General features: G+C 49.6%; 1 protein-coding gene across 1 annotated transcript; it reads left to right on the top strand.

The window, feature by feature from the left end:
* Window positions 1-13,323: 13,323 nt before the first annotated feature.
* On the top strand, window positions 13,324-19,705 carry LOC144247822 (serine/threonine-protein kinase pim-1-like). The gene is made up of 6 exons (XM_085564071.1): window positions 13,324-13,361; window positions 17,282-17,711; window positions 17,866-17,916; window positions 18,121-18,487; window positions 19,163-19,342; window positions 19,599-19,705. Exons 1-6 carry the CDS (start codon window positions 13,324-13,326, stop codon window positions 19,703-19,705), a joined length of 1,173 nt encoding a protein of 390 aa, XP_085420197.1.
* The last annotated feature ends 44,778 nt before the right edge of the window (window positions 19,706-64,483 follow it).

The raw sequence follows: 64,483 nt of genomic DNA, 5'->3' as shown, positions 1-64,483 counted from the left end.
CACAAGGGGCTCCTTCCATCCCAGTGCGGGGCCACCGCGGGCTCGTGGTCCCCCTGCCCCTGCTCCTGAGTGGAAGGCAGAGCTGAGGGAATGCCTTGGAGGGCACCAATCACCCAGGGCCACTCACTGCCACTGCGGCCTGAAGGAGAATCTTCAGCAGTGTCACCGGAGCTGTTCTGTCCTGCCTTTTTTGCAGCTGAACGTGAGGATGAAGAGGATCTGGATTCCCAACCCATAGCCATTACTGAGCCTCTGGGAGATGCTGAGGGTAGGTCAAGGACTTTCCCCCTGCGAGAGCTGCCAGCTCAGAGCCCAAAGCTCGGCCAGGGGGGCATCGCTGCAGGTGCCAGGACAGAACCATGCACGTGTATGCCCTGGCCCTGGGCCATCCCCTCACCGCTCCTGGGGCTCAGTGCTGCCCATGCAGATCTGCAGAGATGACAGAAGCTCCTGTGGCTGTTGAGTTTCAGGTGTGGCTGCAGAGAAGACTTTCCCAGGTCCTTTGGTGGATGTTGCTCGCAAGCACATCTCCCATCACAGGGGTGAGTAGTGTGTCCCCGCTGACTCCACAGGGTGAGCATGGGTTTTCTGTGATCCATTCCTGGGAAACAGAAATATTTCTCTTAAGATCCCCTGAGAGGAAAGAACAAACATAGAGGAAGTAGTGAATCCCGACAGGAATCCAAACATCTGGAAGAAATCCTGAGTGATCTGGAGAGACAGCATGGTGGGTGCATTTCCCTCCCCCTTCCCCTGGGACTCAGCAGCCAGGATCTTTCCCTGCACATCTGGACAGTCCCTGCCTGGGACTGTGGGAAGGGATCCATGGCAGCCTCGCTGCCCCGCTGCTGCTCTCAGGACCTGCAGGGCTGTTTACCAGTCTGGGCTGGCTGCAGCTTCTCCCCAGCCTCTGCAGGAAGGCATTTGCCACCAGCTGACAGGGAGCTCAAATTGCACCATGGGCCTTAGATGCCTGCAATTTCCCGCTCTCTGGGGAGATGCAGAGAGGCAGCTGTTTGCTGGATGGTGGAGTTTTGGAGCAGCTCCAAAACTCTGGGCATTTTCCTTGTCTTTATCCACCTCTTTGACAAGTATTGCTGGGAGCAGAAGAGCACAGCAGAGAGGAATTATGGCATGCAGGCTCAGGGCTTTGGGCACTGAGCAGTCCTGTGCCAAGAGGCGGCAAGGTGCCTGCAGGCCCCAGCTCTGGGGGAAACAGAGAGCGAGAACGTCCTGGCCATATCCACCGTGCTGCCAGCTCAGCAGTGCAGCATAGCAATGGCTCACTCTTCCCATTGCTCCCAAGATGCAGCTGGCACCTCAACACGTGCCGACAAAATCTGGAAAAGCATGAGAAGCGATTTCTGCTGGGGAACATCGTGTTTGATGAAGTTGATGGCCATTGTGGCTGCTGCAGCACTTGGCCTGATGATGTGCTCTGCTGGAATCTGGTATTTCTGCATGAGAAAATGGTGAGTGTTTTGCTGATCTCATTCTCCAAGAGCTTCCTTTAAAGGCTGCTGATAGTCAGGGAAGATTCCCAGTGAGGCTGCAGTGGAGTTGTGGCCAGTCCATGGCTGTGCAAAGAACTCTGCTGAGGGTTCTGCTGCTGCCCAGTGCTTTCCTTGGCCTCTTCATTGCTGGGCCTTGTCCTGGGGGGCCGCTGGGGCTGCAGCCAGTGCTGGCTCCCCCTGAGGCTGCCTGGCCAGGAGCAGCCCCAGGGGCACAGGGCAGAGGCACAGCAAGGTGGGGAGGAGAAAGAGCGGGGACGAGATGGCCCCTGAAAGGCAGAGGCGCTCTGGGGCCCGCTCCTGGCCAGGGAGCCTGCCCAGAGCCGTCCCCTGCTCGCCGGGGCCTCGAGGGGCAGCTGTCCAGCTGGGCCAAGGTGTGCCAGCCGCTCCAGCCGTGCTGGGAAGCCTTGCCAGCTCTGGGCCCTGCTGTGCAGGAGGGTCCCTGTGTGCCACTGGCAGCTGGGGCCTCAGCCACTTCTCTCTTTGCACAGTCACGCTTCTGGACAGGAGATGAAAGACAGTGGCTACACCTCACACCCAGACAGCGATGCAGCAACTTTGGCAGTAGTAAGGATGTGGTCAGCCCTTTCTAGAAGTTCTGAGAAGAGGACCCCAGAACAACCATCTACGAGGAAACCTCTTATCACCCTCTAGATCCCACTGCTTCTTCCTCTCCCCATGGGTATCCCCAAGCTGCCCTCATCCATTTTTGATCTCCCTCTGTCCCATCCCAGCCCATTCCCGAGTTATTCTGGCAATCCCAGGATCAGCCCAGAACCCTCCAGCCCCAACTGAGGCCAACATGGCCCTTCCTCTGCCCCTGAGCCCCCTGGCTCTGCCCTCTAAACAACACTGTAGGTGACCCCCCTCCCCCTGTCTGCCCTTCTTGCATTTCAATAAAGAGATGGAGCTGTCACCCCAGTGTCTGGGTGGTACCACCAGCAAAGCCCAGCCGGCACCAGCCCTGGCTGAGCTCCATGGCCAGGAGCAGCCGTGGATGCCCACGGTGAGGGCAGGCAGGAGCCAGGCAGGGGCTGCTGTGACCTGCGGCGGGGCCCCGAGGGGCTGGGGGAGCCCATGCTGAGCGTCCCGGGGCTGAGGGCACATCTCCTTCAGTGGGATCATCTGGGCCTGGACATCCTCCAGTGGCATGTCCAGGAAAAGAGGGAAGCCCTCAAGAACATCTCCAGGGACACAGCCTGAGCAGCAATGCCAGCAGGCAAAACAAAGCTCCTCCCCAGTTAACACACACTTGGTAGGACCTAATTGATGGGCCACCACCAATCCAGGGTGCTGCACAGGGTCTGCTCTTCTGGGCAAGGGCCAGAAGGAAAGGGAAGGGAAGGGCTGTGTGTCCTAGGGGCCTGATAGGGCTGATGAACAGCCCCAGAGGCACAAAAACACAGCAGCACCAACACTTGATTTCCAGGGCAAAACAATTGGCATTGCTGGCCTGGGCTTCTCCATAAGGCACATGGGGGCTTTGGAGACCCCATAAGGTGCAGGAGAGGCTCGGGTCCCTTGTGAGACACACAGGGATATTTTAGGTTCCCTCTGAGGCATGGAGGGCACTGGGGTCCACTTGAAGGCATGCATGAGATTTGGAATCCTATGTGAGGCATGCAGGGGGGTTGGGATCTCTGCCAAGGTGTGCAGGGTGCTGGGGGTCTCTGCCGAGCACAGGACTGAAATGAACAAGTTTTATGCCTTTATTAGTGTTCAGCTCTTTATTAAAAAGTCAGCTCGGCAGAGGGGTGTTGTAGCATCTTCCAGTAGCTGAAGGGCACGAAGTCCCGCAGAGTCTGTCCCTGGAGTCTCCGTGGCACGCTGGTATCTGCAGTCCCAACCAGCAGACCATCCCCTCTCCTTTCCTCCTGGCACACTGGTAGCCAAAGGGTGGGGGTACGTGCAGAGCCTACTGCCAAGGTCCAGCAGCAGCTATCCTTCTCCTTCCCTCCTGGTAATACCAGGAAGAGTGTTTGTTTTCCTTGTGCCTGCTTCCCACGGCCCAGTCCAATCTGGTCCTCAGCAGGTCATGGTGACAGGTCAAACACAGACTAGGGATGGGCTTCCCTTTTCCCCAAGCAGCACACCCATCCAGCCCCCTCCACTGTGCCCCTCTTTTTCATTTTGGGGTGTTTTTCATCCCCAAAATTCCCTCCCATGATTCCACTGGATTATTTTGCATCCTAGTCCTAGTTTGGGTGGGGGTGTAGGTGATTCCCAGGAGCGATTAGCTAATTAACATTCCAATGTCAGTACTTAGTTCCAGCCAAGTGTCCCAGCCAGGCTGTTTTGTTCATAACAGTCCGGCTCGGGGCTGCCGCGGCCCAGGGGCAGCCGCCGTGCCGGGACGGCTGTGGCGAGGGGCCGAGGCGGAGCTGCCCCGCCGGGTCGCGCTGCACGGGCACGGCACGGGCGGTGCTGAGCGCCGGGCAGGCGGCACCCCGAGCCCAGGGGCCACAGCCGCGGCCCTGCCTCCATCGGGGCCGGGCACAGACAGCCCCGCAGGCAGAGCGGCGGCACCGGCACCGCTCAGCGCCCGAGGGGACGGAACCGATGCCAGAGGAGCCCGGGGGGCCCTGAGCGGGGCCCTGGCGCTGCCCGCCCGGCTCTCCCGGGCCTGTGGCCATCCCGGGCGCCAAGGGCTCGCTCTGTGCCGCGCTCTCCCTGCCCAACGGGGCTCCGGGTCAGCACCCGGCTCCTGCCACTGCCTTGAGAACGCTGAGGGGCATTCGGGGGCGGAACTGAACTTGCCAGGGAGAGAATTCATAGGACACTTGTTTAGGCCTTTTACAGACTTGTTTAGGCCCTCTTCAAGTTGAGAAACAACTTAAAATCCCAGGCTAAATCATGTGGTTTAACCTGTGGGGATTCCTTGAAGATGCTTTGTAACTCCCAGGGGTGCCAGGCCAAATCCCAGCGAGCACCAACACCCAGGAGCTCTGATGCATGCAGCAGGTCTGGCACCAGGCAAAGGAGTCAACATCCCTACAGCTGCCCGCTCTGCCTGCAGGGTGTCACGCAACAGCAATGTTCCAGCAAGAACAGGCATTTTTACATCCTCAGGACGATGTGCTCTTGTGGTCCTGATGGTGGATCAGAGAGAAAAGCCAAAAGTGACAGACTAAACTTGACTGCAGGAGAGGGATGGCTCAGCAGAGGACCTGGGGACCTGTGGTGCCAGCCAGTGACCGGCCACTCGGACACAGCAGGAAGGCCCCAGACTATCACACTTCAGCTGGCAGGGTATAAAAGCCCAGAGGTTCTTTGTTCAGGATCCGCCAGAGGCACCAGCTCAAACTGCCACTGTTCCAGCACAATAAAATTGTTTTAAGGATCCAGAGGTCCAACACTCTGCTATGGAGGACATTCCACATTTCCAATCTTTCAGGCACTTGGAACCTTCTGATTTTGCTTTGCATGCAAGACAAATAAACCCCCAAATGTGCACAAATCACTCCTTTAGCCTTTCCGCCTTTTATTTTCAGCCAATTTTTACTTTGTTCTCTGCTATCATGTCCTTATCTTTCCAAAATTCCTGTGCCTATTTAAATCCAGCCACCAGGGATGGTGCACACATTTTTTTTAGCTCTGCAGAGATTTATCCCCAGCAATCCTGCCAACCACACACACTTCAATGTTGCAAAAACCTAACTCTGGGCTGCAGTATGTGAATCCCACTCTGGTGTGTGAGATGGCAGAGCACCAGACCAGGCACTGTAGAAGGGGCATTCTGTAGATTAGTGAAGTCACTACCAGAACTCAGTCTAGCTCTTAGAACTCTGGCACCACACCAGGAGTGGGGAGCTGCCTCGGAGCAGCACAATGTTCTGTGTTGGAAGGCCTCCACCGAGCCCAGAGGCTGCCTCAGCCCCAGCCGCCATCCTGTGCATGGTGGCAGCGCTGAGGGCTGTGGCAGGGACACTCTTCCCCAGAACTGTTTCCCAACTTTTCCTGTCCCAGCAGGGGACTTGGAAATGTTTCTTCTGTCCTGACTTACCCTGTTTCCACCTTGTCAATACACAACTTGCTGTCTTACTCGCTTTATGCTTAGAAGGTTCTAAGAAGAAAATGAGAAACATACTGTAATTATGACACCCAAAAAGAAGGCCAGAAAACAATACTCCATGGTGTAGGGCCTTAGAGAGCGGCTATTTGGTTTATTTGACAGCAGAGTGAGGGCAACAGCTCCACCAAAAACACACTTGTCCATTCCTTGCACACTACAAGCTTTTAAACTTTTTAACTTAATGTACACATTATACTTTCCTAACCTTCATATTGCAACATGTATACTAATTACATCATTATATGAGCCCTTGTAGCACATGTGCAGTTTCTGCACAAGGTGGTCATCTGTGGATGACAGCCTGGCCAGAGAGGGAGACACGACATTCGTTTTTCACAGTGGCTTGTGAGACCTTTTAGGGAGTTGCAGAAATGATGATAACTTGTTAGTATAAACAACCAGCAGGTGGTGTTTTTCTATTCTGATTTTCTGTTCTTCTTAAGGACTGTTTGTGAGAAAGATGTTTTTGTTAAATAGCCAGTCAAGTAGAAGGTGTCAAAACTGTCTATAAAAGAGAGAGCTTCTGTATTAAACTTTCATCTTCTGCAATTCAGTCTCCTGGTGAGCTTGTGTAACTCTGGGCTTAATGATGACAGTTGCCAGCCTCCTGCTGGTCATTTTGGATGAAGGCTCAGAAGGCTTCCTCAGGCTTCAACTTTTTTACCTCTGTTTCTGCACATGCTTTACAAGACTGTCTGCTCAAATAGCCAGTGGTTAATTAGCCTTTTGCAGTTAGCTTGTTCTGCTAAATTTGCTGATTTCTAGAAAGTGCTTCATTCCCATCCCCTTGTACAAAGTAACTACTTCTTTCTGCACAGCTTTTTGTGGAAAATGACAGGAGACAAGCACATTTTATAATGTTCAACAACTCTCAGTTTATTCCAAGCACGTATGTACAGTTATACCCGTTATAATCAAGCTCATACACATTGCAAAATTTAAGCTCCTTATTGGTGTATCTAAAGGGGTCAACCCCGCCTTTGGGAACTTTCTATGCTTGCTTCGTTTTTTTGGGGGGACTTTCTACGTTCAGTTATACTTATCTTTTTGCTGACCGTTTTGCTGCTGGGAACTAGCTTACCCAAGGACATATGATATTGTTGCTACATCCACTATTGCTGCACTATGCAATTTTCAGCTATTGCTTCACTAACTGCACATAGTCATGGCCTCTCTCCTGAAGACACTTATCCACAAAACTCTCCACACTTCCCCTGTTTCTGTTTTGAACCATTAAATCAGTTGTCCACATCTTTGAATCTACTAGATGCTGAAGACAGCTAAACAGGCAGGGCAAGATTAACAAGAGCAGTAAAACAACAATCAAGATTCCCACTGCATACATAATAAAGGTTCTTAGACAAGGACCAATTCCTAAGCTTTTAAGCCATTCTTCTATCCCCAGACCATCTTCCTCTTTTAATTGATGAAGGCCCTGTTGTAGTTCTTTAATCTTAGCATGTATTGATACAGAATTGTCAGAGATTCATGCAACACATACCTTCAAATTCCTCACATCCATGTCCATGGGCCAATAAAAAAATCAATGGCTGCTCTGTTCTGCAGTACTGCATGATTTACACTTTGTACATCCATAGCAAGCATGGCTAAAATCTCTGATGTTTTATTAAGTTCATCTTTAGCCCAGCATCCCAATTGTTCAGCTAAAACCATAGCCTTTCTGGCAGCTCCTCCCGGTAACAGGGTTGCCACTATTACCTGTTTAAAGGTACTCCAAAACTGAGGTTGTCCAACCTGATCACATTGTAAGTCGTGCACGCCACGCTTTTTTCTTGTCTTCCCTAACCTGTCCCATTGCATTAGCAAGGGCATATTAGGATGGAACAGCGCTAGTTTTCCTAGGTAACAGGGTCCCCCTTGTGGTTTTACCGGTATTCCATTCCAAGCTCTATCTCCACAGATCAAAAATACGCCTTTTGACAACCTTAAGGGTTTGGTTATCTTGGAACCATCACAGTTGGAATATAACTGTGATGCTACCCTACCTTAGTCCAGTGAAGAGTCTAGAGAAGCCCATTTTTCTCTTGGGTTATTTAAATTCTGCAAGTTCAATGGAACAAAGCTAAACCATCCTCCTGTCGAAACATTCCCTAAACTAGCATTGGCACTTCCAAAGAGATCTAATTCTTCTGGTGGAGATTGTAATGTTTCTTTAAGTGAAAGTACCAACAAACATTGCCTATAGCCATCTCTCTGAGCTTCTGTGTAACCCATGCTCTTGTCTGGCCCTTTCACCTTTGCAAAGTTCTTGCAAAGCATTTGGTTCTTTATCAACCCACAAAATTCCTCTGGTCTCCAGACAGGAACACCTGTTAAGCAGGTGCGAAATGGACTTGTCACCCTTCCCGAGTTAAGGCATAGCAAACTTTGATTAGTCATGTTAGCCAAGGTTACCCAAATATTTTCTCTGGGCTGATTAAATTGCATTATTTCACAACAAAGATTAGTCAAAGGAACAAGATAGATTATCCATCTTATCACCCTCATGATTACTTCCACTTTGATTTTAATTTTAATGCCTGCACATTTTCAATAAGCCTATCTAACTCTAGGTCTGGATTTCCTACTATTGGTCTTCTTAAATAAGGTCTTATAGAAACCTTCACCTGCTTTTGGCACCTTGTTGATAAAATTTTTGAATTTGCCTGTCTAATCAACCTATCACGAGCGTGTTCTGCTTCCCACCTAGAAAAAGCTAATATATTTTGTTCTGGCACTTCAAATAACTGCAAAGCTAAAGCAACTCCTAAGCCTGTATCTTGTATTAAATCTTTCTTCCAAGTCTCTCCCTGTGTTGAAAGGCACAATTTCTACACCACAAATGTAGTTTCAAAAATACTTGGTCTTCCCAGTACGTTTTTCCACAACCCCCACAAATAAAAGCAACCCAACTGTTACAATTAAAACTCCCACAACCAAGGCACTCGGGATTCTTTGGTCCTGGTATATGAGCAGTCTGTAAAGCTTCAATACTCATAACAATTGCCAGAAAAGTTGACTCTGAAGGCAAAAGTTGATCGATCACTGGGGAAAGTCCTCTTATCTCTTGAAGAAGGTGTCCCACTATGTGGATCAGCTTCTCTTCAATTCTCCTCTGATCCTGATCCGCCAGGGGGGCTGCGAGATGAATCATCCAGAGCCAGTTTGGTCCACTTCGCTGGCACCCAGAGTGAACCTGTAGGGGTGGAAACACAAAGATATCCCCTTCCCCAATATAGGACCTTTGCTGGGTTCTGCCAAATACCTGTTTTAGGTCCCTATACCTGACCCATACTTCCTTGTCCTTTTTGCTCATTTCTTTTTGTCCATAATGTACCATTGCAGTTGGTACCTCTGAATCCCCAAATATACACAAATGATTAAGAACAAAGAGCACTTTCATTAGCCTTTCCTGAATATCTCCAACTTCCCTATGTTTTTCCAAATATCTCTTCAAAGTTCCATTTGCTCTTTCTACTATTGCTTGTCCAGTGGGAGAATGTGCTATTCCTGTAATGTGCTTGATCCCCCATGATTTCAAAAACCTATCCACCCTGCCACCAATGTATGCAGGACCACTGTCTGTCTTGATCTGCTTTGGCACTCCCATTACTGCAAAAAAACTACACAAATGCCTTATAACATGTAATGCCTTTTCCCCAGCTTGAGCCGTTGCCCAGAGATATTTGCTATATGTAGCTATAGTAACATGAACATATTTTAGGCGACCAAAGCTATTTACATGAGTAACATCCATCTGCCAAAGTTCGTTAGATGAAAGACCTCGAGGGTTAACTCCCCATCCCATGCCATGACCCCCATTATGATGACTACATATAGGACAAGCTCTCACTATAGAAGTAGCATCTGCATGGGATATTCCAAACTCCCGTTGTAACCCTTTTGCATTCTGATGTCAGGGTGTCAGACCCAGCCAGCAGGGGTTTAGGAGGTGTGAGTCGTGTTTGACCAACCTGGTCTCCTTTCATGACCAGGTGACCCTCCTGGTGGATGCGGGACAGGCTGTGGATGTGTCTATTTGGACTCCAGCAAGGCCTTTGGCACTGTCTCCCACAGCACACTCCTGGAAAAGCTGCAGCCCACGGCTGGGACAGGAGCACTCTGTGCTGGGCTCAGAACTGGCTGCATGGCCGGCCCAGAGAGTGGTGGTGAGCGGTGCTGCATCCAGCTGGGGACAGTCACCAGTGGTGTCCCTCAGGGCTCTGTGCTGGGCCAGCTCTGTTCAATGTTTTTATTGACCACATGGATGAGGGGATTGAGCCTTTCATTAGTAAATCTGCAGATGACACTAAGCTGGGAGCGCGTGTCCATCTGTTGGAAGATAGGAGGGCTCTGCAGGGAGACCTGGAAGGGTTGGAGGGATGGGCAGAGTCCAGTAAGATGAAGCTTAGTGAATCCAAGTGGCCATCCCTGCATTTTGACCACAAACACCCCCTGCAACATTACAGGCTGGGGATGGTGTGGCTGGTCAGTGCCCAGGCAGAAAGGGACCTGGGGGCACTGGTCTAAAGCCAGTTAACATGAGCCAGCAGTGTGCCCTGGTGGCCCAGAAGGCAAATGGCTCCTGGCCTGGATCAGGAATGGTGTGGCCAGCAGGAGCAGGGCAGTGATTCTTCCCCTGTGCTCGGCACTGGTTGGGCAGCACCTCAAGTGCTGTGTCCAGTTCTGGGCCACCCAGTTTGGGAAGGTCATGGAGGACCTGGAGCATGTCCAGAGAAGGGCAGCAAGGCTGGTGAGGTGATTGGAACACAAGTCCTGTGAGGAACAACTGAGGGAGCTGGGGTTGTTTAGCCTGGAGAAGAGGAAGCTCAGAGGTGACCTTATCACTCTACACTCCCTGAAAGGTGGTTGCAGTCAGGTGGGGGTTGGTCTCTTTCTCCTCACAGCAGCTGACAGAACCAGAGGACATAGTCTTATGCTGCACCAAGGGAAATTTAGATTGGCTATTAAGAAAATTGTTTTCTATGGAAAGGGTGATAAAGTACTGGAATTGTCTGTCCAGGGAGGTGGTGGAGTCAGCATCCTTGGATATGTTTAAAAAAAGACTGGATGTGGCACTCTGTGCCATGGTTTAGCTATGGTGGTGTTAGGGCATGGATTGGACTTGATGACCTTAAAGGTCTCTTCCAACTCAGTAATTCTATTTTTCTGTGATTATGTGACATCACAGAGCAGGCTCTGACATCACAGGATGCCTGTAGGACATCACAGAGCAGGCTGTGAGGTCACAGAGCAGGCTGTGAGGTCACAGAGTGTGCTGTGACATTATACGGTGGCTGTGTTACATCACTGAAGGTGTGACATCAAAGGATGGGTCTGTGAGGCCAAGAGGTGCTGTGTGACATGATGAGTTTTGCCATCACAGAGCAGGCTGTGACATCACAGAGGAGATTGTGATTTCATAGGAGAGGTTGTGATGTCACAAAGTTGTCTGTGACATTTCAGGCTGGCTGTGTGATGTCACAGAATGGGCTGTGAGGCTACATAGGAGAATCTGCCATCATAGAGAAGGGCTCTGTGACATCACAGAGCAGCTGTGTGATGTCACAGAGAAGGCTGAGACAATAGAGAGTGGGTTGTGACATCACAGAGCTGACTGTGAAATCACAGAGCAGGCTGTGACATTAAAGGGTGACTGTGACATTAATGGGTGATTGTGACATCACAGGTTTGGCTGTGACACCACAGGGCAGATTTTATGACATCACAGAGCAGCTGTATGAAATCCCAGGTGGCCTGTTACATCTCAGAGTGGGCTGTGTGACATCACTGGGGCTCTGTGACATCCCAGGGGCTGTGTGATTTCACTGAGGAGGTCACTCTGCCCCAGTTTCCCCCAGAGAAGTCCAACACTGCTCATGCACAGGGGGGTCCCCTGTCCCCCCGGGTCCCCCCGACCCCGTCGCCGCAGCCTCCCCCAGAGGATGTTCCATGAGATCGACCCCAGAGCCCGACACAGGGACGGGGGCTGGGGCTGTGGGGGGTGGGACGGGGGGACACGGACCCCCTGGCAGTGTCCCTGTGTCCCCCAGGGCCAGAGCCTGGGCCAGGGCTCCTTCACCCTGTTACCAACGAGGGCTTGAGAGCGCTGAAAAGTCCCCGGCAAGGGAGTAGCAAAAACCAGATTTAATATTAAGCGACAGCACCACAAAGTTCCCTGGCAAGAGTCACTCTGCTCCTGACTGAACACTTCACACTTAAGGAACACCTAGGAAACAAATCAACCACAAATCCAAACAAAATTCAGGCAATCGAACCAGAAATGATCAGGGATCTGTCCCTTTATGCGGCATAGGGACACATAGAACAGTGAGGGCAAGGATAAAAGGAATATGGCCCAAAACTGAACAGAGGTCAAATTTAACAGGACTTATACCTTAACCTTAACTTCTACCTTCAACTTCAAAATTTAGCAAAAGAACAGATATGAACAGCATTTAACATAACTTTTAACCTACAACTTTTCAATTTAACAGAGGAATATCATTTAATACTCTTTAGCTCAGCTTATAACTTATAGCAAAAAACAACTCTTAGCAGCATTTAACTTAGCTTAGGCTGCATCACTTGACCTCACTTACAGGCCTGACTGGCTCAGCTATCCAGGGCACTCAGAGCCCTCAGAGAGCAGCATTTCTGCCACATTCCCCAGCACAGGCACTCCTGTGTGCACACAGACACAGAGAGTCAGTGCAAGGCACCTGTGAGAAATTCCCCTGACGGCAGGGAAATGCTCTCTGAGGATGCTTTGGCATCTCCCCAGCAGGGAAGGGTTGAGCCTGGAGGAGTGGGGGGATCGGCCCAGGCTCCCTCCTTGTTCGGGATCCCCGAGTGCAGCAAACGGGAGAGTTCCCGGCTCAGAGAGGCCCCACTCAGAGGGAGTCGCTGGCCCAGGAGAGCTCCAAGGGCTCCTTTTGGAGCGCTGTTTGTAGGGCCCCAAGAGAGGGGCTGCAGTCCCAGCCATGTTTCATCCTGGCCGCACTTGGCATCAGCAGCTTTCTTTGGCAGGGTGAGAACAGGGATGTTGTGCCACCAAGGGAACACAAACAGTTCCCAGGGCTGCTCCTAAAGTAACCAGGAGCTGGCTGGGCAGCAGTAGTGCCTGGAGCAGACAGTGTTTGTGATGAGCTCCAGAGGAGCTGAGCCCAGGGGCTGCTGGCCAAGGCCGAGGCCCAGTGAGGATTTCTCAGCTGGCAGGGCGGCCTGAGAAGGGGAGGAGGGAATGCACCAGCACAGGAACCATGGAACCAAGGGAGCATTGTGATATTGTGGGGCCTGTGAGACCTAGGGACCATTGTGACACTGTGGGGCACCATGGAACCATGGAACCATTGTGACACTGTGGGACCTGTGACACCAAGGGGCCATTGTGACACTGTGGGGCACCATGGGACAATGGACACCATTGTGACACCTGGGGGACAGATTGGATCATGGAGACCATTGGGATACTATGATGCCCAATGGAATCAGCAAAGCATTGTGGCACTGTGAGGCCTCATGGAACCAGTGAGACCATTGTGACCCTGGGGTCCCCACAGAACCAAGAAGACCATTGTGACACTGTGGGGCCTTGTGTCATCAGTGGTCCATTGTGACACTGTGGAGCCAAAGGAGACCATTGTGACACTGCAAACCCCCATGGTCCAAAGGTCCATTGTGACATTGTGGGTTTCATGGAACAGAGGACTCATGTGTCATTGTGGGGCCTGGGGAACCATGGAGACCATTGGGACACTCCATGACCTCATGGAATCGTTGGAACCATTGTGAAACTAGGAGGTCTCATGGAACCCAGGGGCTATTGTGACACTGTGGGACCCCATTGAACCAAGGGTCCATTGTGATACTGTATGTCTTCTTGTAATTAAAGAGCAATTCTGACACTGTGGGGCCCCATGCAACCAAAGGAACACAGAACAGGTCTGGCTGGTTTGGCCTCCCTGGACTGCCTGACTGGTCCAGCTGACCTTGGCATGTTAAAGGTCTCTTCTCCTCTGCTACTGGGGCTCACTGGGACAGGAAACACTGGGGCTCCCTGCTTTCCTTCCAATGGAAAAGAACTGTCCTTCTCCTCCAAGTGCCCATGGCCAGAATTGGGATTTTACGTCCAAATGTCCTTTTATCCAGGGATTTTTCCCATAGGAATATTGCCAGGACAAGTCTGGTTGGAAGTGGTTTCATGAGGGTCACCTCTCATCTGTGCCCAAAACACTGGGGAAGGCTCCATGCTTTCCTTCCTATGGGAAAGAATTGTCCTGTTGTGTGTTTTTCTTTAGTTTGATATTTGTTCTGTGTATGTTCAACCTCCCCCACTAGTCTCCTCCCTTGCCCAGTTGTCAATCTTCCCAAGCTCTTCCCTACCCCCCTCCTCTCCAAGTTGTCAATCCTCCCTTTTCCCTGCCCCTTTCCCCAGAACATTCCCTGTCACTCCTCCCTAGCCTCCTCCCCTGCTTCCAGAGCATTCCCTGTCTATTTAGTGAGGCTCAGCACCCTTTTGGTTACTTTGTGTAACTCCACTGCCCTGTTTCCCCTGATAGTTTTGTGCTATGTTAGTCCCTCCTTAGACTCTTCCCCAGGCGTACCCTCAGTGGTTGGTGTTCCTATACCCCGCCTCTTGAGTTCTGGTATAAAACCTTTGCTCGCCCTCCCCAGAGGGTCTTGGGGCTCACTGAATAAAACCTTCCTGTTCGCCCCCAAGTCCCGTGTCGCCTCCCCATGCCAAGTGGGACTGCAGAGCTTCACAGGGGGAGCAGCCGCCCGTTCTCTTCCCTCTCACCCCCCAGCACTCCACTGCTCGGGGTATCGCGGCGAGAGAGGCTGCCCACATTACAACACTGTCCTGCTTCTCCAGGTGCCCATGGCCAAAATTGGGATTCTGTCTCCAAAATTCCCTATATCCAGAAGCTGCCTGCAGACAATCACCATTCCTGACAAGTTTGGCTGACCTTGGCCTTGTAAGGCTCTCATCTGCCTTCCAAACACTGGGGCTCTGTGCTTTCCTTCCTATGGAACAGAACTCTTCTTATCCAGGTGCCTATGTCCAGAATTGGGATTACACCTCCAACATTGCCTGGTGTGAAAGACTGGAGGAGATTGTTGGCTGGGAACATTTTGTGTGTGGGGGAGGAAGGGGCAGGTCCAGCCTTGCCCGGCCCTGGAACCCCAGCACTGCCCTGCCCTGGAACCCCAATCCCCCCAGAGCCTCTATCCCAGCCCAGCAGTGTCTGCCAGTCCCTGGCACAGCACAGGCAATGCTCCACAGCCACCTCTGGAGCTCCCAGCCCAGCTCCTGAGTGACCAAATGACCCCAAGTCCTCCCTGGGGCTGGGGCAGCAGAACTCAGAGGCACCAGCAGCTCCAGCTGTGAAATGGAGTGTGGGATGGGGCTGTGAAAGCCCTGCCTGGGCTGTGCCAAGCAGGACACACAAGCCCTGACCCTCATCCCCCAAGCAACTCTCTCAAGGAGACATTTAAAAGGAATTACAATAATTTGTGTACTCTGAGTTAGATTCACTAGAGAAATAGTGCCCCAAAGCTCATTAACATTCAGAATACTTGAACAAGTCAAGCCTCTGGGAATAATTTGATTTAAGTTTTAAGTCCTCATGCAGTTGGAATAGATATGAAAATCAAGACCCTTGATGGCTGACAATCCATCAGACGCTGTCCCTACCCCCACCCCACCATTTCCCCCATCCAAGCCCTGGCACTCAGAGCAGCCTTGTGCAAATCTGAGCTCCCTCCAGCCCAGGCTGCACCTGCAGGTTTCAGCTCCTTGGCTCCAACCCCCACCTGCTTTCCTTGGAGTAAGAGCTGCCTGAAGACACAGAGGGATGTTCAATTCTTGTCAGCCAACAAAGCCAAGGGAAGACACAGCTCCATCAGATGCAGAAGTCATTCCTCTGCTGGCTATTAAATCCACTTTGCACAGTAGCCAGTCTCAGAGCAATGGAAAACACTTTCTGTACCCAGCACAGATCCCAAGGTCCCCCCAAACCCTCCCTGCCCCGATTCTGCCCAGATTTGCTCTTTCCACACACGAGTCATGTGCTGAAGTCAGGAGCTCCCTCCATGCCCAAAGGGAGGAAAAGAGAGAAAGTGGATGAAGAGCTCTCCTGTGCAGAGCCAAGGTCCAAGTGCCCCTGCAGTGGAAACCACAACTCATCAGGTTTGTGTCCTTTGGGCTCAGGGATGGTGACACTCAGAGGCACAGAAAGGTTTCTTGCCAACAAACAGGAGTTGAACATTTGAACAATTTAATAACCATCACAGACTTTCCTTTTTCTTCGAACTGTTTAAACCTGCTCTGGACTGAAAACCCAGAAAAACACTGGCAGCTCACACCTGTGGCCCACCGAGGTCTGGGACCCTGCATTCCAGTGCCAGAGGGACTGAGAAGAGACCGAGTGATCCAACTACAACCCACAAAAAGGACTTTCTGAATTGCCACCTCTTCAGAACTCTGAGGGGGTTTATTTCATATTATTCATGCTTGTGAATACTATACTTGTTAAATAAACTGGTTTTTTCCACTTTTCTCCAGGGAAGTCTTCTCCTGAATTAGTAGGGAGAAGGGCCGCTTGAACTTGATTTGTAGACGGACTCCTTTTGGAGGTTTCCTCACAAAATTTGCCCTAAACAGTCACAATTGTGCCACTTCACCAGTGGCACAACTCCCCAGCCCCCCAGGAAAAGAAAGGACATGTCAAGTTCTCCAAACACTTGGCCTGCTTTGCTGCAAAAGTCGTGCTGCACACACAGTGCAGTGTGGAAAGCCAAGAGAAGCTGCAGCAGGTGGCAAATCTTGGGACAGAAGCTCGACCTTGTTCTCCATGAGAGGTTCTTGTCAAGAGCAGACAGGAGAAGATTCCTGGAGAAGTGGAACAGCTTTGCAGAAGTGCAATGAAAATGAAAGAAAGTATCTAAGATGTTTTCCTCTTTATTTCTATGCTCTCCTTTTCCATGTTGCACGACTTCTCCATGCCATGAATTCCAAATGGATCTCACCTCTAAGATGGGCCACTTAGCAATGTAAAATAGCATGAGCTACACGCAGTTTGCCTTCCCCTGTTTTTACTGGAAAGCAACGCTGGAGACATCAGTGCAGTGCTTGGGTCAGGTAGGAATCCTACAGCAAGGGAATGTGCCCCAAGGGTGTTTGAGCCTCGGCAAGGACAATGCACAGCAGCGACACAGCAGAGGGGATTCCTCTGCCAGTGTGCAGGAGTCAGGACTCTGGATCTGGGCTCCACACTGCAAAGTTCCCGTGTCTGGACAGACGAAGGGGCTGTCCCCGGGGCGCGCGGGGCTCGGCCGTGGGGCTCGTGGGGCGAGCGGGGAACGGACACGCGGACAAACGGCCTCGGTGCTTCAGTTGCAGAGGCAGCAGCGGCGGCGGCGGCAGCAGCGGCGGCAGCAGCGGCAGCAAAAGCAGTTTTTCTCTTCTTTCTCTTTCTCTTCTCTCCCGCGGTCGGACACCTTCCCCTCGGTGTCCTTCCCCGGTGTCCCTCTCCTCTCCCCGCCTCCTTCTCCCCATGCCGGGCCGGGCCATGCCCCCGGCCCGCCCCCGGCCCCGGGCGGGGCTGCCCCGTCCCCGGCCCCGCCCGCCCCGCCGCGGTCTCGCCTCCGCCCGGCTCTGGCCGTGCTGGCGGTGGCGCTGCCGGGCGGGCATCAGTGCCTGGGGCTGGGCCGGCATCGCCGCCCTTTGGCTCCGCCTGGCCCGAGCCCGGCCCCGGCCCCGCCGCAGGGTCCGGCCCCGGCGCCGGCGCCTCCCGGGCCCCGCGGAGGACACACGCGGCACGGCCGCTCCCGCCGCCCCCGCTGCGGCTTCCCCGGCCCGAGCTCCGCCGCTCGGCAGCGCGGCCGCCGGCCCCGAGCCTCCCGTGTCCCGTTGCCGAGACCGAAGGCCTGGGGATGGCCGGCCCGAGGCGCTCGGGGGGCGCTCGGGGGCCGCTCCTGGCCCCGGGCCGAGCGCTGACAGCCGCGTCCCGCCCGCAGGGAAGGCGCAGGAGGCCCTGCAGGAGCGGTACCGAGTGGGTTCGCTGCTGGGGCGCGGCGGCTTCGGCAGAGTGTTCGCAGCCACGCGGCTCTCGGACGGCGCCCCGGTGAGCGGCGGGGCCGGCGGCGGGCATGGAGGAGGAGGAGGATAGGGAAGGAAGAGAAGGAGGAGGAAGGAGGAGGCAGCGGAGAAGGAAGCAGGAGGATGGGGCTCGGCAGGGCGGGCGGCGAGCTCAGCCCGCTGCTGCCTTTGGCTTGCAGGTGGCCATCAAAAGGGTGCCACGGAACCGCGTCCGGCGCTGGGGCGAGCTGGTGAGTGAGCGGGGCCAGCGGGAACAGCCGGGCCGTGCCGGGCGGGGATGAGGCGAGGCCCGGCATGGGGGAAGCCACCAGGACGCCTCGATGGGGAGCGGGCGTGGGGCCAGCGCAGGGCGCAGAGCATCCCGGGCTGGCTGAGGGGTTCCCCTGCCCTGGCACGACATCAGTCCCACTGGTGGCACCGTGGTCCTCCCGCAGCCCGACGGCACCAGCGCACCCCTGGAGATCGTCCTGCTGGACAAGGTGTCCACCGGCTTCCCTGGTGTGGTCCAGCTGCTGGAGTGGTTTGAGCTCCCCAACAGCATCGTGATGGTGCTGGAGCGGCCGGAGCGGTCTCAGGACCTCCTGCATTTCATTCGGGCACGGAGGTTCCTGTGTGAAGAGGTGGCACGGGAGCTGTTCCGCCAGGTGCTGGAGGCCGTGCGGCACTGCACCAGCCGCGGGGTCCTGCACCGTGATATAAAACCAGAGAACATCCTGGTTGACCTGGCCACTGGCCAGGCAAAATTGATCGACTTTGGCTGTGGCACCTACCTGCAGGACACAGCCTACACTGACTTTGCAGGTGAGCCCGGGCAGGGGTGTGCTCCTGGTCCCACCATCTCATGGCCCAACATCTCACAGGCCAAGCTGGGTGTGGCAGTGGGGATTATCCCTTTTGCTGCCAGTCAGAGTACTGAGTCTTTACCTGAGCTGCTTTTGAGTGGGGCTGGGTGGGGAGGCATCTTCCAGCCCTGCTGGCAGCCTTCACCCACCACTCTGCCTGGGGCTGGGGTTGGAGCAGCAGCAGCCAGACTGACAAAAGCACCCGTGGGTGGGGGTAGCAGAGGAGGGGGCCAGGACCAGTGCACCAGCCAGTTTGGTGTGCAGGCAAGAGGAAGGGCTTGGACTGCTCCACTCACCTTGTTTCCATAATATTTTATGAAAACATAAAATATTGCCTTCATAATATCTTTGGGGCACTGCAGGCAGGGAGGATAAGGACCTGTTTTTTCCCCCACCCCTGAGTGGGTTTTTGCTTTACATGTCATGGTCAGGCCTTGCTGGGGCTTCTGCTGCCCTCTTCCAAAACCAGTGGCTTCTTGTCCAGCCCTGAGTTTGTACACAAGTCCCAAGTATTGGCGAGAGTGCAGCAGTCACCCCGTGTGTCATTGGGGCAGCCCCTGCATGCCCAGGGATGCTGGGGCCAGGCTCTGGAAGCAGCAGCATCCCCCTGATGAACTCCATCTCTATTCCACAGGAACACTGTCATACAGCCCCCCGGAATGGACCCGCTTGGGCTGGTACCATGGCGAGGCAGCAACGATCTGGTCCCTGGGCATCCTGCTGCACCAGATGGTCTGCGGGCAGCACCCTTTCAGGAGGGGCCGGAAGATCAGCTGGGACCATCAGCTCTCGCTGCCACAGCGGCTCTCTCCAGGTGGATCCTCATCTCTGGCCACGGGGGAATACCAGTGCTGGGAGACAGCAGCGGGCTCATGAGCATCTCGCTCTGGCAGCTGCTGAGGAGGTGGCACATGTCCTGCTCTCCTGCTCTCCTCCACAACAGGGAATTGATGGGAAAGTTAAGCCCAGCTGGGAGCACAGAAGCAGCATGGCCTGGGCATGGGAAGAGTGGGGTAAAGCAGACAGGAGCCTTCTCTAGCTGACTGGTGGTTTCTGGTTTTTCTGCCCAGCGTGCCAAGAACTTATCAGGTGGTGTTTATCCATGCACTTCTTGGACAGACCTTCCTTAGAAGACCTGTTCTGTGAACCATGGATACAGGATATTCACCTGCCATAGAAGAAGGGAGAGAGCCTCATGCACACTTTGCTGCAGGGCCCTGGTAAGTTACAGCTCCACACATGCCCTGGCAATCAGAAGCAAGGAAACCCAGACTTTTTTCCCTGCCTGTATCAATGCACTGGGGTTGTTTGGTGGGAGTATGCAGCCCTTGTGCTGGAGCTGAGCTGCTCTACCCAGCACTGGTGGCTGCCATCCAAGGTGGTTTTGCTTGTCCCAGTTGCCTGACAGCTGGGGCCCTGGGCAGAACCCTGACAGCCTGGTCTGACCCCCAGGGAAGGAGAAGGAGCCCCTGGAGAAGCTGTACCAGGTGGGGCTGCTGGAGACAGCAAGGACAACATCAAGGATGATAACCTCTTCCTCAACTTGGACACTGGCAGCTGAAGATGATGAACTTTTGGCACCTTCTCCAAAGCCAGGCTCCACAGTGAATTTGCAGATGAGTCCACAGCCGGGGAAATGCTCCCAGATTTGTACATTGCTCAGACTGGCTGGGAACAAAAGGTTCCCCCTGTGCTGGGCAGATGCAACTTCAGTCGGCTGCCCAGCTGCTTTTTGGCAGGGCTGGGGGCATGGGTTGGGGTGGATACAAAATGGGAGTTGGCTCCTGGCCCTGCTAACAGCCCCCACCACCCAGCATGGCCTAGGCTGAGGCTGGGGCTGGGGCAGCCAGCCCGACACAAACAAACCCCCATGGTGGGAGCAGAGGTGGGACTCCAGAACCTGTGCAGGGGCTGCTGTGCTTTGCAGGCAAGGAATGGCTTGGGCTGCTCCACTGCCCTTGTTTGCTTTGGGATCACTGTTATTTTGGAAGGCAGTGCAGGAGGGAAGAGAGAAAGTGTGGGCTTCTCTCCCCCATGGGTGGGATTTTCCCTAGCATGAGGGGGTTGGGCCTTCCTCAGATCCCTGACAGAGATAAGAGTTTTTTTATTGCTTCCCCTTGTCTCTAATCACTTTTCAACAGTTTGTTGTTTGTTTTTCTCGAAGAAGCGTTCTCTGTATGGTCCAGTCAGGATTGGGAAGCGATTGGGAGCAGCTGCAGCGTGGATGGGCCGTGCCCTTGGAGAAGGCTGAGGACATCGTTTGGGACCAGCTTTTCTCCCAGCGGAGGATGGCGTGAGGTGAGTCCCGGCCTGCTTGGCATGGTGGGATCAGAGCTTTTGGGAGATGGCAACAAGCACAAGGAGTCTCCTGCTCTGGGCAGCTGCTGAGGGCTGGATGTGCTGTGGCTGGCTGCAGGCTGGGAATGTCCTGCCCTCCTGCTCTGCTCCCAAAGGCAGCAGTGATGGGCAGCTCTGGGCACGGCTCTGGGCACAGCCAGCATGGCCTGGGCTCTGTGGGCAGCTGGGACAAGGGGACAGGAGCCTTCAGCTGACGGGTGGTTTCTGGTTTCTCTCCTTGCAGCCGGGCTCTGCGGGTGCTGAGGCTGCCCTGGGCTCTGCCAGGGCTCTGCTGGGCTCTGCCCTGGGCACAGCTGGGCTGGCTCTGCCCTCCCATTGCTCTGACAGCTTTGCATCAGACAAGCCCGTTTGAGCACAGTGCCTGAGCTTTCTCCTTTGGCAGGTGAGTGAGACTCCCCTGCAGGCCAGGAGATTGCAGCTGGGGACACACATCCAGTTGGCAAGGACCCAGACTCTCCACAGTCCCAGCTGAACCCCTGAATCTCTGCAGGAATGCCTGGATCTCCACTATTCATTCTTCATTTCTTTTTGGCTGGAATTGTGCAGTTGCACTTTCTTCCTCCTCTAGAAGTGCCATGAGTGGCCAAAGCTGGCAAGTGAGCCGTGTTCCTGAGGCAATGCAGTCTGGAGCTGATGAATGGAGAGTTGCCCTTCCCACTTCCAAACCAGAGCAAAAGGCCGTAAGTGGGATTTTTCATCCATAAGAAACCCCTCAAAATTTCAGAGGGAATGTGCAGCTCATTCACAGAGTGAGAAGGAAGGTCATCTTCTAAAGGATTTGGGGTTTGACAGAGTTTAGATTCCCAGTCCTGTCTGGAGTTGGAAGGGCCCCAATCAATTTCCTATTGCTTTGACCACAATTTAAAATAACAATGTTGGAAACAACCCCCAAAAACTTTAAAAAAGGCTGCTGAGGTCAGTAAGATGGATCCATGCCATCAGCACATTTACAATGTAAATAACTGAGTTCTCTTTTTAAAAAGATCATTTACCTCTTAATGCAAAGTTACAGAAGATGTTTCACTAACACTTGGATTTTATTTGTATCTTTTACAATTCATCTAATTGTTTTTTTTTTTTCTTTTTCCTTTTTTTTTCCCTAAATAGAGGTCCTGGCCCTCTTGCAGCCAAAGGGGAAAGGGCCCCACCAAGCCTTGTTACCCACAGATAACATGGTAAAGCTGAACACTAAAGGACCTTGTGGGCATTATTCTGGAATTAAAAAGGTGCCAGCTCCATGGACAACAGAATTATTGTTCCTAACTTGAATGAGATTGGGCTAAAAGAATGAAGAACGGTGTCACTACAGTACTACTGATGTCTGTAATTTGTACCTTGATAGTCAGCCAGAACCTTTGTTTGCCAAAACACTACAGAGTTTCACCAAGGGATCAGTCATCAAAAATGTTTTGAAAATGTAAAGACCAAGGTAGCCAAAGCACTCAGTGTCACTAATTGCTGGGTATGTTCTCAGCTGAAGCTGGGAGGAATGGGGTTCCCTTGGAGGGCTCACCCTGTGTGGTGGCCAGAACTCTGTCAATGGGCTCTGCCTTGTAACGGAGTCAGTGAAGGGACAGTTACAGAAAACTCTGCTGTGGGACACAGGAATACAATGATCAGTGAGACAGGATTCACTCAGATTTCCCGTCAGGAGAAACCCAACCCTGTTATAGTTCTAGAGGCAACAGTGTCAGAAGATTTCTGTGCTTTACCATCACTGCCAATGTCAGTAGAACTTGGGGTGCTGCAGCTGGTCAGTGTCAGTGTCACACCACTCCCAGCTGCAGGGCCACCATTTAGGCTCCTTCAGCAACAAGCACACGGAAGACTTAGGGCCCAGAGAACATTTTCCACTCAAAGAGTGTCTTGGGTTTCAGAAAGCAAAAGATTCTGGTTCGCCCTGCGCCCCATGTGTGCTGCCCTGTCCTGTGGAGTTGACATGAAGGAGCTGAATGGATTATTAGAATAGGTAGCAAATGATGCTGTTAAAATGTCCAATAGCACATCCTATGAGCTCCAACAAACACAAATGGGGACTCCAGAGAACTACACGGCCTCGGATTATCTACTTGCTGGCCAAGGAGGAACCTGGGCTTTCAGGGGATGAGGATGTTGCACTGCTAGCCGTGATGGGTTTGAAGGCCAACAGCCAGGAATCACCTTGGCAGAAAGAGCAGTAGAAGAGTGGCAGAAAGAAGAAAATTCTTCTGGGTGGGATTGGCTTCATGGCTGCCAAATTGGAGGCTGCTGTGAAATGCATTCGTGGCAGGGCCTGTCATCATTGCAGTGTGTGCACTTGGTGAGTTGCTGGGACACTTTGTGCTGGGAAGTGGAGTATTGAGACCTTTCTTAAAAGATAGTGTCAAGAAAAGAGAGGCATTTGGTAAATAAGAGAGAAGAGCAACAATTTAGGCATGTTTTAAAAGGAATGTGAATAGCTCTGAGTAATAAACTGCACTTAATTGTAGAACAAGAGGAGATGCCTTTTTGCTTAATACTTAAATGTAAGCTGTGTTACTGAAAGAATTGTTACAAAGGTTGTAGTTGATTGTAGGTCTCAGGACCAGTCAAAGTACCAAGGCCTGAACAGGCTCTGAGGCAAAGCTCACCTTTAGATGAACCTTCCAAGCAAATGTTGTATTTGTATCCACTCATTTAAGAAGCATGATTAACAACATGATCAATGTATGTGTTCCTTGATAAAACATGGATTTATCTTTCTGTATTTAGAAACAGACAAGGCCCCATGTGGCCTTGTTTGGGGGTGAAGGATCAAAGTCAACTCCCTTGGTTCCTCCTTCAGCCCTGGCCAGGCTTTGGGAGAAAGCAGTCAGGAGAATGAAAGCAGATGTTCTCACACTAGCAGTGATGCCAGCTTGTTTGTTAAACAGTGTAAAAGCTGGGTCCTCTCCCAGCTTTGGGGTTGGAGCTTCATTGGCTGCAGAGGTGGAGGCACCTGCAGGAATTCCCAGTGTCTGGGAGTGGCTCTCCAGTCCTTGCCTTCCCCCAGCTGGTGTGTGGCTGTGGATGATGCTAAAACCTGAGGCTAACTGGTGATGGATCTTTCCTTAATCACTCCAGGCAATCTCTGGTAACAATGACTGGATGCATTGCTGAGCTTTTTTGTAATGCTTTGCTAATGATGATGTGCTTTGCTGAGCTTATCCTTTTGTAATTCTTTGCAGCTGTGCATGATATAAATGACACAATTCCTTCACTTGGTGTCTGTGTCTTTGGTGCTGACCCTGCCCACTGGTGAAACAGGGCCCCCTCCAGCCTAAGTGTTAACCTGGGAAGAGAAAAGCCATCACTCCAAATGTCCCCCCTTCCTCCTTGTTCCCCCCACTTTATACCCTGAGCGTGATGCCCTATGGTCTGGGGTATCCCCGGGGTCAGTGGGGGCCACCTGTCCTGGCTGTGTCCCCTCCCAAGCTCTCCCGCAGCCCCAGCCCCTCTCCAGTGTGGCCAGAGGAGGGGCAGGCCAGGCTTTGGCTCAGTGGGAGCTCAGCAAGAACAAAAGCATCTCTGTGTGCCCAGCCCTGTGCTCAGCACCCGGCCCAGCAGCGTCTCAGTGCCAGGGTCTGTGCCATCAGTCCCTGCCAGGGGTTTCCATGGCACCTGCCAGGCCAGGTGACCCAGGTGTGGTGTCCCAGTGAGGGCTGCCATGCAAACAGTGCCCAGCACTGCCCCTTTCTGTCTGCCTGACCCGGCCTTGGCCCTGGCCCTGGTGTTTGCTGCTGGTTCCGCGGCGCCTGACCGGCCCGCGCGGCACAGGGCAGGCGGCCACGGCACAAACCCACAGCAAGGGCTCCCCTCTAGCTCTGGGCAGTGACAGCAGCCCTGAGCAATGGGCTGGCGCAGTGGGCTCGGTGCAGTGTCCATGGCAGCAGTCCCTTGCAATGGCCAGTGCAGGTTGGGATGATGATCCACCCTCACAGCCGGCCCAGGGCAGGTGTGCGGTGCCCTTCCCCACAGCCTGTCTGCACAGAAGCACTTCCAGGGCTCTCTGCATTTCCCTTCCCTCACTCCTGAGTCACTCACACACCTCCCAAGGACCCACTGGGAGCTTTGAGCTGCAAGGAGTGCAAAGCTGGTCTGTCCTTCAGGAGTTGCTCTCATTCTGCCCTGAGCCAACTCTGGATTTGTGTTCATTGCAGAACTTCCTGTGTGTCTACAGCATTCCTTGCAGGGCTCTGCCTTGCGGAGGGGGAACCTCCTTGAGGTGCCTAGGACTTGGCACACACTTGAGGAGTGTGTCTGTTTTAAATAGGGAAGCTTAGGAGTTTTAGATTGCTTCAAAAAATAAAATAAGAAAACCCCTCTTTGCCTGAGCGCAGCCATTTCTCCAAGCACAGCAGGTCCCAGGTGACTGAGCAGAGACAGGACGGGCTTGGGCTATGTGGAGCAAGGTTGTCCACACTGCCTCAGACCTCAAGGCACAGCTTCTCTGACTAGGCCAGACATCCTCAGGAGAGTCCCTGGGCCAATATCAGTCGCTGAATGCTGCAGCCACCTCTGCTCTAAATAGAACAATCATAAAATATACTCTTCAAAGAGGAATGTGGATTTATTGGAAGCTCTTGCAAATAGTTTTCCATCAGTATTGTAGGAAAACTTCCTAATGGACTGCACTAGAGCAGAGGGAGATCTGGGCAGAGCCATGGTTTGTCAGGACTTGCTTGATCCCAGTGAGCCCCGTGGTGCATTTAGAGCTGAGCCCTGGAAGCTCAGGGCCTGAGAGGAGATTGCGCCAACCTAACCAGGAGTCAAAGTCCGAGGGAAAACCCAAAGTGTCTCAAAGCATGAATGGGTCCCCTGAGGTCCATCCACAACACAGACCCCTCATGGACTCGTTGGAGGAGAGAATTGGAGGCCAGGATGGCACAAACCTCTCAGAGACTCAGTGTGGGAAGGAAAAAGGGAAGTACCTTAAAAGAACTGCACTACCTTGAAGCATTAATGATCCCCATTGAGTGTTGTTACTGACAAAGAATCTCCAGGGACTAATTCCAGCAGATAATTGGAGGCCATGGTTGGACAAAGCTCTCAGGACTCCAAGGCAAAGCCCAAGTCCTTTGAAGAAGCTGCAGTCCCTGGGAGCATGAAGGAGGGCCCAGGGCCATTGCTGCCCAAGGCTGCCCAGGCCAGGAGTGCAGGGAGGCAAAGGCTCTGTGTGGGCAGCTCAGCTGCTGAGCAGAGCCTGGGCTGGCTGGAGGCAGCAGAAAGGCCAAGGCCTGAGCCCCAGCCCAGGGAAGGCAGATCCTGTCCCTGCCCGCTTGCTCAGGGCTCTGCCGGGAGCACTGGCACATGGAGGGGTGCTGAGGGCAGGACAAGGGATGGCAGTGCCCAGCCTGGCTGGGGCTGTGCCAGGAGGCCCCAGTGCCTCAGGACAAGGTGTCTCCTCCTCACAGCCCTTGGTGGCAAGACGCTGCTGGGCCCCAGGGCACCAAGGCTTGGCTTCTCCTGGCCACTGCCAGCCTTGCCAGGGCCCTTGGCCATGTCCAGCACAGCTTGTCCTGCGCTGTCCCACAGCTCTGCTGTGTCCCTGAAGGCTGCACACTCCCATCTCGCTGCCCCCGGGCCCTGCCCTGCCCCATCCAGCCCTGCCCTGCCCCTGCCATGCCCAGGCCATGTCTGCAGTCCCCCCAGACCATGGGTGGGGGTGGGCAAGTGTTCCCGAGGGCACAGGGAGGGGACAGCTGGGCTGGACTGACCCAAGGGATCTCCCATTCCATGCAATGTCACGGTCAGCAATAAACTGAGGGAAAGGAAGGGGATAAGGCTGGCAGGGAGAGCTGTGGATGCTTTCTACCAAGACATTTCTCACACAAAACACAAAGTACACGTTCTTGATCCTGTCCTGCCAGGAGGTGGCTGGACATTGTCTGCTGATGGGAATCAGCAATAGGGGATTGATTTCATTTGTTGTTTCTTTGCTTCCACCTGTGGCCTTTGCCTTTTGAAGCCCTTGCTGAGGAGGGTGTAGAAGCCCATAAGATCAGGACCTGGTTTGCGTATCCCAAACATCAAAAACTGGATGGCTGTGGGACCAACCAAGGATTGGTAAGGACAGCCAAGACTTCTTGGCAATAACACACTGTGAGGAAGAACAGGCTGTGGCTGCAGAAGGGGCCATGCAGATAAAGGCAGAACTTTTCCAGGACAAACATCCTTGCTCTGGCTCCTGGGCATATGCAGGACATGGCCCAAGTGCAGGAATGAGAAGTGGGCATGGACTGTGGGGGGATCAACACCACCAAAGACCCCCAAAGCCTCTGAGCCATTTCCAGAAAGGTTTAGCAGAACAAACTGCACGTGATAAATCATTTGCACAGAAAGTGAGACACTTATTGCCAGGGCAGGGAAAAGTGATCAGTGAAGAGGTCCTCCCACCAAGCCCAGGCACATTTGTGCCCCAGCACCCAGGACATCCCATTGGCTGGATCAATGCTGGAACCAGGACTGGGGATCTCCTCTCTCTCTAATTTCCTTTCTCTCTGCCCCTCTGATTCACATCTCTGTGTCTCTCCTGTCTGTGTCTCTCTTCCCTTTCACCTTTCCTCTTGTGCCTTTATACAAAACATACTGACATGCCCTTTTATAGCTCAGGGACTGACATCCCAGTTTCTATGCCAAATGCATAATGAATTAATAAAACTTTATAGGCCTTTGTGGACTCTCTGAGCTTTTTAATTTCTTTCAGCCACGAGCATCTACAAAACATGGGTGTCTCCTTTGCCTTAAGTTTGGGAGATCACAGAGAGAGAGGGAGAAAGAGGCTCGCTGGGCCCCTGATGGCCGCACACATTTAACCCGCCAGTGTTGTTCTGCTCAGCTTTTCTCTAGCAGGCAGCATTAACCAGATGCAGCTGCGCAAGGGTTTCCAGCAATTTGGCATCATCCACAAAGGACTTGGAAGTGCATTTTGTCCCATGGCACAGGGAATATATGAATATTCCATTGTAGTCAAGGGCTGGTCACTGCGGGATGTCACCAGGGTGTGGCTGCCAGGAGGACTCTGTTCCATGGACAGCATTTGACCCTCATTGCTCAGCCAAATTCCCACTCACCCCACGTTCCATTCCTTCAGCCCATCTCTCTCCAATCTGGCTTTGAGGAGACCCAGCAGACCATGTCACAGACCCTGCTAAGGTCTGGGCAAACAACATCCCCTTCTTTTCCTTCCCACGTGGGTTCTGCAGTCCCTGCCTTGTGCTGCCAGTGCGTGGAATGGCTGCAGGAGGATTTGCCACATCCCCTTCCCTGCTGAGCCTGACCAGTCTGTGACTGTACCAATCCCCTCCCTGCCCTGTTTGCAGACTGGTTCTATGTCTGCCCTTCCCAAGTGCCCAGGACCCTCTGAGATGGCTCTGGCCTTTCCAGGGGCTTTGAGAGAGGTCTCACCGTGACACTGCCCAGCCTTCTCAACATACCTGACACCAAAGGCCTCTGCCACATCCCTCAGTTCCAGGTCAGTGCCCAGGGCATGGCACAGCCCTGTCCAGGTCCTCAGGGTGGTTCAGAAGGGAGGCAGCTGTGACTTCTCCCTGCAGACCCACCACTCTAATGTCCCTCTGTGCAGTCCATGGCTGTCCTGAGCATTTCCCCTGGAGCCTCCCTGCCCTGGATGTTTCTCTCCATGCAGCCCTCAGCACATTGCAGGAAAGAATTTAGGTGGTTTCCCAGAGGATGATACTCTCTGAGTTGTGAGAAGCGACGTTCACTTTTAAGGATTTTAAAGGTTTACTAAAAACTTTAACAAAATACAACAAAGGTCTGAATAAGGAAAAAGGACGGTGCAATGCTGGGAGTTGGCAACCCCGGCAGCCATGAGCTCATCTAGAAATTGGCTGCTCCCATTTTTGTACCCCTGGGGGTTTCCTCAGGCAACCCTGGCTCCTGCCAAGGTCTGTCAGTCGACTCTTCTTTGCCGTTCATCCGTGGAGGTTTCTTTCTTGTCACTTGATGGGAGGTGAGGTGTTGTCATGCTGCACTTCCTAGTAACAAGCTTGCCCTTTTCTCAAATGTTTTCTGCAAAGCCACAGGTACGCACCCTCCTTCCTCATGCCTGGACTACTGAGGCCCTCTCTTGGCAACTGTACGGGCTGGGGAAGATGGACTATGGGGAGAACAGAGGACATCTAAACAACAAATCACAACAATGCAACTATAAGTCAATAAACTTTCCTTAACATACATATAATATTAATCTCTGAATTGCAAGAGCCAACCATTGCATTAGGCATTTATAACAGAGTGAAGTGGCCTCAAGGCACTGTTTGTGCTACTGGAATTGTGCCACCCCCAAGTGCTGATGATGGTTTTCATAGTAAAAGGGTTTTTAAATCCTGGGGATTTAGGGTTAAAAGGAAAATTAAGCTTAGTAAGCCCTGGAAAAAAAAAAAACCTAGGTACATGTAGGCCTTGTACCTTGCTAGAACTGCACCTGTGTAGCTAGTACATGATAAATGATATACTTGTTAGATGTGATGATTGTTTAGTAACTAAATATAATTACTGTTTAATCATAAGAATAAAAATGAGAAACTGTGGTCAGGGGCCTCAGAAAGATCATGAGAAACTCATGCTTGAATAAAGTCAATGTATACAATAGAACAATATAAAGTTAATCATTAATATGTAAGTTATATAATGATAGAATATAAAATAAATTCAGCTCAAAAGCCATGTGAAGTCAGATTTGGGTCTGTATCCCTGATTCCCAGAGCTCTCAATAAAAGCACCTGCATATAATCATATCCCATGATTATGTGTGTTCCTGAACGCTGACAATCTGTTCTATGGTCCTTATCAAGTCCCCCCTTTTCCTGAGACACACTTCCGTATGGGAACTAGTTTCTTAATACTTATATTTCATTTTGCAGCATAGGAAAACTTTGTTTTCTAACATGTTTTCTAATATGTCTTCTTCTGCACTCTTGTTGGCTAAATGTTTCCCCAATTCCAGTTTGGTCTTATCCACTTGGTGTGCTCTGCAATGCCTGATGGCAACTTCCTCTGGTTTCTGGATACCTTCAAGTGAACCCAAGATTTGTTCTCTGTTTTTGATCGGAGCTTTGATATGTCAAAAGGTCTTTTTCTTTACAGAAGTCCCATGTTCATGTACCACTCCAAAGGCATATTCTGAATAATTTCAAATGTAAACTAATTTTCCTCTACTCGATTCCAAAGCTCAAGTGACTGAAATTAGTTCTACTTTCTGGGCTGAAACATTAGAGAGGAGTGCTCCCAATTCGATTACATCGGGTTGTGGAGTCACTGCGTATCCAGATATTTGGATAGGAAGTCTAGGGGCCTGGTGCTCTGACAGACCAGCTGCTCCTGCTGCCTGCTCTGCCTTTGGCATCTGCTCTACTGAGAGTATGGCAGCTGCATCAGGATTTCCTGTGGGAAGAGGTACCACTGCTGACATAGCCCTGGGACTCCAGGGGCCCGTGGCTGTGCCCTCCAGCACAGGGGTGTCACCCACAGCGGGGCATGGGGGGAAGGTGAAGGGCATTAGAAGGGAGAGAAACCAGCGTCTAGGGACTGTGTGAGGGAAATAACAATTTATTTCCTTTTCCTTGAATAAAGAATTGCAAGAACCCTGCTAGAGCTGCTGGGGGATTGGCCTCTTGCTGAGGCCCCTCCTCTTTTTGGGACACTATGTCCCCCTGGGCAAGGAGCCCCTGTTCCAGCCAGGAGCAGAGGTGCTGTGCCTTCTGCCCCGGGCAGAGGGACCTGCTGCTGTCACCACCTCTGGCCACAGGTCCTCCTGATACTGGTCCTGCCCTGCAGGGATGGGCACAGGTGGGGAGTGGCAGTGAAACCCAGGGCAGGGGCTTTAACATGGACTGCTCTCAATGAGTTGTCGAGAAATTACAGTTTTCCTTTTTCTGCCAACCAAGGCTGTCAGTGTTTCTGTGTTTGTATTAATGAGAAGGGTTAGGGTTAGGGTAGAGTGTGGGTTTAGGGTTAGGTTAGAGTGTGGGTTTGTGGTTAAATGGAGAGCAAAGTGGTGTCTGCATTCAATTGATTTTAATTTTTTCTTTCATGGTATTTTGCATGTGAAAAGTCTGAAAATCAAGGACATCTTTTTGGAATCTGCTATCTTTGCCCCTGATACTAGCCGAGTGACCCTTCAGAATTAAGGGAAAGCATGAACTCTTTTGGCCATTTTTTAGAGGGAGAAAACACCAAACCCAAACCTGTTTACTGAATCCTCTGGAAAATCTGACTTATCCAAGAAAACATGATTAGGAATGTATCAATTTTCTGTTTGTCATTCATTCAGACACCTGTGAAGCCAGATCAGTAATGTTCTCGTTAATGATTTAACACACCTGATTGCCATTAAATCACTTGAAATTATGGCCTCAACTTTCAATGATATTTTGAATATGAGAATTTCCATTTCAGGGAGGAACAGAATGCATTTGCACAGTTCCATTATGGGTGGATTTTTTTTTCAATACACAGATTCTCTAATTTCCCCTTTTTTAGCCTTAAGCATTAATGTCAATCATCTGCCTTGGAAATGCAACTCAAATGTAACTCTTTCTACTATTTTGCTTAATTTATTTTTAGAGGCTGAAATCATTCAGTTGTAATTTGCTTTATAGAAGTCTTAGTCACTGTGGGACTGGAAAAGATCACAAAAATTTCTCCCATCATAGATTTTAAAATATTTTAAAACGCTATTTTAAAGAATATTTATCAATATTTAATTTTTGCTTTCTGTGTAACTTTATTAAATCTGTACTTTAAAACATACGTTACCTAGCAGGTTTTCAGTTCAATTACAGCAGTTGCTTTTCAGCAGGCTAATTTTCCTGTAGGACTAGACAAGGAAAGTAACTTAGGAAATTGATTTTTCCACATTGTTGCAGTGTAGGAATAGTATTCCCCAGTTTTTTGCTCACCCTGATACAGCTCAGACCATGTGCCACTCACTGACTTCCCCACCACTTTTCCTGTGGCAGGAGGAGAGAAGAGCACAAGTAGGTAAAGATCACAGGTTGAGCTAAGAACAATTTACTAGAAACAGCAGTGAAAAAACCCCACAAATGGTAATAACAAGACTAAAAGGAGAGTGTACAAGAGGTGAACGAGTCACACATGATTGTTCACCATACAGAACTGGGCACACCCCACGATTTACGGCACACCGGCGGAGGAAGAACAAACCCCTTCCATTTCCCCCTGCCACGTGGCAGGTGATATCCAGTTACCCCAAGGTCCTGGCCGTGCTCCTCCTGGCTGCTGCAAAAATTACCCCTGTCCTGGCCGGATCCAGGACACGGGATCTGCCCTGCGGGTCCTGGCTCTTCCTCTGGGTGAGAGCCCCCCATGGCATCTGCCTGGCAAAAGGGACTTCAGGACAACCTCTTATTTAGGGACATTCCCCCTTCTGCCCCTGTCCCAGCTCCCTTTTTGCCTCCAGAAAACTTTGAACAGAAGTAGCACTTAGGTGCAGTTCTGCACATTCTGAACTGGCAGGAAGGTGACCCACATGTCACTCTAGGCACACATGCAGCAAGGACAAAGAAAGTTTTTGAGGGGCCTGTGTCTCAAGGTCTTTTGCTCCAGGAGTACCACCTGTTACTTTCAGATTCTGCTCAGGGAGAACCAGTGACCTTCTTTTTGTTCTACACAAGACATAACCATGTGTGGCACATCAACTGTCACTTTTTTCCCCATTTATTTTCAAGTGGCTCCTGCTCTGAGGTGCATTGGCCATTTCTGTAGTACATTGTTTGGTTGTCTTTTGAGAAATAGGCTCAAAATACCACAGGGTTACTTCCTTTACTCCCATTCTTTGAGCTAAAGATGGAGTTATTGTGCAAGGCAAAGGCACTCACATATGAACAGTGCAGAGGGGTCAGTCAAATCTGGTTACTCCAGAGCAGGGGTTGTCATCAATAACCTTTAAAATATATAGAAGGGCTGGTGGGCATTCTGGAGTCCAGTGTAACACCTCCATGGATTTCTTTCATGATTCATACACAGGCTTTTCCAATAGTTCATAACTGGGGATCCATCATCAGAAGCATCCAGTCATTCCCAAAAAGGGACACAGATGTGGGCTCTGGTGTTTGACAAATTGCTTCCTCCCTTTCTTTCCCCAAACTGCACTGTCCTTGTGAGTGGGGCAGCCAGGAGATCAGTCATGGGAAGATATAGATATGGTCTTGAAAACAAACACAAGATTTCATAGAAAATGTGCTTTGGAAGGTAATATTCAACACATTCTCAACTACATGCTCTTATTCTCTCTCCCTGTAATGACTGGACAACACTGATTTTTGGTGTCACCTGACTTAAATCAGGAATAATCTTGGGCATGGGGAGAATGACAATAAAACCATCATAAACTGAGTATAAAATGTTTATCTACATGTGTCAGTAACTTCAATGGCCAGCTGCAGTCAGCACAATTATCAGCCTATAATTGTGCTCAGGGCCAGTGTGGGCCTTTCCATGTCAGCTCCTCCTGCACAGCACATGGGGGCCTGGGCATGCTGCTGGCTTGTTTCCTTTTAGGAGACTGGGATGAGGAAAGGTCGGGGGTTTTGTCAAAGAGATGATATTTGAGTGACTGTGCATGTGCTGGAAGCCTCACAGACTGACTGGCCCATGACAGGATGGCCCAGTGCTGGGGGGGCTGCACCTTGCTGCCCTGGTTAGGGGTGTTAAGTTGCTCCTTTGCCTCAGAGAGAGCCAAGTGCAGCACTTTTGTGCAGAAACACTTCATTAGCCCTGGTTTGCAAAGCTACTGCAGCAACTGGTGTGGCCAGAGCAGCCCTTTCTGCACTTGGAAATGAGCTGAGTCAGTCATGGGCTAAGGCAGGGCATTCCCCACGTGTGCACATTTGAACTCCCTGTGCCCCGACTGTGTCGCGTCCCGCTCCTCAGTGACATCCCGCCCAGCCTGGAACATGGAACTCCCCGTTTCCAAGGACACGTGGCCATTGTCACCAGCACACAGCAGGAGCGCTCAGACCCTTCGGCAGCTGCGGTGAGAGCGGAGGTGTCAGAGCGACAGCGAGTGTTGGTCCAGCTTAGCTGGTTCTTAGCACACGTTGGTCAAGAGGCTGATCCATACACTGAGTGGAGGTAATTATTTACAGTTCTGTGCAGAAATGGGGGGCTCAGGGACAAATTGACCAAGCCAGCACCACATGAAGTAAAGCGTCTTTAGTATTTCTACATTTTAGCAAAGAAAGGAATTAGTGTTCATTGACTGCAAGTTCCCACGTTCTCTTCATAATTAGTATTCTGTCTGCTGTTGGGTAATAATCATCCTCTCACTTGTCACGTTCATTAGACTGCATGCTCAGTCTCTCCCTTCTTTTATGTCAATGGTTTCTCGAGTGCATGGCCATGGTCTGCCCCTGCTGGAATGGCCTTTTACCTCACAGGAGGTGATTCAGCACAGTTTCTGCATTGGCTTTATCAGTTTGTTCCTTTCCTTGGGGGTTCTGCCAAATGTCCTTGTGACCCTAAATTCTGCATTCTTTGTGCCCACCATCAGTGGTACATCCTTCTTCCCAAGCCTTGCTAACCTCCCTGGTGTCTGAGGCAGCTGAAGCCTGTCAAGCCCTACACCTCAACAAGGCAATTCAGCCAAGAAGTAACCTGCCTTTCAAAGGCCTGGCCATCACTCCTTGGCTACTTCTTGTTTCATGGGAATAATCTCCCTTCTTGTTGATGAGCTTTGAATGCCAGAAAGGACAAACATCAAAGAGCACATTTTCCTTACAAACATTTTGCATTTTGAAGATTCTCCAGCAGGACCAGTGGCTGTGTGGGAGCCGGAGCAGCCGAGGCAGAGCAGGATGGCGGAGCTGTGGGCCTGGGCACGATCCAGAGCGTTCCCCAGGGCCCCGGTCTGCACTGCGTCCCGCAGGGCCCCCGACAGCACTGCCGTGCCCGTCAGGGTGACCCAGAGGTGCCAGGACCAAGAGGTGAGGGGCAGGTGTCGGGCTCTGCGGGCTGCCAGCGGGTGGGGGCTTGGCCATGGTGTTGGTGTCAGTCTGCCGACCCCGCGGGACCTGTTGGGCAGGGCTGGGGCCCCACTGGTGCTCCAAGGGCCCCTTTGAGGCAGCTGGCCGGGGGAAGCCACTCGCAGGGATGACACGGAAGAGGTGCCAGCGGAAGGGGGAAGTTCTCTGATGGATGTGTTTCTCAGGGATGACACTGAGGAGGTGCCAGTGAAAGTCAGATGTTCTCAATGCTGGGACACTCAGGAAATTCATGCTCTGGGCATGGCTCTTGGGCAAAATGCATGGATTTCTCATTGCTCCATGTTTGCACTGCACTCACCAAACATGCCAGGATAAAGGAACCTCTCTAACTGTATTTTTAGCATTAGGAATAGCCATTTCTTTATTCTCAGCTGTGATGCATAGTGGAGAACTCCAGCCACATGCACACCATTTACAAAGCTATTCCAAACAAATAAATTTCAGCATTTTTTGAAAACAAAAAAAATTAATCTTCATTGGTTCCAAATTACATAATTTCTTCAATTAAGTAATATTCTATCTTCTCTTTGGTATTGATGTCTCCATTCTGGTGGTAATTCATTCACATCTTTCAGTCCATTCATCATAGCTTTTTAGATTTTATAACAGACAATTTTGCCTACAGAATGAAGCAGTTGGATGGCAGTAGTTGTTTTCGTTAAAAAATGTACTTAGGCTGATGAACATTTTAGTGATTTTTAACCTCCCGCAGAATGTGATACATTCTGTATTAAATTATGAGATCGGCCAAGCAACACAAATTTTGTTATATCTGATTAACCTAGGATAAACTGCTTCCATTTCACAGCTGCCAAGAATTGCATCTAGAGCTGAGGACAAGAGCAAGGGTTTTCATGCCTATTGCGAGTCAAAATTCACCTTATGCAGATTAAATTCTTCTTGGAGCTGACTCCAAGATGTGCTTCCTTAGTACCAAATAAGTCCCAGCATCAGGTTGCATCCAAAATTCTTATCTTTTTGTGAACCACTCTCACCTGGATTGTTAGCTGAACAATAGTTCAGTTGTACTCAGGTGCTTGATTTCAAGGGAAGCCTGTGCCTATACATTCCAGAACTGGGAAAGGGTGACTTGCTACTTGAACGCTTGGCTGAGTTAGAGGCCAGGTGAGGGTTGCTCTCTCAGGGCAGTTCTGTAGCCGGCTGCTTGCAGAGGGAGAACTGTGTCAAAGCAGCCCTTTCTAGTGATGTGACAGCAAACCTTTGCAAATACAGCTCTTGTTTAAAACAAAGGGCCTAGTTAATCAGCAGTAATGGAGAGTAGGCTGAAGTTTTTACAGAAAATATCTTTTTCCTTTTAGCCAAATGCCAGCGAGGCATCGCACAATGGAAGTGCGCAGAATGTCAACTTGTATAACCCAGCTGGAGGTATGATTGCCTTTCACATTTTGCTCAATGTCTGTAAGATTTTCAACTTGGTAATTCATTTTTGCAGCATATTCTTGGGACAGGGGATCTCTTGTGTTCAGAGATCTCAACTGGAGCTGGGATGCCCTCAGGTCAACCTTGTAGTCTCTTGTCACTGCACTTAGCCACTGGTTTGTTTTTGCCCTGTGAAAACCTGCTAGTCCTTCCTTGTTGGCATATTGGTTGATGGGATGCAACTTGGAACATTGAGGTCAAGGTTTAGACTACTCCTAAATTCACAGCCTTGGTAGCTAAGGTTTTGCTTTTGGAGTATCTAGGCAGTGTCATTATCCTTTAAATTTAAATGGGTAAACCTATGCAACCTTGAGAATGTTGCATAGAGAATTTCATAAGGTCAGTGTGGGAAACTTTGTTTGATTTAATTTTTTTTTCTCGGTCATTAATACATGAGTGTTGCCACAACACTGTGTTGGGTTCTTTTCAAGGAAATTGAAAGGAAGATATTGATGTCATCTTCCCCACGGATTCCATCATTTCCCACAAAGCACAAGGTGCTTAGGTGATGTCATTTGTTATTAATCTGTTCTCAGTGCTGTTTCCCCAAAGAGCCTGGCTTCAGGCAAACTCGAGGTGCACATTCCCCTTACAGGCACTCAGTGGTGCTGCCTGCAGCAGTGAGCTGAGCCAGGTACAGCCAGCTGCCCTGAGAAAAGCAGGCTCTCACCTGGCTGTGGCTGCAGGCACCTGCCAGCTGGGACTTCCCTGCCACTGCAAGTGCAGCTCTTGCTCTGCCTTAGCCTACTGCAGAGCATTTTAAACTAGTGCCATGGTGGCTTTTTGCAGAGACAAAACTAAACTTCACATTTCTCATTGGGGACATTCTGTTTCGCATGTGAATGATGATTTGTGTGATTCTTGGTGGTGGTGTGCACAGATCCTAAGGGAATATTTAGCATTCGGTAACTGAGGGACTGGCAGTAGTGAGACAATTGTGGAACTTGGCGCCGCTTTGGCTTTAGGCTGGCACAGAGAAACTCAGGTGAGACAGGTCTGGTTGCTGCTAGGGTACAGGGTGCCTTTGCAACATGCTCCATGCTGTACCAGTTAGGGACTGGGCTTTGTCACAGAATCAGAGAATCAGAATCAGACTTGGAAGGGATCCACAAGCATTTGCAAGTGCAGCTCTGTCCCCAAGAATCCCACCAGGTGCCTGTGGAACTTGTCCAAATGTTTTCCGAGCTCTAGTGGACTTGGGACCATGAGCAGTCTTGTGGGGAGCCTGTCCCAATGCCTGATCACCCTCTGGGTGAAGACCTCTTACCTAATTTCCATCTTAATGCTTGCTTATGGCTTCAGGTAATTTTCTTTAGAAGTCATTCAGGGGTATGGTTTTAGGAGGTTTTTTGTTTAAATGCTGTGGGAAGATTCTCTATCCACATTGGATTGAACTTCTCAGAACATTAGCAGTGTCTACACTCGACAACTGGCATGTTCACCGTGTTCTAAATAATTGAAGCATGTGATGTTTGTGCAATTAGGTTTGCAGACAAATATCAGAGAGGCATGGTCCAAGGAACAGGAAGTGGAGAAGGGCATTAAAAATTTGAGCTACATTGAAAGACTGAAGGAGCGTGTCAAGAAAGGTCAGTCTCTGTGTGTGTGACGGAAGAGACAGAGCTCCCAGATTTCTCACCAATATGCATCAAGTCTCCATCAGCCACTAAGCAGGAGTTCCTGGTTTCAAAACAGTGCTTGCTGTGTCATATCCCCTCCCTTGACCTGCTGGCCACGCTTCACCTGATGCAGCCCAGGACACGGTTGCCTTTCTGGGCAGCCAGCACACGCTGCCAGCTCATGCCCAGCCTCTCATCCACCAGCACCCCCAAGTCCTCCCCACCTTCATCCCAGGCTCCTCATCCCATCCCAGCACCCATGCCCAGCTGGGATAGGGCATGTCCCAACCCCAAAGATGCAGCACTTTGCACTTGGCCTTGTTGAATCTGATCAGGTACCCAGGGCCCTACTTGCCAAAGTTCTCCATGTCCCTCTGGATGGCATCCCAGGCCTCTGGTGTTGGCAAACTTGCCAAAGAAGCATTTAATCCCCCTGTCCATATCATTCTTGACATAGCTTAGTGCTTGAGCTTACAAACTGGAGAAATCAAATGAAAACCACCATGCATATAAAGAGTTTTTCATCAATACCTCACCTCCAGTACCACTCCTTCACATGGTATTTTTAATGTCTGTTTCTTCCTAGTGCTTTACTGTCTGGATTCGTAATGATCTATAAATTCTGAACAAATAGAGTTTCAACAGTCTCGGTACATCCTTTTGCATCAACTACCTTGCTTCCTCCTACTCCCCATTTGACAATTTGTTTTCTGTTTTTTTCTTTACTGAAGTGAAAATACCAGAGCTCAGGAGAGCCCCACACAGCTCTCCAGATCTTGTGCCCGAGAGGAAGAGAACGATGCCCATGAACCCTGCAAAATACATCAGGAGACTTTTCAGTGCTGTTTCTCAACGATCCATCAGAGACAGGGTGATTCATTTACTGGCTCTGAAGAATTACAAGAAGTCAGAGCTACTCGCCTGCTTAGAAAGAGAGGGAGTTGTGGAAAAGGACAAGGAGTCCCTTGGAAAGATCCTTCAGGAGGTGAGATCCTGGAGCTGCTGCCAGCAATGCTAACTCTTAGCAGTCTTACTTCAGGGTTTCAATTAGAATCTAATGAGAAGTTTAGGAAATGCTCTTTGTTTGCATTTTTCCATCCATTTTACCCAGTTTCCACCCAACTGCAAGTCCATGTGACAAAAAGAAATAAATCTTCAAAACTTTGGAGGCCTTGTTGCTGTTTTTCTAGAATAGCTTACAATGTAAATTCTTTGTAAATTTGTTGCTTCTCATGCATTATTTTAATCCTCCCTCTTTTCCTTGCACTGGTAAACTGCTTCATGAAGTAACTTCAAAGGGTGAAACCCTCAACTGGGTGAAACACTTCACTGAGGTCCTTAAAATATCCTGGGACAAGTTTCAGAGGAGAGAATTTTGGTAGCTGCATAGGGCAGTATTTCATTTGAAGGGACTTGGTGGCCTCTCAATGGTATTTGCTTCTACTGGGGTCTGTGGGGATTGCCTTCCAGGGAAGGGTGTTCCAGGCAAATCCTACATGATAAAGATGGTGGCCCAACTTTGAACACAGATTTTCCTTCCTGTTGTGTGCATTGAGTCTTTGACTTCCTTGGCACCTATTATTTTTCATAATTTTCCAGTTGTCCTTTTAGTGCCATTGGTATTTCTTTATTACAGCCATTCATATGATTCACATGGACTGAAGGATGCAGTGGCTGTTTCCTTCCTTTTTCAATATTCCCCATCAGTGTAGGCTGTTGCTGAATTATGCAAGCATTAACATATCAAGTAGCAATATTTCCTTTTGAGCTACGAAAAAGGTGATGATAAGATTTCAAAGCTCAGCTCCTTAGAGGGTAAGAGATGAAAAAAATGTCTCCTTTCTTTTTATTCCTGTTGATGTTTAAGGAGATTTTGAAGGAGTATTTTCTTGTTTGCAGTGTGAACTGCCTGGTGATACTGGTTTGCATTCTGAAAGGGCTGTGTGACCAGCACTACATCCTGAAAACTGTTACTCACATTTCTCTTAACTTCATAGGGAGGTGGTGTTGTTTTTTGCTATACATGAAAAACCAGTAGGGAGAACTTGCTGAGCTCTTCTATTCACAACCTTCCTTCTCTTCCAACACAGCCTTAGTTCTGCTTTTAAAAAGTGAATTCCTGATTCTGGGTACCTTTTCTACTTTTAAGCTGTTGAAATGTAGCTCTAGGTAGGTTATCTCCTATAAGTGTTCCATAGGAAGCTGTAGTTTCCTCTGAGCAGACACCTGAGAAAGAAAAGCAGTTCTGTTTGCAGAGACAAATGCCAACATCCTGTGGTGCTTCATGGGATGATGAAAACATGCCATGTTACAGGTCCAGGTTGTGTTCTGCCATGGCAATGTAGCTGGGTGAAAGAAGAGGGCAGCAGGTGTCCTCTGGAGAGTGGAAAAATATGGACTTGCTCATGGAGATGATGTTGTTCAGGTCCTCCTCAAAAGAAAAGGAAAACAGAAAGGAAAAACCTGGTCTCTCCATGTATTTCAAATGGTGAAGACAGGGAGTTCTGGCATAGTGTACCTTGATTCTCAAAGCTGCGTTAAAGGAGCAAAAACCTGGATCCCTGGTGCAGGGAGAGGTTTTCATAGTGTCCATTTCCTTCATGCTTGCAGCAGTTTGGCATTTACTTACATCCAAATTTCTACAGCCCAAATGGACCACACCTCTTTAATATTGATGCATCTTACATGACAGCTGCTTTGTTCTTCACATCAAACAAAAGTCCTGGAAAAACGGTGCATGATTTTCTTTTCAGCTTTGCTTTAGCTTTGTACTACCAGTTTTACATCTGTAGTCTGCCTTTAGGTGTAATGAATATTGATGTTTTAAATGTCTGCCCATAGGTAGCCAACCTGGATGCAAATGACAATTCTTTCAGTCTGAAGGAATATTTCTTCAAAGACATTCAGGTTGATTGGCCTGGCTACAGTGAAAGAGATAGAAAGACATTGGAGGTGACCCTTTTTCAGTAAGTTCAGCCAGGACAACAACCATTTCAAAAAAACCTTCTGGGAAATGAAGGTCTGTTTTTGCACTGAGGAAAGAACAATGACTGTTGATATTTTTGCCTTGTAACCTGAAATGCTGGACCATCCTTACAGAAAAACAGCCTCATCTCCACATGCCACCAGCAGCAGCCAGTCACTGTCTCTGGGACCTTCTGAAAGAAATACTCCACTGAGAACTGCTCAGGTATTTTGTGAATTTTTAAACATTCTCTACCATATATGATGTTTTATCCCACTTGTTCTTGATGTCCAAGCTGTGATATGAAGCAGTAGTGCTGTCTGTACATCATATAAACCTGAAGTGTGTAACTTCTAATGGGATTCCTGTATACTTTTCAAGACGGTTACAATGTCAAAGCCTGCAACAAGCTTGCACCCATGATTTGTTTCTCATGGTGCATAGGAAACTCTGCTAAGGACAAGATGTGGACATGGTTTTGGTACCTAGCTGTGTCTGTGCAGGGTTCTTGATGATATGGCAGCTCTAGTACCTAAATCATGCATGGTAATGCCAGTGCTACTGTTTGAAGAGAAACCTTAGGGAAGTTTAGCATAAGGACAAATTCCAGTACTGAGGCATTTGTAGGAAACTTGTTTTTCTGTCCTAAGCAGCATTTAGGCTCCCATTTTGATTCAGGCTATCCCATGTGTGAGGAGGGGACTCGGAATCATTAGGGAATACCTTGGACTTGCCAGGCTTAACACCAAGAGATGGCCAATACAAGAGGGCAAGGAAAATGTTTTGAAAGGATCTTGGAAAACACTGCATGCAAGGTATATTTTCTGTACCTTAAAGAATTTTCTTTAAACAGCCCTGGTTTTCCCTAGCTCTTTTCCCAGCCAGAGCAGGAAGTGCTGCAGGGCCTAGCATCCTCTTATGTCCTACCTCCATGCCTACAGCACTTGTGTCAGCAGGCTGGCACAGAGCTGTGTCTGGCACTCCTGCTCTGAGCTGCTGATGGTGGGAGCAGTGTGTGCTTGGTAGGGAAGAGGCTGTGATCCAGGCTTTCCTCTGGAGAACAGCAGGAATGAGACCTGCAGCCAGGCTGGGGCTTCTCTCTGTTGTTATCATCTCTGCACTGGACACGCTGCGATCAGCACCGCACCGGCGGCTTCTTGGGGCCGCTTTAGTGAATCGTGTGGCTGTGTGACAGCAAGAGTTGAGTGTGTTCCTGGTGTGTCTAAGCAGAAATAGGGAGCAAGATAAAACCAGCCTGAGCTCCTCATTTTGGGGAAGCCTTTGATAGAGGTGCTGAAGGGAATGTCTTTTCCCAAAGCCATTTAGCTACAGAGTTGGAGGAGAACTTGCTGAATACTCAGGTGAGAAAGCAGGAATGAAATAGAGAACATACTGAGCTGCAGCACCTCCTTATATGACAGGTCGTTTTAGGTAAGAAAGGTGTGTGTTCAACCATTGCCAGGCCAGAAATGCTGCTTTTTCAGAGCAAAACTAATTGGCATCATCTTTGCAGAAACGGCCTCTTCCTTCTGCCTTTATCAATCCTGTCATGACCAAGAAGCAGAGGACTGACCAAGAGCCCAGTGGTATCCAGCCAGCACCTGGTGGCCACTCTCCTTCTTCCTTGGACCTGCCTTCCACATCCTGCTCAACTCTGAACCTGTCTCCAAGTGTCAGCTCCATTTCCACATCCACCCGTCAGCTACAAGAGAAAGATAAAATTCGGATTCCATCTGGAATCCCTGCGTCTGTCAGGGTGCAGGGGAAGATTCCCTATTCCAAAGGTGAGAAAACAGAGTTAGACAGGGTGAAAAAATCCCATCCTTTGGATTTCGATAAAATACTTGCCATGAGCAATGCCAAAGAGATGAGCAGAGAGTGCAGGACACAAGCAGAAAAGGAGTCACACAGTCCAAGTGCAAAGGGTATTAAACTGATGGACCACTTTTAGATATGCTTCCATTTCATTTTTTACTGGATATCTGTATGGTTTTTTAGTCATATCGAGCCTCCCATCCACCGGCATCTCCCAGTCCTCCCCACCTTCATCTCCAAGCCTGTCTTGGTGTCAGGGAATGTCCCAAACCCAAAGATGCAGCCCTTTGCACTTGGCCTTGTTGAATCTGATGAGGTTCCAAAGACCCCACTTCTTGGTCCTTCCAGATGGCATCCCATGCCTCTGGTTTGGGCAAACTTGCTGAGGGTGCTCCTAATCCATTCTAGAGGATGCACTTGCTGAGGGTGCACTTAATGTCATTCTAGACATAGCTGAATGCTTGAGCTTACCAACTGGGGAAATCATATAAAAGCAAAATGCATAAACATCGTTTTCCATAAAAACTTCCCATCCAGTATCACTCCTTTACCAGCTTTTAATGACTGTTTCTTTTTAATGCTTTACTGTTTGTATTCTTGGAGATCTGTAAATTATGGGCAAATAGAGGCTCAAAAGTCTTGGTACATTCTTTTGAATCAACTTCCTTGCCTTCTCCAAACCTCCAGTCTGAACTATTTGTTTCTGGTTTTCCCTCTCTTTAGGAGAAAAAGCAGAGGTCAGAGGAGCCCAACAAAGCAGTTCAGGTCCTGTGCCTGAGAAGAAGAGGATGATGTCTGTGAGACTTGCAGACATTGACTGGAGCGGTTGCGCTGCTGTTTATGGCCGGCCCTACAGGGACAGGGTGATTCATTTACTTGCTCTGAGGGATTACAAGGAGCCAGAGTTACTTGCTCGTCTGCTGAGAGATGGAGTCAGGCAAAAGGACAAGGATTCCCTTGGAAAAATCCTTCAGGAGGTGAGATCGTGGAGCATGTGCCAGCACTTCTTCCACCATGCTATTCTGCTGCTCATAATTTTACTACTTCCTCACCTGTTTAAATTAGAGACTTTTCCAATACTCCTTCAAGTTAAGTTCCACTGGGATGTCTTTCTCATCAGCTTTCATAAAATGCACACCCATTGAAAGATGCAGTAGATCCTTCCTTCCTTTTTAAATATTCCCCATCCACATAGTCTTTTGCTGAATAATGCAAGCATTAATATATCAAATAGGAATATTTCCTCTTTAGCTAGGAAAAAGCATTTTAGAACCTAGTCAAAGGACTCAAATTCAACATGGATACACTTTCAATTGATCCTACAGTGACTTTAAGGAACTGATTCCCTGAACCTGTGAGGTCTGTTGCTGTGTTTGCCCAGGGCAGTGGCAGGGATTTTTCACCCTGAAGACATTCACAATATAATGAGAGCCACGTTTTGCCATCCCAACTGAAGTAACCCATTTAGGTTTCCGTAGTTTGCACATACAGGTGTAATGAGCATTTGTTTTCCAAAATGTCTGCCTGTAGGTTGCTGACCTGAATGCAAAGGATAATTCCTTCAGTCTGAAGGAACATCTGTTTCAAACCCTTCAGACTGATTGGCCTGGCTACAGCAAAACTGAGAGAGTGAAATTGAAGTTAATACTTTCTAGGTAAGTTCAGTCTTTTGGGGAAGGAAAAGAGCCTTTTCAGGAGAAAGCTCTGGGAAATGAAGCCTAGGTTCTTAGAATATGCTGAGGCAGCAGGGACCTGCCAGGATCCTGGCCCTGCACAGGACACCACAAGAATCACACCAGGTGCCCAAGAGTGCTGTCCAAACACTACCTGAAGCCTTGCTGCAGGGACCACTGGCCTGGGGAGCCTGTTGCAGTGCTCAAGCACCCTCTGGGGCACGAATGTTTTCCTGATATCCTGCCTAAAGCTCCCTCAACTCGGCTTCATGCTGTTTCCTTGAGTCCTGGCACTGAAGGTCTGCAAGCAAAGGACTATGACAGTTGATATTTAGGCCTTGTAACTTCAAATATTGGACCATCCTCACAGAAAAACAGCTCCATCTCAGAACCCCACCAGCAGCAGCCAAGCAACATCTCCAGGGCCTTCTGAGAGAGATGCTCCAGCAAGACCTGCTCAGGTATTTTGTGCATTTTTAACATTCTGTATTCTGTATTAAGTTTCAGCAGACTTGCTGGTGGTATAAAATGCTGGTGATGTGAATGTGCAGGACCAGGCCTAAGCATGGTTTGTCTCAGACATTCCAAGTGCTGTGACAGGAAGGCTGTGATGAGAAGAGAGGATCCTGCAGGGGTGGAGCAGCACTGTCCTGAGCCAAAGTTCTGCTCTGCCTGAAGACTTGAGCTCAGTCCCCACCCTCAACTCATTCCCTGGAGGAGGCCTCAAAGGGCTGGCTCTGCAGGAAAAATCTCCTGTAAATAAGAGGCCGCACCAGGGTGGGGCAGATGGGGCCTTCTCACTCTCTTGTCCCTCTGTCTGTCTGTCACTCTCATTGCTGACTCCAGCTCTGCACTATCCACGTGGCTGCACCAACACAGGAGCTACAGAATGGTGATATTTCCTCAGTCCCTCCTCTGCCTCTATTTCTCTCCTCCCTCACTCTGCCTGGGCACACACAGCTGTCCTCTTGTGCTCCATCCTCAGTTTGGAAGTTTGCTGTGGGTGTGGGGAGCTTGTGGCTCTGTGTTGTGGCTTGTGAGTCAGCAGCTGTGAGAAGGTCCTTGGGAGGAGCTCAGAGATGATTGAAGGGCACTGAGCAACAGTGAGGGCTTGTTGGTAACCACTTGTGACACTCTCCTACAAATTCAAGGGCTTGTTAGCCAAGAGCTTTTGAGGCTGCACAGCAGGTAGCCTGCTGGATTGAAGACAGCTGCTCCTAAAAGCACAAGAGTTTCTTGACATGTGGCTGCTGTCTTTGTTCATCCTGATGAGAATTCACAACCAAGCATTGCACCCTGTACTCCTCGATTCTAAGAGTGAAGCACTAATCTGGTTTTTAACACATAAAACTCTAAAACAGCCAGGTGCCTCTTCAGTAAATCATGTGGATGTTTGACAGCAAAAGCTGAGTCTTTTCCTGGTGTGTGCAAGCAGAAATTGGGACCTAGATAAAACTTACTGGACCTCCCCTTTGGGGAGGCTTTGCTGGAGCTGCTGAAGGGAGTGTCTACTTCCCAAAGCCTTTTAGCAGTGCAATGAGAGAAGGACTTGCTAAGTCCTAAGACGAGAAGCCCGAAATGCAAAAGAGCAGATATTTACCTGGAGGTCCTCCATGTTTGACAGGTCTTTTTATTTAAAAAACATGTGTTTTCAACCTTTGCCAATTCACAAATCCTGCTTTTGTAGAATGGGAGCAAAACCTGATCAGGGTCAGAGATTAATGAACTGTTTTGTTATTGTTGTAGAGACGGCCTTGGGCTCCTGGCTTGAGCAGTCCTGCAATGAGCAAGAAGCGGAGGATTGAGCAGTAGCTCAGTTACCTCCAGCCAGCACCTGGTGGCCACTCTTCTTCCTGGGTGCTGGCTGTGACATCCCATTCTACTTCCTACCTGTCTCCAAATGTCGGCTCCATTTCCCCTGCAACCTTTAGGCTCAAGAAAGACACAAATTTCTGAGTTCCACAATGACAGCACTCGTGTCTTGAAGACTACCATGTCAAAAAGGATATGAAGAGAATTCAGGAGGCTGAAGCAGTAGTGTCCCTTGGATCTCAATGAAGGTACCAATGTGCAGCTTTTCCTAACTCCAGTGTGGATAATGATGGAGTAAAGATTTGATGATTTAGAGAAGCCTCTGCATGAATCAAGGTGCAAGAAAGACCATATTCCAGAGTCAGTAGTACAGACATTATTAATAGTAAATGTTAGCTAAGGAGTTAGAAAGCTAAAGGAGGAGATGGGCCAGGTGGGGAGAAGTGCTGAGATGAACATTGAGGTGGGTTAGGCCCGGATGGGCCCTCCCTTCCTGCAGTGCAGCTGCACAGGCTCAGCTGCAGCAGTGCTGCTGCATCCCCTCATTGTATTTGCAGTGCAGGAGGGGAGGGAGAAATGTGTGTGGGTGTGTGTGGTATAAAACACTGGGAATTGCTCCCAGCGTGTCTCAGAGCAGTGATGTTGGCAAGGGCAGGCAGGCTCCTGCAGCTCTGGGGCTCTGGGGCAGCTGTGGCCTTTGGAGCAGGCAGGGCCCTGGGCCCCGCTGGGTACAGCCAGGGATGCTCTGGGGAAGGCTGAGGGCAAGCCTGGCCCTGCAGGGCAGCAGTGCAGTGAGGCCTGTGCTCGGGCTCTTGCTAGCAAATGTCACTGGGCAGAGGCCAGTGGACGAAGCTACTGCTTCTTGGGAACCTCTCAAATTGTTGAAAGGCATCTGGAGTTTTATTTTCAAACTTATCCTGCACACCAGTCAGGTGCATCTGGCCTGGGATGCATCCCTGGCATATGTTGTTGTCTGTCCTTGTACTGAATTTTAACTTGTTAAAGATTTATTCCTTGTAAATATTTACCTCAGGATGGTTTGAAGTGTTTATTCCCATGTGGAATGAGTTTTTGTCATTGCAAAGAGAACGAGATCTTCAGGCCCAGAGGAGCAGAAGCTTTGGTGTGACAGTGTTGGGATGTGGCATCTATTATTCTCATTGCCACCTCATCTTGGGTTTGTATCATGAGCTTGATAAACCTCACACCTGTTGATTTGAGGGAGAAGGGATTGAAGAAGGTTTGACTCCCTTCAGTGGCTTTAAGCATTTATGAGTTTTGCCCTCTTTAGGAGCTGCTGTGCTTTGGGTGGTTGTTGTTGTTGTTGTGGTTTCAGACTTGTCTAGAGTTTGTTTTTAGGTCTGTAATACATAACAGCCTCAGTTTGCAAATTTCCCAGAAGGATGGTAGCTCACAAAGAAAAATACATCCAAAGTCAAACTGAGAGTAATTTTATTTTTTTTACATTAATAAAACCAGACTGGCCTGGCTTGGTAGCCTCTGAGCCTGCCTCAAGGCTAATTTAAAGAAAAGGTCATGAAATTCTAAACTCTGCAATAATGTTGACATGCCCTAATTTTCTTTTGATTTCTCCTTCCTAGAGTAGCCCTAGCTACTCTGAGATGAAGAGCAGATGCCAGTACCTCCACAAAAAGCTGACCCACATTCAGCAATGAGTATCTGAATTTGGCAAGCAGCAAGTGGAGTCCTGGCACCTGTCGTCTGCTTCAGCAAGGAAACATCTATGAACTCGGGCTATTTTATTTTAAAAGAAGGTTAAGGTTTTAGGATTCTTCAAGTTAGGATTGAGTAGATGATTATTTCTTAAAAGCATAGGATTAGTTAGCCTAAGATTACAGAATTTAGTATTGAACATTAGCAATAAAGAAGTTGCATTCTTGTTAACTCCTTCTCTTATTGCCACTTCTCTCCAAAGAAGTTTTTTTTCCCATCCCGATTGGGGGATGGGCCAATTAAATCTGCTTTCTAAAAAAACCACTGCAAAAGTTGTCTCCCAAGTTTACCCTAAACCAGCCATTTTGGCCACCCCATGTGAGGCCCAAGAAAGAAGAAAAACCTGTAATGATTGCATTTTGGTTGTGCTTACTCTGTAGTGGTGCAAAGCAGTCAGTAACCATGTTACTTGAAGTGGTAATGTCTGTCAGGATGGGGGCCTTCATGTGTTTCTAGTCCCAAGGCCGTTTTGAAGCTGTAATAGCTTTCTAGTCACTAGGATTATTTTCTTATCTAAAAACAGCTCCACTATTGTTCTAATACATAGCTTTTACGTAGAGGGGCATGGGTTTGAATAGCTATTGTGCTAGGCACAGTAATAATAATTTATAGGGATTTTACAAAAGTACTGAAGTCTGTTCAAGATATATTTGGTTTATAGTTTCTCCATCCTACCCTATGTCCCAGTTCCAGTAGCATGTTTTGGGGGTTTATTAGAAATTACACCAGTTTATTAGAGGAAAAACATGGGCTGAAGCTTTCCAGCCTTTCCTTTCCTTCTTCTCCTTAGGATCTGTGCTGTCCCTTTTTGAAAATGTTTGGCTTCCCTTGAATGTTAAAGAGACCACTTTCCTCATATTTAATCTAGTAAACTTCCTCTATAAAGTCTACAGCTTCTCGAGACTGAGGGCTAAGATGTCCAGAGAAGCTGATGAGTCCCCTAACCCAGAAGCAGACCCAAGCAGGGAGAATTCTGAGTAGTGTAGAAAGAAAGAGAGAATTAGTCAAACCCTGAAAGAATTTTCTGATCCCCCAGCCTAGGAAATTTCATATGAACAAATTCAGAACCCAGATGAGGTGGGGAAATATCTAGAAAGAACTACCATGATGACTTTAAGGAGAAAATCTCATTGCAATAGGCTAGGCCCTAGCCTTTGCTTATCACAGACTGCTAAATACTGTAGAACAGCAGACAGAAGCAGGGGGCAGGGAGATAAATCAGCAGCTACCCCAGTAACTCAAGCTGCAGTCAACAGCCCAGCTACTCAGGTTATAGCTAAACCAAACAGTGAACCTAAGTCTGCAGATAAACAACAATAACCCTTAACCCAATCAATACAAGACCAAATGTGAAAAACGTACTCTACTCTACAGCCGGAATCCAAACTCTGGCCTAAAACCTTTAACAAAAACTACCACTAATTGAATCTGCTTTCTACAAAAACCCTTTAAAAGTTCTCTTCCAAATTTACCCTAAATCAAGACAACTTGTCTTGATCTACTGTTTTCTGCCTGTTTTCCCCTGACATTTCTTCACCCATTGGTTCCTCTCAGTGGCTGTTTCTCTTCAGTAGTTGATGGACTTCTTTTCTTTTTTCCTGCAATCCCCTACTCAAAATCATGGGTGCCAAAGCAGTGGCCCAAGAAGCCCCTGCCTGTGCATCTGCTGAACAGAAAGTCTGTGCTCAACTTGAATATTCTCATTAAAATCCCAAAGGACTTCCTGCTGCAGTTTGTGGGTTTTTTTCCCTTCCTATGTAGTCTTCATAGTGCTCTAAATAAATAGGTACCCTGAGGGAGTGCACATTGCAGGTGAGCACCCACTCCACAGCCTGCTTCAAGTAGATCTCATGGATCTCGTCTCCATCTTCATCACCTCACAGTCACTATGACTCCTGCGTGGAAGAGACAGGCTGCCATGATGCTTTCTGCTTTTGGTCCTTTTTTGGCAAATAAAATATTTTAGTTTAGAGCATTCAAACCCTGGAGTTTCTTCCTGCTTTCACCTATTTGAATTGCCTTGACATCAAAGCACTGCCCCGGGACATGACAGCCTGGCTGGTGCATGTTTGTGCTCACAGACCAAAGGTGCCACGTTGTGTCCGTGCCCCGGCTGTCTGTCCATGTCCATTGAGGCAGACGGTGGAACGGGGGGACTCTGCCAGCTCTGTGCCGCTCGGGGGCCGGAGCAGCACAATGTTCTGTGTTGGAAGGCCTCCACCGAGCCCAGAGGCTGCCTCAGCCCCAGCCGCCATCCTGTGCATGGTGGCAGCGCTGAGGGCTGTGGCAGGGACACTCTTCCCCAGAACTGTTTCACAACTTTTCCTTTCCCAGCAGGGGACTTGGAAATGTTTCTTCTGTCCTGACTTACCCTGTTTCCACCTTGTCAATACACAACTTGCTGTCTTACTCACTTTATGCTTAGAAGGTTCTAAGAAGAAGATGAGAAACATACTTTGATTATGACACCCAAAAAGAAGGCCAGAAAACAGCACTCCATAGTGTAGGGCCTATAGAGTGGCTATTTGGTTTATTTGACAGCAGAGTTAGGGCAATAGCTTCACCACAAACTCACTTGTCCATTCATTGCACAGTACAGGCTTTTAAACTTTTTAACTTAATGTACACATTATATTTTCCTAACCTTCATATTGCAACATATATTCTAATTACATCCTTATATAAACCCTTGTAGCACATGTGCAGTTTCAGCACGAGGTGATCATCTGTGGATGACAGCCTGGCCAGAGAGGGAGACACGACATTCGTTTTTCACAGCGGCTTGTGAGACCTTTTAGGGAGTTGCAGAAACGATGATAACTTGTTAGTATAAACAACCAGCAGGTGGTGTTTTTCTATTCTGATTTTCTGTTCTTCTTAAGGACTGTTGGTGAGAAAGATGTTTTTGTTAATTAGCCTATCAAGTAGAATGTGTCAAACCTGTCTATAAAAGAGAGAGCTTCTGCATTAAACTTTCTGCAATTCAGTCTCCTGGTGAGCTTGTGTCACTCTGGGCTTAATGATGGCAGTTGTCAGCCTCCTGCTGGTCATTTTGGATGAAGGCTCAGAAGGCTTCCTCAGGCTTCAACTTTTTTACCTCTGCTTCTGCACATGTTCTACAAGACTGTCTGCTCAAATAGCCAGTGGTTAAATAGCCTTTTGCAGTTAGTTTGTTCTGCTAAATTTGCTGATTTCTAGAAAGTGCTTCATTCCCATCCCCGGGTACAAAGTAACTACTTCATTCTGCACAACTTTTAGCATAGCTCAAGCATTATCTCATTTCCTCAGCACCTAAAAGAAGGAAGGGAGGTAGGGGCAAAGCAATGAGAGTGATGGGTCATTATCTTGTTAGCCAGGTATCAATTATTAGATTAAGTAAGGGATATTCTTGTCCATAAAGTACGTGTGGGGATACCATAGGGACAGAGCCAACGTGTGGATTTGGAGCGTTGGGGCTGGTGCCAAAGTCCTGCTCTTGAGAGGGGTGCAGGGACATAGGCAATGTCAGAGGACAATGAGAGACAGGGGACATGAGGCCATAATGGGCCAAGCATGATCCTGCACAGGATGGCAACAAAGACACTTCCTCAGCGTGACCTTGGCAATCCAGGGCACCCCAGAAAGGGCCGAGGAGTCCTGTGTGTAACCAGGAGGGATGACTGCCATCACTGTGGGTCCCTGCATTCCCCAGTCCCTTGCTGGCCATTCAGTTCACACTGGGGACCAATTGTGCAGGGACCTCCTTTGAGTTTAGAAGGGATACCAGACCAGGCATGATCTCCACAGATGAGAAAGTACCCAGTAGGAAGCTGCAGTGGAGAACTGGAAGAAACTGAAACATATGCTGAAGTGTAATTACACCAATAGGAAGAATTTCTCTATATTGGGAGACTGGAATTTACTGATACCAGATACTCATTAGGATTTTGTTGCTGCATACTAGTCCAATTAAAAACAATGCATGCATCAGCTTGAATTGATCCCAAAAGTTCTAACTCTTGTGGTTCAAGAGGAGCAGGAGGAAGGTGAGGAACCCAAGAATCCCAATTATCCACATTATTTTGGGGATTTGTCACCTTGCAAGATGGTATGTTCTGAGGGCAAGGCCAATTGTCAACAGGTATCCCTACCAGACAGGTAGAGAATGGATTTCCAGGGGAGGCTAGAGACAGACAAATAGCACTCTGATTTGTCAGCTTAGGTAAAGTAACCCATGTGTTTTTTCTTGGTTGTGCAGGAGCCCAAGCATTAACTTGCAACAAAATTGACAGTATCAAAATCAAAAGTATCATTTTGTTCCCTAGAACATGATTTATTTCCTGTAGAATAGGCTCAAGCCGAAGTCGTCCTCTGTGGAGTCTTCGGTCTTCGGCAGAGGTGTTGGCAGCCGTGTTGAAACAGGACGTGTCCACTTACTGGGAACCCACAAGGGACCTGTAGGTGTAGACACACACATATGACCACTACCCATATAATTTACAGGTGCTGGTCCTGACCATATCCCTGTAGCAGGATGCCTATACATTGCGGTCATTGGCTTATCAACATCTTTCTGTTTTGCAAGTATCCCATGTGTATAGGCAGGTGACATATCGTGAACACCAAATATACAAAGATGATTTAAAGTAAACAATGCTTTTCCTAATCTTTCCTGAGGATCAGTAATTATCTTAAATTTTGCAAGATACTGGTTTAGAGTTTGGTTTGCCCTTTCTACTATAGCTTGTCCTGTGGGAGAGTGTGGTATTCCTGTAATATGCTTAACACCCCACAGCTGCATAAAGCGATTAACTTTCTTCCCTACATATGCAGGACCATTATCTGTTTTAATAACTCTAGGTACCCCTAAGATAGCAAAGCACAGTGTTAAATGTCAAATAACATGAACTGCTTTCTCTCCAGCTTGTGGGGAGGCCCAAATGAAGTGACTGTAGGTGTCAAGACCACATGGACATTATGTAAATGCCCAAATTCATTCACATTAGTCATGTCCATTTGCGACAATTAATTGGGGCTAGACCTTGGGGATTTTCCCCCAGGCTAAGACCTGGTCCATTGTGATGACTGCAGTCTGGACATGCTCTGATAATTCCTCGGGCTTCCTCCATGGTAATATCAAAGCAACATCGTAGCCCTTCTGTATTCTGATGAAATGAAGCATGGACATTGCATGCTTTTGGAAAATTGTCCATGGGTACAGTCACTGATACCAGCTGATCAGCACGAGCATTGCCCTCCCCTAATCCTTCCATCCACTTATGACTCCTGATGTGAAAAATATCATATGGAGCAGATCTCTGTCTAATAGCTGATTGCAATTGTGCAAAAAGTGTATTCAGGCATTGATTCTGTACTTCTCGCAGCAATGCAACTTCAATACACTCTGCTACTCCAACTGCATTCAAGGAATCACACACAACATTTATAGGGTCATGCATCCATCGATAAAATGCACAAAAAATAGATAAAAATTCTAAAGTCTGCAAAGTGCCTGATTTCTGTCCCTCTAAAATGATATGATTCCATTGTCCTTGCTCATTCCAGGTGAGAGCAGCTTTTCATGACTTGGGGCCTGCATCTGTGTATACAGTGATAGCATCCATCACTGGTGTTTCACTATATTTTGGTTGTGACAGCCAAGTCTGTGATGACATCCAGCGTAAAATAAATGAAGATAGTGGAGACAATTGCATTTCTGCACCAGATTCTAAAATGGTAGCTTGTAACTCAGGAGAATGTTGCAAAAACCAGTCCAGATCATTCTGTTTTATTGGAAAAAATATTCTTTGTGACTTCTCCAGTGACCTGTAACACATGCTTCTGACTTTTTCGAATTAACAGTGCAAGTGCATCTCTACGTGGCTGAATAGAATTACATGGTTTTATAGGTCCAAACACCCATTCTAATACCTTTATATCCTCCTTCTTTCCCCCTCTGTCTTTTAACTACTGAATGAGAGCACCTAACAGGTATTTTGGCTGAGACAGAATAGTAATGTCTATGGGTAAGTCAGGATCTCTGTGATCCACAGCTCTCTGTGAAACAGCAGTAGCAATATCCAGTACAATTGTGCATTGTTTGTCAGTTAAGTGAATTGGTGTAGCAGGATTTGTGCCTTTCAGCAGTGGTCGCAGTTCATCAAGTTCAGCATTAGAAATACCAACAACAGGACAAAGCCGTTCTATATCTCCCATAAATCGTTGCATGTCATGTAAGGTTTTTAACTCCAGCTGCAAATCAACTTTCTGTGGCCAAATATGCATGTCAGAAATCACCCAGCCTAAATATTTCCAGGGAGCAGAACCCTGTACTTTCTCCGGAGCAACACACAAGTTTTTACTCAGTAACTGCGCAAGAATGAAAGCCTCCTGCTGAGCAGCGAACGAGCTTTCTTGTGCCAACAGAATATCATCCATGTAGTGATATATCACCGTGTCAGGAAAAGCAGCTTGAACAGGTAACAGAGCAGCATCCACAAAATGTTGACACAGCACAGGACTGTTGCTCATTCCCTGGGGAAGGGTCATCCACTCATATCTGCTTGCTAGTGCCTCACGATTTAAAGAGGGTAAGGTAAATGCAAATCTTTTGGTATCCTTTGGATGAATGCCAATTGGAAAGAAAGAGTCTTTTAAATCAATTATAAGGAGATTCCAATCCTCAGGCAGCATAGCTGGATTTGGGAGACCTGGCTGTAAGGCTCCCATTGCTTCCATCTGGGCATTTACTGCACGTAAATCATGCAGCAGACAAAATTTTCCTGATTTTTTTCTTAATAACAAATATTGGAGTATTCCAGAGACTAGTAGAAGGTTTAAGTGACCTTGCTGGAACTGTTCAGTAACAAGGCAATGAGCTTGTTGTAGGCTTTCCCTCTTTAATGGCCACTGCTTGATCCACACTGGATCATCAGATTTCCAGGTTAGGGGGATCGGGAAAGCCCAAGTAGTGACTGCTACTAAAAACGATCTTTTGTCACAAGGAGAGCACCTAATTGCATGAGAATGTCATGGCCAATTAATGCTTGAACATTGTGTGGTAATGACATAAGAGTAACAAATTGTACGCAAGTGGGACCATCCAGTGATAAAAAAATTTTGTCTTGCTCTTAGAAACTGAAGCTGAACCTTCTACTCCCTCTACACCAGAGAGCATTGGGAGCAGAGGCCAGCTGGCAGGCCAACAATCCTTGCTGGCAATGGTGATGTCAGCTCCAGTATCCAGGAGTGCAGATAGCTGCAGTCTCTGTTGGCCATTTTCCAAAAGAACAGGAGCTTTTGGCCGTTCCTCCATCAGCAAACATAATAAAGCAATACCTCCTGTAGATCCAAATCCCTCTGGTCCCCTCTGCCGTTGCATAACGGAAGAGGCAGCTTCTGTCAGCTGCAGCGTAGGTACAAGCTGAGCAATTTTGCTGCCATCAGGAATAACCAGAGGTAGATAAAATGTCACAGCAACAATAAGGATTTCACCTGTAAAATCAGCATCAATTACTCCAGGTAATATGAAAAGTCCTTTTAAACCTGCTGAAGAATGACCCAAAAGAAGTGCACCACAAGGTTTTCTTTATGTATCACTGGTCCTTGGATCCTGGTAGGGATCTTTACAGGCTTTCTATCAATTAACGTAATGTCTTTTGTGGCTGCCAGGTCCAGGCTGAGGCTTCCACTTGTGGCTGGCCGGAGGCAGCTGGCTGGCTGTAGCTGTTTGGGGCCTGCCACACAGGAGCCACTGCTGGGGTCTTTGTGCCACGGCTCTTCACGCTCCTCATCGCGTTTCCCGATTCTCTGCAGGCTTCAGTGGAGTGGGAGTTCATGGAACATTTGTTACACCACACTGTCCCTTCTCTGCAGTTACGACGAAAATGTCCTATTTTCCCACACCTGAAGCACTTTGGACAAGGTTGTTGTTGCTTAGAATTATTTATAGGTTGCAATGGAGTCAGAGCAGCAAAGGCTTGTGTTTGGCTTTGCACCAAATCTTTCCCTACATCCCTGAGTGCCTCAACTAACATTGCCTGTAGACCTGCAGGAACTCTCAACATTCTCTCTAGCATTTCCTCTACTGATGCATCAATGCTCATTGTATTAAGAACACTTCTGGTAGAAGCATTACAATTTTCTAAAATACACTGTCGTAATAGACTTCCTTTCATAAAGTCTTGTACACAGGCTTGGTTAATAGCTTCAGTTACCCTATCAACAAAGGGGGCAAAAGATTCCTCTCTGCCTTGCTTTATGGACATATAGGATGGAGACACTGGTGTTGTTCTAACCCTGGAAATTGCTTCTTTAGCTAATTGCATAGCAGCTTTTAATTTCTCAGCCCCTACTTGTGCCTGCATCTCAATCGTGGCAAACTGTCGTGTACCCATCAACTGTTCAACTGTCACCCCTTTTAAAGGATCATTTGGCTGTCGTAGAATTGCAGCAAAATGATCACTCAATTGAAGCCAGTGAGCTTGCTACAGCATCAACTGAGACTGTGTCATAATCATTCTCATTATATCCTTAATGTCTTCTGGAAGAAGCAAACCCGAGCCCCATATGTAACCAAGCATTTGCTTTGCAGGCTCCCCGTGTAACCCACAGTCATTAACTGTTGCTCTTAATTATGAAAGCAATTTCCAATCTACAGGATGATAATTAGCTGTCATCCCTCCTGCTGGATTTGGTGTACAGACAACAGGGAAAGCCTGAAAATCTGTGTCAGTAATAGCAAAATACATGTCATAAGTCTTATTACTTATTGCTTATTTTGGATACTTAACCAATCTATTCTGTGTATTATTGGTAATTCTTTAGAAGTTTCTTGTTTAGCAAGAGCACCAGTAGGTATCATTAGAGCTCCTTTATGGTGGTTCTGAGAAATTTAATCCTGCAGCTGCTCTGCCTTGCTGTCTGGGAGTCTCTCATTCCCTGTTGCAAATTGTTCACTCCCGGGGAGGGGATCTGTGGGCAATTGAGCAGAACTAGAGGCAGGATTAATAGCAGGAAGACCAGTAGGTTGTTTCTCATTTGGTCTGCTCCTTATCTCAATAATATTCCATACTGGAGGAGTGGGATTGTAGTCTACCCCTAAGGAATGCATTCCTGGTTTATTAACTCCTTCCAAGGTTGCAGTAGCGACAGCAGCAACTTTCTTTTCTGCCTGATACCTCTGCAAACAATTTATGACTGAACACCAAGCCTTCATTAGCTTTAGGGCAGCCTTATCATCATCAATCACCTTAAACCAAAGAAAGTTCCCTAATTCACTCCATTCTTTCTCATCAAAGAGATCCCCTGAGGCTTTAAACAAGCCTTGAGCCTGGCCATATTATGCCAGTGGATCTTTATCAAGATCAGCTAATATCAGCTAATTCACATTTCTTTAAGAAACTAGTTAACAACTGAAGAGTTACTTTGCTTTCCATTATAATCTATCCCTTTTTAGTGCAGCCTTTTGCACCTTGTAAGCAGGGTAGCTCCTCCCAGATAGCGAGTTTTGAGTTTTGCAGACTCAGGCACCAGAGTGACTCCTTATGACAGCATCTGTCTCCTTTTAGCCTGCTGAACGCTGCTTTTTGGTGCTGTACTGGTCTCACTGTCCTGGTCACAGAGCGACTGGGCAGAGACCAAGTCCCTGGGGCAGAGACCAAGTCCCTGAGTTCGGGCACCAATATGATGCCGGTGGTGGGAAAACAAGCACGCAATCAATATGATTGATACCAAACTCCCCTTTAATCAAAAAGCCACTTAACATATAAAGGTATTTTACAAGCATAATCAGCAGTAAGCTCTCATTGGTTAATTTACAAAGGTCTTTGTTTTATTTGTCCTACTTGCGGTTACAGCTGTAGCTAAGTTTTCAAGCCAAGTTCTCATCTCTAAGTCATGTCTTCCAAGGACATTTGATCTTTGTTGAGCATATCTTCAAGGCTATGCCTGTCCTTATGATCTCATTCCCAGACCTTGTACAACTATGCAGCTTCCCAGGCCTAGACACAGAGCCGGGTTTCCAAGGTCTGTTCCCAGGCCAGACATAGCGTGATTCTGGGGTCTTCAACAGAGGTTTTTAGGAACAGGTATTCCATAGAGTCATGGCCTTGTTCCAACAACCGTTCTCCAACAACCCAGCTGCAACCACACTTGATTTCCAGGTCAAAACACTTGGTGTCGCTGCCCCGGGCTTCCCCATAAGACACGTGGGGGCTTTGGAGACCCCATAAGGTGCACAAGGGGCTTGGGTCCCTTTTGAGACACACAGGGATATTTTAGGTTCCCTATGAGACATGGAGGACACTGGGGTCCACGGAAAGTCATGCATGAGATTTGGAATCCTATGTGAGGCATGCAGGGGGGTTGGGATCTCTGCCAAGGTGTGCAGGGTGCTGGGGGTCTCTGCTGAGCACAGGACGGGGTTTGGGGTCTCCTTTCAGGTGTGGAGAGGTCTGTGGACTCTCCTAAGTGTGCCGGTGCTTTGCGTCCCTCCTGCTGCACGCAGTGGGGCTGAGTCTCTTGTGAGGCACGCAGGGGACGGAGCCCTCCCGGGTTCCTGCCGGGCCCGTCCGGCTCGGGGCTGCCGCGGCCCAGGGGCAGCCGCCGTGCCGGGACGGCTGTGGCGAGGGGCCGAGGCGGAGCTGCCCCGCCGGGTCGCGCTGCACGGGCACGGCACGGGCGGTGCTGAGCGCCGGGCAGGCGGCACCCCGAGCCCAGGGGCCACAGCCGCGGCCCTGCCTCCATCGGGGCCGGGCACAGACAGCCCCGCAGGCAGAGCGGCGGCACCGGCACCGCTCAGCGCCCGAGGGGACGGAACCGATGCCAGAGGAGCCCGGGGGGCCCTGAGCGGGGCCCTGGCGCTGCCCGCCCGGCTCTCCCGGGCCTGTGGCCATCCCGGGCGCCAAGGGCTCGCTCTGTGCCGCGCTCTCCCTGCCCAACGGGGCTCCGGGTCAGCACCCGGCTCCTGCCACTGCCTTGAGAACGCTGAGGGGCATTCGGGGGCGGAACTGAACTTGCCAGGGAGAGAATTCATAGGACACTTGTTTAGCCCTTTTACAGACTTGTTTAGGCTTTCAAGTTGAGAAACAACTTAAAATCCCAGGCTAAATCATGTGGTTTAACCTGTGGGGATTCCTTGAAGATGCTTTGTAACTCCCAGGGGTGCCGTGTTGGAGGGTGCCGCGGGAGACAAGACTCATGCTATCATGATCATCAAGTCTCAGTTTATTGTGACAGATTACACAGTTTATATATGTTCGTTAATTAGCTCATACATGTTGCAAAAGCCGAGCTCATGATTGGTTGCTATGTGACTTGTACTATTATCTTAAAACTATCTTTGTGAATGATACTCGCCTGTCCAGCTGGCCTTGCAGTTAGAACAGCTTAGCACTTCTTTGTTCTTCTCTATCTATTTCTACATACCAAGCAGTTTCAATATCCTGCTTTCTGCACACTATCTGCTCTTCAGGGTTATGCAAACTTTGCAGCAGTCACGTAGCCCTCCCTATTTGGATTAATTTTACAGTATCATGTCCCCTGTTGTACAACCATTCCTCTGTCAGGCTCTCTTCAGTGCCAGGCCGCGTCCCAGTGAGAACCAACACCCAGGAGCTCTGATGCATGCAGCAGGGCTGGCACCAGGGAAACGAGTCAACATCCCTACAGCTGCCCGCTCTGCCTGCAGGGTGTCACGCAACAGCAATGTTCCAGCAAGAACAGGCATTTGTACATCCTCAGGACGATGTGCACTTGTGGTCCTGGTGGTGGATCAGAGAGAAAAGCCAAAAGTGACAGACTAAACTTGACTGCAGGAGAGGGATGGCTCAGCAGAGGACCTGGGGACCTGTGGTGCCAGCCAGTGACCGGCCACTCGGACACAGCAGGAAGGCCCCAGACTATCACACTTCAGCTGGCAGGGTATAAAAGCCCAGAGGTTCTTTGTTCAGGGTCCCCCAGAGGCACCAGCTCAAACTGCCACTGTTTCAGCACAATAAAATTGTTTTAAGGATCCAGAGGTCTAACCCTCTGCTATAGAGGACATTGCACATTTCCAATCTTTTGGGCACTTAGGAACTTCTGATTTTGCTTTGCACCCAAGAAAAATAAACCCCCAAATGTGCACTCCTTTAGCCTTCCCACCTGTTATTTTCATCTGATTTTTACATTGTTGTCTGCTACGTTGTCTTCATCTTTCCAAAATACCTGTGCTCCTGAGTGGAAGCAGAGCTGAGGGAATGCCTTGGAGGGCACCAATCACCCAGGGCCACTCACTGCCACTCCAACCTGAGGGAGACGTGCCACACCTTTCTGTTAAGGTCCTCCTAGTAACAAGAACCAAGGCAGAGGAGACAGGAAATCCCTGGAGGCTGCCAAACATCTGGACCAAATGCTGAGTGATCTGGAGAGACAGCGTGGTGGGTGCATTTCCCTCCCCCTTCCCCTGGGACTCAGCAGCCAGGGGTGTTCCCTGCACATCTGGACAGGCTGTGCCTGGCACAGTGGGAAGGGATTCATGGCAGCCTCGCTGCCCCACTGCTGCTCTCACAGCCTGCAGGGCTGTTTCCCAGCCTGGGCTGGCTGCAGCTTCTCCCCAGCCTCTGCAGGAAGGCATTTGGCACCAGCTGACAGGGAGCCCATGGCCCATGCACACCCTGAGATCCCCTGAAATTTCCCAGTCACTGAGCACTTCTGGAGGGGCAGATGTTTGGAGGAGGGTGGGCCCTGGAGCAGCCCCTATAACCTGGTCTTTATCCTGAATCTCATCCATGACTTAGACAAGCTTTTCCTGCTGAAGATGCTCCCTTCCTGCTGGGGAACAGCCCCACCTGATCCAGCTGTCCCTTTTCCTTTCCCCAGAGATGGAAGGAGAGGCTGTGCTGAAGGCTGAGCTTCCCAGAGGAAGCAGTGGCTCACTGGCAGCCTCTGCTGCAGGAAGGGAGGCGCTGCCAGGCACAGTCACAGGAGGTAATTGCTGTGCCTCTGGGCCTGAGCCCTGCTGAGCCTTGAGCTGCCCTCTCTGCTGCTTGGCTGTGCGGGCTCACAGCATTACCTGAGCCCCTTGGAGTGCTCACTTCCCCATAGAAGGGGGGGATCCCAGCACACCGTGGAACATTTCCCATCTGTGCTCCTTTCTAGATTGGGACCGTGACTTGCAGCGTTTGGAAAGACTGGTAAACCACGGTTTAAGGATCTTGGATTATGGTAAAGGTAGGTTACAGCAAACCTTTCCTAACAGAGAAGTCATTGTCCAGATAAATATTTATGTGAGATTTCCTTTAAGATCCTTTGAAGTTTGATGGATTCTGGAAATCCTGTCCCCCAAATTCCTACTCCTGTGCCCAACAGCAATCCCACAGAAGGATCGCTGTCAGTGGGAGGAAGGAGCATTGAGGTGTCCATCTTCCACCCATGTACAATGTCAGTGTGTCCTTCTGTGTGCTCTGTGCAGCCCCAGAGAAGAGCAGAGAGGGAAGGGGCCAGGCCCAGGGCTGTGCCCCGGGGCTCAGCCTTTCACAGCTCCTTTGCCGGTCCCAGGAAGACTGAGCTGCTCCTGCTGCTGCTGCCAAGCCCTGGCCTCAGCTGGGGCTGGGTTTAGAGCTGCTGGCAGCTCCAGGGAGTCCTTTCTGCCCCAACTCTCCCACAAGGGGCTCCTTCCATCCCAGTGCGGGGCCACTGCAGGCTTGTGGTCCCCCTGCCCCTGTTCCTGAGTGGAAGGCAGAGCTGAGGGAATGCCTTGTAGGGCACCAATCACCCAGGGACTCTCATTGCCACTGCGGCCTGAAGGAGAATCTTCAGCAGTGTCACCGAAGCTGTTCTGTCCTGCCTTTCTTTGCAGCTGAACATGAGGATGAAGAGGATCTGGATTCCCAAACCATAGCCATTACTGAGCCTCTGGGAGATGGTGAGGGTAGGTCAAGGACTTTCCCCCTGCGAGAGCTGCCAGCTCAGAGCCCAAAGCTTGGCCAGGGGGGCATTGCTGCAGGTGCCAGGACAGAACCATGCAAGTGTGTGCTCTGGGCCTGGGCCACCCCCCCACCACTCCTGGGGCTCAGTGCTGCCCATGCAGATCTGCAGAGATGACAGAAGCTCCTGTGGCTGTTGAGTTTCAGGTGTGGCTGCAGAGAAGACTTTCCCAGGTCCTTTGGTGGATGTTGCTCGCAAGCCCATCTCCCATCACAGGGGTGAGTAGTGTGTCCCTGCTGACTCCACAGGCTGAGCATGGGTTTTGTGGGATCCATGCCTGGGAAATGGAAATATTTCTCTTAAGGTCCCCTGAGAGGAAAGAACAAACATAGAGGAAGTAGTAAATCCCGACAGGAATCCAAACATCTGGAACAAATCCTGAGTGATCTGGAGAAACAGCATGGTGGGTGCATTTCCCTCCCCCTTCCCCTGGGACTCAGCAGCTGGGACCTTTCCCTGCACATCTGGACAGGCCATGCCTGGCACAGTGGGAAGGGATCCATGGCAGCCTCGCTGCCCTGCTGCTGCTCTCAGGACCTGCAGGGCTGTTTCCCAGCCTGGGTTGGCTGCAGCTTCTCCCCAGCCTCTGCAGGAAGGCATTTGGCTCCAGCTGACAGGGAGCTCAAATTGCACCATGGGCCTGAGATGCCTGCAATTTCCTGCTCTCTGGGGAGATGCAGAGAGGCAGCTGTTTGCTGGAGGGTGGAGTTTTGGAGCAGCTCCAAAACTCTGGGCATTTTCCTTGTCTTTATCCACCTCTTTGACAAGTATTGCGGGGAGCAGAAGAGCACAGCCGAGAGGAATTATGGCATGCAGGCTCAGGGCTTTGGGCACTGAGCAGTCCTGTGCCAAGAGGTGGCAAGGTGCCTGCAGGCCCCAGCTCTGGGGGAAACAGAGAGTGAGAATGTGCTGGCCATATCCACCGTGCTGCCAGCTCAGCAGTGCAGCATAGCAATGGCTCACTCTTCCCATTGCTCCCAAGATGCAGCTGGCACCTCAACACATGCTGACAAAATCTGGAAAAGCATGAGAAAAGATTTCTGCTGGGGAACATCTTGTTTGATGAAGTTGATGGCCATTGTGGCTGCTGCAGCACTTGGCCTGATGATGTGCTCGGCTGGAATCTGGTATTTCTGCATGAGAAAATGGTGAGTGTTTTGCTGATCTCATTCTCCAAGAGCTTCCTTTAAAGGCTGCTGATAGTCAGGGAAGATTCCCAGTGAGGCTGCAGTGGAGTTGTGGCCAGTCCATGGCTGTGCAAAGAACTCTGCTGAGGGTTCTGCTGCTGCCCAGTGCTTTCCTTGGCCTCTTCATTGCTGGGCCTTGTCCTGGGGGGCCGCTGGGGCTGCAGCCAGTGCTGGCTCCCCCTGAGGCTGCCTGGCCAGGAGCAGCCCCAGGGGCACAGGGCAGAGGCACAGCAAGGTGGGGAGGAGAAAGAGCGGGGACGAGATGGCCCCTGAAAGGCAGAGGCGCTCTGGGGCCCGCTCCTGGCCAGGGAGCCTGCCCAGAGCCGTCCCCTGCTCACCGGGGCCTCGAGGGGCAGCTGTCCGGCTGGGCCAAGGTGTGCCAGCCGCTGCAGCCGTGCTGGGGAGCCTTGCCAGCTCTGGGCCCTGCTGTGCAGGAGGGTCCCTGTGTGCCACTGGCAGCTGGGGCCTCAGCCACTGCTCTCTCCCAAGGTGCTGCTGTGCATCCTCAGAAGACGAGCCTAACAACTCAGGCAGAGAGAACTCGACCCACATTCCCAGCTCTTCGCGTCTGTCCCCATCTGCCCTGCCACAGGTTCTGGACCATCTGGAGCCATTCCCAAAACACACCCGTCCACAACGAGACCCTCTGCCCCTGAGCCCCCTGGCCCTGTTCCCCTACCATGTCTGAAGTTTGGCAGGACCCCTCTGCCAGGGCAGGACTTGGCCCATATTTTATGTTAAAATAAAGTGATGAGTTGTCAGAGATATGTCCAGGTGTTTCCACCAGCAAAGCCCAGCCAACACCAGCCCTGGCTGAGCTCCATGCCCAGGAGCAGCCATGGATGCCCACGGTGAGGGCAGGCAGGAGCCAGGCAGGGGCTGCTGTGACCTGCGGCGGGGCCCCGAGGGGCTGGGGGAGCCCATGCTGAGCGTCCCGGGGCTGAGGGCACATCTCCTTCAGTGGGATCATCTGGGCCTGGGCTTCATGAGGCACTCAGGGATATTGTGGGGTCTCTGCTGAGCTGTGCAGGGATCCCTCAGGAGGCACTCAGGAGTATTTATGGCCTCTCCTAAGGTGTGCAGGGATCCCTCATGAGCTGTGCAGCAGCAGGGTAAACTTGAGGGTTTTTTTCCCTCTTCTCAGCACAGCAAAGGGACACTTGGCCAAGGTTTTGCAAAGCTGGGAGAAAGCCTCTTGCAAACCTTTGCGCTCCGCCTGTTCATGGGGAGGATCCAGAGTCTTGTACCTTGGCCTGATGGTGCAAAAATCCTCCCAACATCCCTCTGTTTCCAAAAATCAAGGCTTTGTACTCATTAATCGGGAAAGTTGTACGGGTGGCCTGCAGCTAATGTTCTTTTGTTGGCTGCACCCCAGTCC

Source organism: Lonchura striata, chromosome 32 (genome assembly GCF_050655825.1).
Source record: "Lonchura striata isolate lonStrDom1 chromosome 32, ASM5065582v1, whole genome shotgun sequence".
NCBI lineage: Eukaryota > Metazoa > Chordata > Aves > Passeriformes > Estrildidae > Lonchura > Lonchura striata.
The sequence above is the reverse complement of the archived record's forward strand: the minus strand, read 5'-3'. Positions and strand labels throughout refer to the sequence as shown.

Coding starts and splice junctions, on each gene's coding strand:
- LOC144247822 (XM_085564071.1), top strand. CDS start 13,324: ATGGAGACCATTGGGACACTCCATGACCTCATGGAATC. Junction 17,917..18,120: donor TCCGGCGCTGGGGCGAGCTG/GTGAGTGAGCGG, acceptor GTCCTCCCGCAG/CCCGACGGCACCAGCGCACC. Junction 18,488..19,162: donor AGCCTACACTGACTTTGCAG/GTGAGCCCGGGC, acceptor TCTATTCCACAG/GAACACTGTCATACAGCCCC.